Source organism: Cherax quadricarinatus, chromosome 18, assembly GCF_038502225.1.
Source record: "Cherax quadricarinatus isolate ZL_2023a chromosome 18, ASM3850222v1, whole genome shotgun sequence".
NCBI lineage: Eukaryota > Metazoa > Arthropoda > Malacostraca > Decapoda > Parastacidae > Cherax > Cherax quadricarinatus.
In genome coordinates this window covers 3,817,728-3,889,816 of record NC_091309.1, presented here as the reverse complement: position 1 = coordinate 3,889,816, position 72,089 = coordinate 3,817,728, and the positions used below count along the sequence as shown (strand labels likewise).

The 72,089-nt window shown below is 41.4% G+C and overlaps 2 protein-coding genes across 2 annotated transcripts in view; one reads left to right on the top strand and one right to left on the bottom strand.

Annotated features, from left to right (window-relative positions):
* LOC138852901 (uncharacterized) overlaps positions 1 to 612 on the top strand; it is a 2,437-nt gene extending 1,825 nt beyond the window's left edge. The window contains exon 3 of the mRNA XM_070086489.1: positions 317 to 612. Within this exon, the coding sequence (XP_069942590.1) occupies positions 317 to 533 (217 nt within the window). The 3' untranslated portion in view covers positions 534 to 612. The remainder of the gene's footprint in view (positions 1 to 316) is intronic.
* A 16,987-nt stretch (positions 613 to 17,599) lies between these two features.
* Positions 17,600 to 52,132, bottom strand: LOC128689306 (serine-rich adhesin for platelets). The gene is made up of 13 exons (XM_070086087.1): positions 51,989 to 52,132; positions 50,982 to 51,186; positions 47,186 to 50,347; positions 42,826 to 42,987; positions 42,339 to 42,551; positions 40,167 to 40,792; positions 35,501 to 35,726; positions 35,204 to 35,306; positions 34,530 to 34,663; positions 30,389 to 33,348; positions 28,451 to 28,628; positions 24,874 to 25,022; positions 17,600 to 18,308 (listed from the first exon to the last, which is right to left on the bottom strand). Exons 3-13 carry the CDS (start codon positions 50,340 to 50,342, stop codon positions 18,222 to 18,224), a joined length of 7,995 nt encoding a protein of 2,664 aa, XP_069942188.1. The 5' UTR covers positions 50,343 to 50,347; positions 50,982 to 51,186; positions 51,989 to 52,132; the 3' UTR covers positions 17,600 to 18,221.
* Between the last annotated feature and the right edge of the window lie 19,957 nt (positions 52,133 to 72,089).

Genomic DNA, 72,089 nt, shown 5'->3' with positions numbered 1-72,089 from the left:
GGCAAAGTTAGGTTCATTCGAGGAAATGTCCAAATACCTTGGATATGAAGCACATCATTCCTGGAGGAAACCTGAACCTATAAGACTCAACTTGCAGGTTTTAAGTAATGGTTATCTTCAGTTTCAAGAATACTTGACACATTAATAATTTAAAGCAACAATGTAGAGCCTTGAGGCTTAGTGCTACAATAACTTTCAATAATGAATTAATGTTTGGTTAATGCCTGAGCATATCTTTTGAAAAGTGCTTCCTGCTGGCTTAGGGCTTATAATATTAGGCATATTTAATTCATAATGTCTGTTTCTCTGCTTGCAGTATGTGGGGCTTCATCTTAGGTGGAGTGTTATTGTTCATGAACCTTAACGACTCCTTCAAGGGTCCCATCATCAACGGCGTTAACAGCATCTTCGGACGTCGTGAACATAGACGTCGGCGAAGTGCTGCTGAGGGTCTAGAATATTACGTGGGTGCAGCATTTGATATGTTAACCACTGCCATTGACAAAATGGAAAAATTCTCAAATACTTCATAAAATGCAGAATCCTACCGATGAAAGGTTTGTGAACACTTGTCTGAAGACTTAATAAAAAATTTAATGAAATGAAACGATTACCTCCTCCCCCCCTCTTGTCTAAAATACATGACCTTTCCTATCCCGACCAAATCGGGAAGACTAATGTTTGTAATAGATTACATACAATGGAAGTGACGTAGAATCTAGGGATGGGGGAAGTTTTCTTCATGCAAATAGAAGGCACTCTTGGAGGCAGAGGGGAATACAGTTTTCCTCGGAACTACCACTTCCCCTCCCCCTCTTCAAGGGGGGGCTCCTTGGCGTGGTGAAGAGGCTCTTGGTCTGAGGAATTAGACCTGTCGGTCTCCTTCCTCACACCGAGCCTAATTACCCCCCAATCCCCCGTTCCCTATCCCATCCTCCCCTTTTTCCTTTCCTCCTCCCCACCCTTCCCTTTTTGGCCGTTAGTAATTTTTTTTTCTCCACAGGCACGCTAGTTCCTAGGTAGGGAAAAGGGTACAGGGGTCCATCCCATTCCATTCCATTGAGGTTCTTGGTGGTGGCGTAGTTTGCCGTGGAATCTGGATTACCTGGGGATGTCCTTCTCCCTCTCCGGTATCCCAGAGGGTGGCTTTGGGTGTCTCTCGGGCGACGGGTGCATCTCTGGAAGCCACCTTTCGGATTCCGAGGGGGGTGGCCGAAGGAGGTATGCTTTGTGGCGGATTTCCGGCCGCCCTCTTTTGTCCACCAAGGTAGTTCAGCAGATGTGAAGTTGCTATCCCGGATTGCTGGTTTACTGGCATGATGGGTAGGGTATGGCACGAGTTCCATGCTGCATCTGCGCTACTTGCGGTGCTGAGGTCCTCTTGGGTGCGGAGGGAGATTTCTGGCCCTTTCATTCCTCCTAGGAACTATCCCTCCCCGGTCCCCCCTTTTTTATTTATTTTTTTTTTCTTGACAAAAAGAAAAGTAACCTAACCATGGCAGCCCTAGTCCATGAACCTGCTACCCCCGGGCCCCTTCTTGATACCGCACCCCGTTCTGACTCCGCCTCGTCTTTGGACCACTCATCGGACACTCCTCATGCCTCTGTACCTCTTGCCGGTGCTGTTTCCTCACCCGCTTCAGGTACCGAGGCCTCGACTGACTCCTTCGATTTATCTGACCTTCGCTCTCCTCTGACTATGCTTCCGGCCTCTCCCTCTGCGGTGTGGCAATTTTCAAATCGCTGGCCCCTTCCACGTCGGACCAACTCCGGTCCCACGCCTAAACGCCAATGACCATTACCTGCTGATGATACTTCTCCACCTTCCCGTTCTTCTCAGAAAAGATCGACACGTCTTTCACTACCTTTCCACGCTCGGTTTCAGACTGCACAATGGACTAAATTCTTCACTTTACGACCGACTTCCTCTACTGCCTATCTTTCTGACCACAGTATTGGCAAGGCACTCCTACGCCATGTTGGTAAAGATATTTCTTTTCATGCTCTCAAGAGGTACGTGCATCATCACCGTACAGAATGCTACCCAGGCTCGTGAGCTTTCTCGTCTTTCCCATATCGATACTGTTCCTGTCACTATTGAAAAATATCATTCCATCAATTCTTGTAGTGGTACTGTCATTCTGCCCCATACCATAGTTCAACAAAATTTCCAGACATGTGGCACTGACATTCTTGAACAACTGGAATGCCAAGATTTCCCAATCCTCAAGGTAGACACTTATGTTCTTCCTGCCCGTGGGCGGAGACAATACCCTAGCAATGTGGCTCGTTTAACTTTTGACAGCCGTGAACTCCCATCCTCAGTTTATGTAGCAGGACATCGGTTAAAAGTTCGAAAAGGTGATACCTACACCACAACAGTGTAGAAATTGCTGGCGATTTGGCCATCCAGCGAAATATTGCAGATCTATTGCCGAATGCCCGGTCTGTGGTGCCGATGACCATTCTAATGTCTTGCAATCGACCTCCCTCTTGCCTTAATTGTCATGAGGCTCACCCTTCATACTCTCGCCATTGTCAAGTTTACTTAAACGAGCGGGAAATCCGTTACCTCAAAGAGGCAGGTCTCCCTTATGCCATGGCAGTTTCTCATCTCCGCCTCCAAGGGAGACTACCTCGTGTTTCTTATTCCCGTGCTTCAAAACTTCCCCCCCCACTTCTGGGATCCCATCTTCTGCAACCACCTCTGTGGTTACCTCTCCCATAGTCACTCCTGTATCTAATTCTTTTGCTGTCCTAGGCTCAGACGCCCCTACTTCAAACGCCTCAGTCTGATCTTGCTTCTTCGTGTTCTCCCTCACAAGCCTCGGTAGCAATGAGATCTCGTATGACACCTCCTCCTAATCGTCCCTCTACTTCTCAAAAGTCAAAAAAAGGTCCATTAACATCTCCTACCTATCTTCCACCTCATTTTACCTTCCCTGTCTCTGTACCTGGTTCTTCCCCTCTCACTGGCTCTGTTACAAGTGTAGAGGTTCACCCTCCTCCTCATACTGTACCTTCCTTCCCTGTTCCCTCCCAAGTTTCTTCCTCTTCTGCCACCTCCCAGGTTTCTGCCTCTTCTGTCCCCTTCCATGCTTCTCCAGTTCCCTCCACCCTTTCGCCCCCCCCCCCTTACCTTGGTACAGTCCATTACAGTTCCAATCTTTACTCGTCCTCCCCCTACCATTTCCAATATTGTCTCCCATACGACGTCTCTGAATTCTGAAACACTTGAAGCAATCTCTGAATATATTGCAGAGACCAAACCATCAATGGACACTGAACCACCCTCCGTTCCTTCTCTCTGCTCCATCTGCGCAGCTCTTTTCTTCACAGCGCACCATTTCTTTGCTGCTTGAACGTTTTCCACTGCCTCCGCATGTGGATTTTCTAACCCCTCTAGTCCGTAGGAACCCTTACCTGCGGATTTCAAGTATCTTTATCATTGCCAATCATGGCCTATTTACAGTGGAATATACGCGGCCTCGGGGGTAATCTGGGTGAGCTTCAGATGTTACTCTCCCAGTTTTCCCCTGTTGGTGTTTGCTTACAGGAACCAAAATTACACTCTGCTGTTATCTCCACCATCTCAGGCTGTAATTTATTGTATTCTTCAGATCCTTTTCCTGATGGGACCTTTAATGAAAGTGCCCTTCTATGCACTGATATTCCGTACCATCAGCTATTTGTTCGTACTTCACTGCATTACAGCAGCCCATATCCACTTGCATAGGTGGTATATGATCTGTTCTTTATCTCTCTCCTTCTCGGGCATTATCTATTCTGGATATTGCCTTTCTTGTTTCGTCGTTACCACCACCGATTCTGTTACTTGGCGATTTTAATGCCCACCATTTCCTCTGGGGGGGGGGGGGGTGTCTCGCTGTGATTCCCGTGGCATTCAGTTAGAGGCTTTTCTTGCCACCCACCCCGTCCATGTTTTAAATACAGGTACTCTCACCCATTTTGATCCTTGGACTCGCACTCTCTTGCATCAATCTGTCTGCTCTTCCTCCGCCGCATTAGACTTCACTTGGTCTGTTCTCCCGGACTTGCATGACAGCGATCATTTCCCAATCATTCTTACTTCCCCTTCATATTCACCACCTCTTCGAATCCCACACTGGCAATTTGATCAGGCAAATTGGAACCTTTACTCACACCTCACTGTTTTTAGAGTTTCCTTCTTCGTCCTCCATCGATGAGCTTTTACACCTCTTCTCATCCTCCGTTTTTAACCGCAGCTTCTAATTGTATACCCCTCATGGAAGGTTCCTTGATGTTGGTGAGGGGCTCTTGATTTAGGGAATTGGATCTGTGCTCCAGTTCCCCGAATTAAGCCTGAATGCCTTCCACATCCCCCCCCAGGCGCTGTATAATCCTCCGGGTTTAGCGCTTCCCCCTTGATTATAATAATAATTCTAATTGTATACCCCAAACTTCAGGCAGGCATTCTCAGAAATGCATGCCTTAGTGGTCTCCTGCTTGTGCTCGTGCAGTACGTTTGAAACGCGCTGCATGGGGCAGGTACCGGTACAATAGAACCACAGAGAGACTTCTTGATTTTAAGCAGAAGCGTGCGATCGCTCGCCGTGTCATCCGTGACGCTAAACGCACTTGCTGGCGAGATTGTCTCCACCATCACCTCTGCTTCCTCTGAGTGCAGTCTGGAAAAAAGTACGAAAACTGAGTGGTAAATATTCTCTTGACCCGGCTCCTGTTCTGCGGGTTGCCGGTGTTGATATAGCAAACCCACTAGATGTTGCCAATGAAATTGGCAATCATCTGGTCCATATTTCTCAGGGACTCCATCTATGCCCCTCATTTCTTTCCTCAAAGTCTGCCAGAGTTAGCACCCTTGGACTTTTCTTCTCTCAGAGAAGAACAGTATAATGTGCCTTTTACACTTCAAGAACTGGAAGCAACACTCTCAGCTTGCCGATCATCGGCAGCTGGGCCCGACGACATTCATATTCGTATGCTACAACATTTACATCAGTCAGCCCTTGTAGTCCTATTATGCCTTTACAATCTTATTTGGTCACAAAGAGTTCTTCCACAGCTGTGAAAATCCGCCATTGTTCTCCCTTTCCGCAAACCAGGCACTAGGGGACATGAAGGCTCCCACTATCGTCCCATTGCTCTTACCAGTGCAGTTTGCAAAGTGATGGAACGCCTAGTGAATAGACGTTTAGTGTGGTATTTAGACATGCACAACAGTCTCTCCACTCGTCAATATGGCTTTCGTAAGGGACGTTCTACCATAGACCCCTTACTACGCTTGGATACGTATGTTCGTAATGCCTTTGCGAATAACCACTCGGTTATTGCCATATTTTTTGACCTTGAGAAGGCATATGACACAACTTGGAGGTATAATATTTTAGCCCAAGCCCACTCATTAGGCCTTCGAGGCAATCTATCATCCTTCCTTAAGAACTTTTTAACTGACAGGCATTTCCGTGTTCGGGTTAATAATGTGCTCTCCCCGGACTTTATCCAAGCTGAAGGTGTCCCCCAGGGATGTGTTCTGAGCACAACACTTTTTCTCCTTGCTATTAGTGATTTGGCCTCTAGTCTTCCATCAAATATTTGGTCATCACTCTGTTGATGACTTCGCTATTGCCTGTGCAGGCGCTGACTGTCACCTCATTACAGTTTCTCTTCAGCATGCAGTCGACCGTGTTTCCAATTGGGCCACCACACATGGGTTTAAATTTTCCAGCACTAAAACCCACCAAATTACTTTCACTAGACGCTCTGTCGTCTCCGATCATCCTTTGTACCTCTGGCTCCCGTATCCCTGAACGTGATAGTCAAGTTTCTGGGCCTCCTCTTTGACCGTAGGTTATCCTGGAAACCTTACATTACCTCTCTGAAGGCAACTTGTCACAGCCGGCTGAACCTTCTTAAAACCCTTGCTCATCTTTCATGGGGAGCTGATCGTCGAACCCTCCTTCGCCTACATTCCACCTTCATTTTATCGAAACTTGATTATGGTGACCAGATCTATTCAGCGGCATCTCCTGCTACTCTCTAGCCTTAACTCCATTCATCACCAAGGATTACGTTTATGCCTTGGTGCCTTTCGCTCTTCCCCTGTCGAGAGCCTCTATGCAGAAGCAAACGTTCCATCCTTAACAGATCGCTGTGATGCCCATAGCCTTCACTACTATGTATGCTCTAATGATCTCCGCAATCCTTCCATTTATAGAATGGTCACTGATATTAGTAGACATTCTTTATTTGTTCGCCACCCGTTTACTCTGTCCCTTCTCTCTTCGCCTTCATTCGCTCTTGTCTTCTCTTCAATTACCACTTTTCTATGTTCATGTAGCATCTCGCTTTTCCCTACCCCCCTGGGAAGTTCCAGCTGTTCGAGTCTGTTCTTTCTCTCTCCCTTGCTCGAAAGCCCAACTGTCTACGGTCGCTTCCCGCTCTTTTTCTTGACCACTTTCACTCTCATTCTCATGCCATTGCTGTGTACACAGATGGCTCTAAGTCTTCTGACGGTGTAGGATTCGCAGCAATGTTTCCGGACAGTCGTACGAGAGCATTTGCTATCTTCGGCTAGTATTTTTACTGCTGAGTTGTATGCCATCCTTGCAGCACTTATCCGTATTGCATCTATGCCTGTGTCATCATTTGTGGTTGTCTCAGACTCCCTTAGTGCTTTCCAGGCTATACAGAAATTTGATACACCTCACCCCTTAGTCCTCCATATCCAACTTTGGCTATGCCGCATCTTTACCAAGCATAAAGATATTGTTTTTTGTTGGGTCCCTGGTCATGTTGACGTACAGGGCAATGAACAGGCAGACACTGCTGCGTGGTCAGCAGTACATGACCTACCAGTTTCATATAGAGGTATTCCGTTTACGGACTATTTTGCTGCAATATCTTACCACCTTCACACCCGTTGGCAATAACGTTGGTCTACTATGCTCGGCAACAAACTTCAATCTATTAAACCTAGTATAGGTTACTGGCCGTCTTCTTATCACCAGTGTCGAGGTTGGGAGACTACTCTCTCCTGTCTTCGCATTGGCCATACTCGTTTTACTCGTGGATATCTCATGGAGAGGCGCCCTGCTCCTCTGTGTGAATTGCCAAGCTCCATTATCAGTCAGCCACATTCTGTTGGACTGCCCACTTTATCAACGAGCACGCAGAATTTACCTCCATCGTCGTCTTCGCTCCGCTGCTCTCTTTACCTTCCCTTCTCGCTGATGGACCCACCTTTCATCCGGACTCTCTCATTGACTTTTTGACAACAACTGACTGACTTCACAAACTCTGATACCTTCAGCCCTTTCTACTTCAATCTCTTGCTACCCTCTACCCCTGTACTATCCCCTGCCCCGCTGTTTTCTGTAACCTACTGATCATCCCTCTTCTGCCATCCAATACCCTCGCTTCCTTCCCTACCCTGCAGCGCTGTATAGCCCTTGTGGCTTAGCACTTCTTTTTGGTTATAATAATAATACCATTTCCGAAGAAAATAAGTTTACTCAGCAATACCCTTAAATGACCTTTTGAAATCCCACGTACCTCTGCATAACCTGGCACAACCTTTGGGTGACGAGTACTTGCCTGACTAACTAGAGACCTATAATACTAGGCCACCCTGCCGAGTATTGTAGGTCGCTGGAAGAATGCCTGGTCTGTGACGCAGCTGACAGTCTATCCATCCTGCAGCTCATCTTCAACTAGCCTTCACCGGAGAGGCTAGCCCTGCACATTTTTGCAGTCTCCCGGTTTTCTCAAGAAAATGAACTTCGTTCTCTTAAAGAATAAGAGGACTTGTCTTGCATGGTAGTTTCTTGCCTCTGCCTTCAAGGAAGTGAGGAAGGTGGGACAGGCAGCAGATAACCTGTGGCTAGTGTCCCTGGATATTGAATCCTTATACCCTTCTATCCCCCAGCAGGAAGCAGCAGAAACAGTAGCAGAATTCTATGAAGAGAACTTGAAAAAACATCAGAGAGGACCTGGCCCAATTAGGGATCAGGACGCCACCTTCTAAAACCATAGTTAAAGATTCACTGGTTCACATTATGATACCATTTTAAAATTTGATAATGTAACATATAGACAGATGACAGGGACGGCAATTGGGGCTTCAGTAAGTGTAGCAGTTGCTGAAATCTTCGTCCACTAAACTAGAATTGGGCAGACTAGAGAAAGCAACAGCTCTGGTTTTGTATAAACGTTACACAGATGACATTTTTTTTGCTTAATAGGTGGGGAAGATACTATTCAAAGGTACCTAACAACCTGTCGGTATTGTATACCATTTTGATGTTCATACTATTCAAAGTTTAGTGGACTGGGCAAATAAGGCACACCCTTCACTCCGCTTTACACATGAATTTCACAATACTAATCTTCCCTTTCTTGATACAATGGTCTACCTGAATAAAGAACGTTTCATCCACAGCAAGACATATTATAAGCCAGGAATGCCCATCAGTATCTCCATTGGACGTCATCACACCCAAGGAGCCTGAAGCAGTCCCTGCCTTACTCCCTAGCCTTGAGAGTCAAAAGAATCTGCAGTGAGGAGGAAGAATTCCAGACGTCAATTCAAGAGATGTGGGAATTCTTCAGGCTCAGGGGATACCCTGAACCAGCCCTAACAGCAGCAGAGGAGGAACTGAGGCTCAAGGATAGGAAGGAGCTGTTGGAACCACAACAGAGGACTAAGAACGACAGAACAATCCTGACAGCACTATTTGATGAATCCTGGGCTCTAGAACTGAGGGACGAACTGAACCAACTTTGGACATGGATTGGAGAATTCGAACAAGCTTCTTGGGCAGAATACTTCCCCAAACGTCCCCCAATGATTGCCTGGGAAAAAGATAGCTCGCTGAAGGACGACTTGATGAAGGCAGAATTTCCCAAGAAAAGCAAGACCAGGTCTCCAGACGACGTTTCAGCACAAGAAACAAGAGAAAACCTAACCTAACCTCTGAAAAATCGCCACAAGAGTGGGATTAGGAGATTGCTTTTCAACCAAGACACATGGGGATAGAGGACTGGATGAAGGACAACACACTACCATGACTGGCTGAGGATCTGGCACACAAATTGAGAAAAGCGCTGTATAGCCCTTGTGGTTTAGCGCTTCTTCTTGGTTATAATAATAATACCACTTCCCCCCCCCCCCCCCCCGAAAAAAATAAGTTTACTCAGCAATACCCTTAAATGACCTTTTGAAATCCCACGTACCTCTGCATAACCTGGCACAACCTTTGGGTGACGAGTACTTGCCTGACTAACTAGAGACCTATAATACGGGCCACCCTGCCGAGTATTGTAGGTCGCTGGAAGAATGCCTGGTCTGTGACGCAGCTGACAGTCTATCCATCCTGCAGCTGATCTTCAACTAGCCTTCACCGGAGAGGCTAGCCCTGCACATTTTTGCAGTCTCCCAGTTTTCTCAAGAAAATGAACTTCGTTCTCTTAAAGAATAAAAGGACTTGTCTTGCATGGTAGTTTCTTGCCTCTGCCTTCAAGGGAGAACCACAGCTTTCTCCAGTGTTGCTTGTTCTCAAACCTCTGTAGTACCTGCTCCCACAGTCACCTGTGCCCAATCCTAATGCAATCCTTTCCTCTGATGTTCCTACTTAGTCTCATTCGTCCATCAACTTGGAGAATGGGAGGCAGAGCAGGTTGATCCAAGGTAATGGAGGACAAGTTAGATTCTTTGCACGCAAAGCCCCCGACTTGCATAAAGGAACCTCCCTGGAGGGGGGGGGGGTAACAGGAGTGGTTACTGCTCCCTCTTACCTAATGTGAAATACAAGTTGCCTGTTACACCTAGCCAAATAAACACTGCTGGTAAGCCTCTGAAGAAATACCGAAGCTCTACTGATGCCCCTTTCTTTAAATTTGAGAAGCCACACAGTAAAGCAGCCTTGAACCAAAATCTGTAAGCTGCATGTCCAGCAAGAGGCTCTTGATCCAAGGAATTGGACCCATCTAGCCTTTTATCAAATCCTGATTGGACTTGGTTGTCGATTATTTGCATGACTATGTAATTATAATCATGGAGGATTGCTAAACCCATAGGATTATACAGCACCTGTGGGGGAGGGGGATGGGATTCAGACTCGGTTCAGGGAACTGAAGCACAGATCCAATTCCCTAGACTGAGCCCCTCACAAGCATCAAGGAACCTCCCTTGAGGGGTAATAATAGTAAAGAGGTGAATGTTTGGGTAGTAAACTGTGGCCCATCATATAACCCACCCCAAGACCAGTGATTCCCCCAAGGGTAAATGATGCTGGTGAAGGATTCTTGATGAAAGGAACTGGACTGTCTTCCCTTTCTCGGCCTCTTCAAGGGGGGGCTCCTTGGCGTGGTGAAGAGGCTCTTGGTCTGAGGAATTAGCCCTGTCGGTCTTCTTCCTCAGACCGAACCTAATTACCCCCCATTCTCCCCTCCCCTTTTTCCATTCCTCCTCCTCCTCCCCACCCCTCCCTTTTGCCCTTCCTCTTTTTGGCCTTTGGGATTTCTCCCACAGGCGCGCTAGTTCCTAGGTAGGGGAAAGGACACCGGGGTCCATCCCATTCCGTTGAGGTTCTTGGCAGTGGCATAGTTTGCCGTGGAATCTGGACTGCCTGGGGATGTCCCAATCCCTCTCCGGTATCCCGGAGTAGCTTTGGGTGTCTTTCGGGCGACAGGTGTATCTCTGGAAGCCACCTTTGGGATTCCGGGGGTGGTGGCTGAAGGAGGTATGCTTTGTGGTGGATATCTGGCCGCCCTCTCTTTTGTCCACCGAGGTAGCTCGGCAGATGTGAGGTTGCTATCCCGGATTGCTGGTTTACTGGCATGAAGGGTAGGGTATGGCATGGCACGGGTTCCATGCTGCATCTGCGCTACTAGCGGTGCTGAGGTCCTCTTGGGCGCGGAGGGAGATTTCCGGCCCTTTCATTTATCCTGGGAACTATTCCTCCCCGCTCCCCCCTTTTTTTATTCTTTTTTTTTTTATTTTTATTTTCTTTTCTTTCTTTTTTTTCTTAAAAGCAAAAAGCAAAGGAGTAACCTAACCATGGAGAACCCAATCCATGAACCCACTACCCCCGGGCCCCTTCTTGATACCGCACCCCATTCTGCCCCTGCCTTGTGTTTCGACCACTCTTTGGACACTCCTGATGCCCCTGTACCTCTTGCTGGTGCTGTTTCCTCACCCGCTTCAGGTACAGGGGCTTCGACTGACTCCTTCGATTTGTCTGAACTCCGCTCTCCTTTGACTCCTTCCGGCTTCTCCCTCTACGGTATGGCAATTTTTGAATCGCCCGCCCATTTCATGCCGGACCAACTCCGGTCCTACTCCTAAACGCCAACGTCAATCTCCTGATGATGCTCCTTCGTTACCTTCCCATTCTACTCGGAAAAGACTGACACGTCAAGCACTCCCTCTCCACACTCAATTTTGGACCACACAATGGACTAAATTCTTTACTTTAAGACCGACTTCTTCTGCCTACCTTTCTGACCATAGTATTGGCAAAGCACTCCTGCGTCATGTTGGTAGATATTTCATTTCATGCTCTCGAGCGGTACGCGCATCGTCACTGTCCAGAATGCTACCCAAGCTCGTGATCTTTCTCTCCTTTCGAATATCGATACTACTCCTATCACTATTGCAGCTGGAACTCCAGGATCTCCCAATCCTCAAAGTAGACACTTGTGTCCTTCCTGCCCAGGGGCAGAGACGTTACCCTTGCAATGTGGCTCGTTTAACTTTTGACAGCCAAGAACTCCCGTCCTCTGTATATGTCGCGGGACATCGGTTACAAGTTTGAAAGGTGATACCTACACCGCAACAATGTAGAAATTGCTGGCGTTTTGGTCACCCAGCGAAATATTGCAGATCTATGGCCGAATGCCCAGTCTGTGGTGCCGACGACCATTCTAATACATCTTGCAGTCAACCTCCATCTTGCCTTAATTGTAATGAAGCTCGCCCTTCGTACTCCCGCCGTTGCCAGGTCTACTTAAATGAACGTGAAATCCGTTGCCTCAAGAGGCAGAAGGTCTCCCTTATGCTATGGCAGTTACTCATCTCCACCTCCAAGGGAGACTAAACCGTGTTTCTTATTCTTGTGTTTCCAAACATCCCCCCACTTCTGGGGTCCCATCTTCTGCAGTCTCCTCTGTTGTTACCCCTCCCATAGCCACTCCGGCATCTAATCCTTTTGCTGTCCTTGGCTCTGACGTCCCGACTACAACTCAGTCTGTTCTCACATCTTCGCGTCCTTCCTCACAAGCCCCAGTATCGACAAGACCTCGTACGACACCTAATCCTTATAGAGAATAAACTTTGAATTGAATAATACCAATCGCCCCTCTACTTCTCAGAAGTCCAAAAAATCCACATTGCTCAAATCATCTTTGCCCCTTCCTTCCCTTCTTCCACCTCCACACTTTACCTTTCCAGTCTCTGTACCTAGTTCTTCCCCTCTCTGGCTCTATTACAAGTGTGGAGATTCACCCTCCTCCTCGTACTATGCCTTCCACCCCCGTCCCCTCCCAAGTTTCTCCCTCTTCTGCCACCTCCCAGGTTTCTGCCTCTTCTGTTCCCCCCACACTTCATCTCCAGTCCCTTACACTCTTCCCTCCCCCTCTACTTTGGTACAGTCCATTACTGTCCCAATCTTTACTCACCCTCCTCCTTCTATCTCCAATATGGTCTCCCATACATCTTTGAATTCAGAAACACTTGAAGCCATTTCAGAATATATTGCAGAGACTAAACCTTCAATGGACACTGATTCACTTCCTGTTCCTTCTCTTCCCTCTTCTCCATCTTCACAACCCCATTCTTCGCAACTCTCCGTTCCTTCGCTACTTGAACGTCTTCCAATGCCACCACACGTTGACTTTTCTAACCCCTCTAGTCCGTAAGTGACTTTACCTACAGATTCCTGGTATTTTCTTCATCGCCAATCATGGTCTATTTACAGTGGAATATCCGCAGCCTCGGGTAATCGGGGTGAGCTTCAGATGTTGCTTTCCAGGTTTTCCCCTGTTGGTGCTTGCTTACAAGAACCAAAATTACACTTGGCTGTTTTCCAACCTATCTCAGGCTATAATTTATTGTATTCTTGGATCCTTTCTCAGATGGGACCTTTAATGAAAGTGCCCTTCTTCTACGCAATGATATTCCGTACTGTCGACTATTTGTCCATACCTCGCTGCATTACACTGCAGCCCGTATCCACTTGATTAAGTGGTTTACAATATGTTCTTTATCTCTCTCTCCTTCTCGAGCATTTTCTATCCCAGACTTTGCCTTTCTTGTTTCATCCTTACCACCACCACTTCTGTTACTTGGTGATTTTAGTGCCCACCATTTCCTCTGGGGGGGGGTCTCATTGTGACTCACGTGGCATCCAGTTGGAGGCTTTTCTCGCCTCTCGCCCCCTCCATGTTTTAAATACGGGTACTCCCACCCATTTTGATCCTTGTACTCATACTCTCTCTTGCATCGATCTATCAGTCTGCTCTTCCTCCACTGCACTAGACTTCACCTGGTCTGTTCTACCAGACTTGCATGACAGCGATCATTTTCCGATCATTCTTACTTCTCCTTCCTATTCACCACCTTTCCGTAGCCCTCGCTGGCAATTTGATCGGGCAAATTGGGATCTTTACTCACACCTCACTGCTTTTAGTGAGGTTCCTTCTTCATCCTCCATTGATGAGCTCCTACACATCTTCTCGACGTCAGTTTATACCGCAGCTTCTCATTCTATACCCCAAACCTCAGGCAGGCATTCTCAGAAGTGCATGCCTTGGTGGTCTCCTGCTTGTGCTCGTGCAGTACGTTTGAAACGTGCTGCATGGGGCAGGTACCGGTACAATAGAACCGCTGAGAGACTTCTTGATTTCAAGCAGAAGCATGCGATTGCTCGCCGTGTCATCCGTGAAGCTAAACTCACTTGTTGGCGAGACTGTTTCCACCATCACCTCTGCTTCTTTTATGAGTGCAGTCTGGAAAAAAGTGAGGAAATTGAGTGGTAAATACTCTCCTGACCCGGCTCCTGTTCTACGGGTCGCTGGTGTTGATGTAGCAAACCCTCTCTTGATGTTGCCATTGAACTTGGCACACATCTGGTCCGTATTTCCCGAGGGCTCCATCTATGCCCCTTGTTTCTTTCCTCAAAGTCTGCCAGAGAGTTAGTACCCTTGGACTTTTCTTCTCTCAGAGAAGAACAGTATAATGTGCCTTTTACACTTCAAGAACTGGAGGCAACACTCTCAGCTTGCCGATCATCGGCAGCTGGGCCTGACGACATTCATATTCGTATGTTACAACATTTACATCGGTCAGCCCTTGTAGTCCTCTTACACCTCTTCAATCTTATTTGGGCACAAGGAGTTCTTCCCCAGCTGTGGAAATCTGCCATTGTTCTCTCTTTCCGCAAACCGGGTACTACAAGACACGATGCCTCCCACTATCGTCCCATCACTCTTACTAGTGCAGTTTGCAAAGTGATGGAACGTCTCGTAAATCGACGTTTAATGTGGTATTTAGAGACACACAACAGTCTCTCCGCTAGTCAATATGGCTTTCGTAAGGGTCGTTCTACCATAGACCCTTACTACGCCTGGATACGTATGTTTGTAATGCCTTTGCGAATAATCACTCAGTTATTGCTATATTTTTTGACCTTGAGAAGGCATATGACACAACTTGGAGGTATAATATTTTGGCCCAGGCCCATTCCTTAGGCCTCCGAGGCAATCTACCATCCTTCCTTAAGAACTTTTTAACTGACAGACATTTCCATGTTCGAGTCAATAATGTTCTTTCCCCGGACTTCGTCCAAGCTGAAGGTGTCCCTCAGGGATGTGTTCTAAGCACAACACTTTTTCTCCTTGCTATAAATGATTTGGCCTCTGTTCTTCCACCCAATATTTGGTCATCACTCTATGTTGATGACTTCGCTATTGCTTGTGCAGGCGCTGACTGTCATTGCAGTTTCTCTCCAGCATGCGGTCGACAGTGTTTCCACTTGGGCCACCACGCATGGGTTTAAATTTTCAAGTACCAAAACTCACCAAATTACTTTCACTAGACGCTCTGTTATCTCCGATCATCCTTTGTATCTCTGTGGCTCCAGTATCCCCGAACGTGATAGTCAGGTTTCTAGGCCTTCTCTTTGACCGTAGGTTATCCTGGAAACCTCACATTACCTCTCTGAAGGCAACTTGTCACAGCCGGCTAAACCTTCTTAAAACCCTTGCTCATCTTTCCTGGGGAGCTGATCGTCGAACTCTGCTTCGCCTACATTCAGCCCTCGTTTTATCGAAACTTGATTATGGTGACCAGATTTATTCCGCGGCCTCTCCTGCTACTCTCTCTAGCCTTAACTCTATCCATCACCAAGGATTACGTTTGTGCCTTGGTGCTTTTCGCTCTTCCCCTGTTGAGAGCCTCTATACAGAAGAGAATGTTCCATCCTTGTCTGATCACCGTGATGCCCATTGCCTTCGCTACTATGTACGCTCTCACGATCTACACAATCCTTCCATTTATAGAATGGTCACTGATATTAGTAGACATTCTTTATTCATTCACCACCCCTGTTTGCTCCGTCCCTTTTCTCTTCGCCTACATTCACTCTTGTCTTCCCTTCAGTTACCATCTTTATATGTTCATGTAGCATCTCACTTTTCCCTACCCCCCTGGGAAGTTCCAGCTGTTCGGGTCTGTTCTTTCTCACTCCCTTGCTCGAAAGCTCAACTGCCTACGGTGGCTTCCCGCTCTTTTTCTTGATCACTTCCACTCCCATTCTCATGCCACCGCTGTGTACACAGATGGCTCTAAGTCTTCAGACGGCGTCGGATTCGCAGCAGTGTTTCCGGACAGCATCGTGCGGGGGCATTTACTATCTTCAGCTAGCATTTTTACTGCTGAACTGTATGCCATTCTTGCAGCACTTATTCGTATCGCATCTATGCTTGTGTCATCATTTGTAGTAGTCTCAGACTCCCTTAGTGCTCTACAGGCTATACGAAAATTTGATACATCTCATCCCCTAGTTCTCCGTATCCAACTTTGGCTTCGCCGTATCTCTACCAAACATAAAGATATTGTTTTTTGTTGGGTCCCTGGTCATGTCGACGTAAAGGGCAATGAACAGGCAGACACTGCTGCGCGGTCAGCAGTACATGACCTAGCAATTTCCTATCGAGGTATTCCATTTCTGGACTATTTTGCTGTAATAGCTACCCACCTTCGCACCCGTTGGCAACAACGTTGGTCAACTCTGCTCGGTAACAAACTTCATTCTATTAAACCGAGCATAGGTTACTGGCCGTCTTCTTGTCATCAGTGCCGAGGTTGGGAGACCACTCTCTCCTGCCTTCGCATTGGCCACACTCTTCTTGCTCATGGGTATCTCATGGAGAGGCACCCTGTTCCTCTCTGTGAGCAGTGTCAAGTACCAGTATCGATTAGCCACATTCTGTTAGACTGCCCTCTCTATCAACGAGCACGCAGAATTTACCTCCAACGTCGTCTTCATTCTACTACTCTCACTTTACCTTCCTTTCTTGCTGATGGACCCTCCTTTAATCCTGACTCTCTCATTGACTTCTTGACAACGACTGATTTACTCCACAAACTCTGATGATACTTTTTGCACTCCCCTCAGCCCTTTCTAGTTCAGTCTCTTGCTGCCCTTTACCCTTTCACCATCCACTACCCCGCTGTTATCCGTAACCTATTACTCATCCATCTCCCTTTTGCCACCTGATGCCCTCGCTTCCTTCCTGCCCTGCAGCGCTGTATAGTCCTTGTGGCTTAGCGCTTCTTTTTGATAATAATAATAATAATTCCCTTTCTTGGATTGAGTTTAAATGCCTATTTCTCAGGTGCTATATGATCCTTACAGGTTTAGCTCCTCTCCATGAACAAAACAAAACCAGTCATGCAAAACCAGTAGATTAAAGCATAGCCCATATTTTTTTTTGTTTTACCCCTATCCACTTGCTGTAGCATGTTGCCCATGGAAGAACTGCAGGGAAGGGGGGGCAGGCTCTAGATTCCATGCGAGTGGAAACTAAGAGCACACGAGGGCAGCACTTGGTTAATAGCCACAGCCACCCTGGTGAGAAAACCCAGTCAATATGGCTAAGGTATTGACAAAGAGCTTTATCTACTTTATTACTATGAAATGTGGGTAGTGATTTAAGGTAGTTGTGTGTGAGGGGCTTGAGCTTCCAGCAAGCATGCATGAGCATATTTGATAGTATTGGAGCCAAATGGTTTTTAATACTTGATGTGCTATTGGAGTGTGAGCAAAGTAACATTCATGAAGGGATTCAAGGAAACCAGCAGGTCGGACTTGAGTCCTGGAGATGGGAAGTACAGTGTCTGCACTCTGAAGGAGGGGTGCTAATGTTGCACTTTTATAAACTGTAGTGTAAAGCACCCCTCTGGCAAGACAGTGATGGAGTGAATGATGAAAGTTTTTCTTTTTCGGGCCACCCAGCCTAGGTGGGAATCAGCCAATGTGTTAATTAAAAAATGCAGCTTATTTCAAACATGGGTATTGGTAAAAAAAAAAAGCCAGTGTAAAACACTACTGTAAAATACCTTTTATATGACCACTGTGACAAATACAAAATAAAAATTTAATATCTATTTATTGCATTCCCTCATTTCAATGAATGTACCTAATAGGCAATATTAATAAATTCAAGGGGGAGTACTAAACACAGGTATCGGTGTCTGGGGAAAATGGGCAGCAACTAGGTTCAATAGAAGGCAAAAGGAAAATCGCTCAATTCCCTAGATGAAGCCTTTGCTAGCATCAAGGTACCTATATCTCTTTAGTGCTCTTGAGGTTATCCATGTATACCTTCATCACCCTTCATCTTTGGAGGTCCATTCATCCTTGCAAGAGGCTTGATCTGTGGACATGGATTTATCATCCCCTTGCTTGACCTTGTCTCCAGGTAGCATATGATCCCTAAGTTTAGTGCTTGCAAATTAAAAATCTTTGGATAATACTGTACCACACTTGCCAATCCTGATGTATAATATACCAATCTCTGACATCAATCTGGTGTGCTGCCACAGAAGACATAATGGAAGAAATTATATTGTTACACAATGGATATTTATTGTACTCGAGGTGCATGACTGTGTGAAATTTTCAAGATACACTGCAGAGAATTTCTAGTAGAACTTTGCTTCAGTATTTTGTCCGAGATGCAAGCGGTGTCACAACATCCTTATGTGCATGGGACACTTGACCCTTTACTACTTTCTTCCTCAATTTCTGAAAAAAAAAATGCATTATGTAAATTTTTAACAATTCAAGAGCTTATTCATTAAAATTTTATTATATAGCATATGTACAGTGGAACCTCAAAAATCGAACTTAATCTGTTCCAGGAGCTATTTCTAAATTCGAAAAGTCTGAAATTCGAAGCAGTATCTCCCATAAGAAATAATGGAAATACAATTAATCCGTTCCAGAAACCCAAAAATATTCACACAAAAAATACATTTTATAGAGATTAATTACAGTTTTACATACAACAAATACTATAGTTTTTAATTATGTATAGTAATACATATAAAATAGCATTTTTACTTACCTTTATTGAAGATTGGTGATGGCATCTGGAAGATAGGGAGGAGGAGAGAGGGAGTTGGGGTTAGTGTTTGGAAGGAGAATCCCCCTCCATGAGGACTTCAGGTAAAGCCCTCTCTGGGGTTACTTCCCTTCTCTGTCTTTTAATGCCACTAGGACCAGCTTGAGTCACTGGACCCGTCTCACAAAATGACTGTCCACAGTCCTCTGTTTCTGGCGCCTCTTTAACATTCCCCTAAAATGGGACATGGTTCTGTCACTGAACTTGTTGCAAAGATGGCTTGTTTCAGCTTGCTCTGGGTGGTACTTCTGCACAAACATTTGGACATCTTTCTACTTGGCACAAATCTCCTTAATCTTTGAAGAAGGCACCTCATCCACTCCCTATATTAACACCTTTCGCAACATCAGCTTCCTTGATTTGTTCTTTCTTTGACAGGATAGAACCGATGGTCGACTTGTTTTTCCCATACATCCTGGCAAGCTCAACAAGTCTCGCACCACTCTCATCCTTCTGTATTATTTCCTTCTTCACATCTATGGTGTTTCTCACTTTCTTTACCACAGGGGTACCACTAGCAAGTTTCTTTGGGCCCATGGCAGCTTATTTCACAGTCCCACAAGCACTAAACGCAACGAAATAATCGTAAAATGCGTGAATGAGAGCGCAGGTTAGTGTTCACTCAAGCATAAACAAAGCTAGACTGCTCACGGCGCCGACGCGGACAGAGCGGGCAGCAGACAGGTCCCGTACCCGGCGGTCCGAAAATAGGAACACAGTTTGTCTGGAAAAAATGGTCCTAATTTCGAAACATTCGATATGTGATACGTTCGATTTTTGAGGTTCCACTGTACGTATATGCTTCTAAACTGTTGTATTCTGGACACCTCTGCAAAAACAGTGATTATGTATGAGTGAGGTGAAAGTGTTGAATGATGAAAGTATTTTCTTTTTGGGGATTTTCTTTCTGTTTGGGTCACTCTGCCTCGGTAGGAGACAGCCGACTTGTTAAAAAAAAAAATAATGAATTTATATTTAAATTTTTTTAAAGCTTTAAAGTAGTGCTGAAGACACTGATGGTTAAAGTACCCTCACACACCCCTGCAATTTGATAAGAGCAGAGGATGATCCTTAACTCCCGACTTCAGCATTGGAAGTTACAACCTCTAGACCTAGTCTTGCAATCTTCCCATTGCCTCATTTTGCTTTATTTTTTATTATCTTGAATCTACCTTCTGCAACAAACTTCTCCCACTGCAACCATAATTACACTAAAAACTCTTATTCCCTTGTTACCTGTTAATTATTTATGGATCATTGCCCCTGCAGCCATCTCTGACCAGGCCTAAATTAGAAAAGTATCACAGCAATGAAAGCTACATGTGGATAGTGGTCCTATTATTCTTCAATTGTTTTCAGTACATCAGCCACTCCCAAAGAGGACAACACATTCATTATCATAGATTCTCCAGCTGTGTCTCCAGCAATGCACAAGACAACACAGTCCATGTGATCAACTGTAATATTCCCTCATCCATTCTCAACAAGTCAGCAGTCTCCCACCGAGACAGGGTGACCCAAAAAGAGAGAAAATCCCCAAAAAAAAAACACTTTCATCATCATTCAGCACTTTCACCTCTCATACATAATCACTGTTTTTGCAGAGGCACCCAGATACAACAGTTTAGAAGCATATATAAAGATATATAACATATCCCTCCAAACTGCCAATGTCCCAAACCCCTCCTTTAAAGTGCAGGCATTGTACTTCTTATTTCCAGGACTCAAGTCTGGCCATATAAAAATAAATGGTTTCCCTGAATCCTTTCACTAAATATTACCCTGCTCACACTCCAACAGCTCGCCAGGTCCCAAAAACCATTCGTCTCCATTCACTCCTATCTAACACGCTCACGCACACTTGCTGGAAGTCCAAACCCTCGCCCACAAAACCTCCTTTACCCCCTCCCTCCAACCTTTTCGAGGATGACCCCTACCCAGCCTTCCTTCCCCCACAGATTTATACGCTCTCCATGTCATTCTTTGATCCATTCTCTCTAAATGACCAAACCACCTTGACAACCCCTCTTCAGCCCTCTAATACTTTTATTAACCCCACACCTTCTCCTAATTTCCACACTCTGAATTTTCTGCATAATATTTACACCAATATTTACACCACTCAGGGAGGTACTACCGTCCTGCCAAGTGAGCGTACAACGAAAGCCTGTAATTGTTTTACATGATGGTAGGATTGCTGATGTCTTTTGTCTGTCTCATAAATATGCAAGATTACAGGTATGTCTTGCTACTTCTACTTACACTTAGGTCACACTACACATACATGTACACATTTATTTATACACACTCATCTGAGTTTTCTTTGATTTTATCTTAATAGTTCTTGGTCTTATTACTTTTCCTTTTATATCCATGGGGAAGTGGAATAAGAATCTTTCCTCCGTAAGCCATGCGTGTTGTAAAAGTCAACTAAAATGCCGGGAACAATGGGCTAGTAACCCCTTTTCCTGTAAAGATTACTAAAAAGAATAAGAAGAAGAAAATTGTCAAAGTGGGAAGTCTGAATGTGCATGGATGTTGTGCAAATGATAAGAAAGAGATGATAGTGGATGTTATGAATGAGAAGAAGCTGGATGTCCTGGCTTTAAGTGAAACAAAGCTGAAGGGGGTGGGAGAGTTTCAATGGAGAGGAATAAATGGGATTAGGTCAGGGGTTTCAAACAGAGTTAGAGCTAAAGAAGGGGTAGCAATAATGTTGAAGGATAAGCTATGGCAGGAAAAGAGGGACTATAAATGTATTAATTCAAGGATTATGTGGAGTAAAATAAGCGTGTATGCACCTGGAGAAGAGAGAAGTGTAGAGGAGAGAGAGATTTTGGGAAATGTTGAGTGAATGTGTGGGGAGTTTTGAATCAAGTGTGAGAGTAATGGTGGTTGGGGATTTCAATGCTAAAGTGGGTAAAAATGTTATGGAGGGAGTAGTAGGTAAATTTGGGGTGCCAGGGGTAAATGTAAATGAGGAGCCTTTAATTGAGCTATGTGTAGAAAGAAATTTGGTAATAAGTAATACATATTTTATGAAAAAGAGGATAAATAAATATACAAGGTATGATGTAGCACGTAATGAAAGTAGTTTATTAGATTATGTATTGGTGGATAAAAGGTTGATGGGTAGGCTCCAGGATGTACATGTTTATAGAGGGGCAACTGATATATCGGATCATTATTTAGTTGTAGCTACAGTTAGAGTAAGAGGTAGATGGGAAAAGAGGAAGGTGGCAACAACAAGTAAGAGGGAAGTGAAAGTGTATAAACTAAGGGAGGAGGAAGTTCGGGTGAGATATAAGCGACTATTGGCAGAAAGGTGGGCTAGTGCAAAGATGAGTAGTGGGGGGGTTGAAGAGGGTTGGAATAGTTTTAAAAATGCAGTATTAGAATGTGGGGCAGAAGTTTGTGGTTATAGGAGGGTGGGGGCAGGAGGAAAGATGAGTGATTGGTGGAATGATGAAGTAAAGGGTGTGATAAAAGAGAAAAAGGTAGCTTATGAGAGGTTTTTACAAAGCAGAAGTGTTATAAGAAGAGCAGAGTATATGGAGAGTAAAAGAAAGGTAAAGAGAGTGGTGAGAGAGTGCAAAAGGAGCACAGATGATAGAGTGGGAGAGGCACTGTCAAGAAATTTTAATGAAAATAAGAAAAAATTTTGGAGTTAAACAAGTTAAGAAAGCCTAGGGAAAGTATGGATTTGTCAGTTAAAAACAGAGTAGGGGAGTTAGTAGATGGGGAGATGGAGGTATTAGGTAGATGGCGAGAATATTTTGAGGAACTTTTAAATGTTAAGGAAGAAAGAGAGGCAGTAATTTCATGCACTGGTCAGGGAGGTATACCATCTTTTAGGAGTGAAGAAGAGCAGAATGTAAGTGTGGGGGAGGTACGTGAGGCATTACGTAGAATGAAAGGGGGTAAAGCAGCTGGAACTGATGGGATCATGACAGAAATGTTAAAAGCAGGGGGGAATATAGTGTTGTAGTGGTTGGTACTTTTGTTTAATAAATGCATGAAAGAGGGAAAGGTACCTAGGGATTGGCAGAGAGCATGTATAGTCCCTTTATATAAAGGGAAAGAGGACAAGAGAGACTGTAAAAATTATAGAGGAATAAGTTTACTGAGTATACCAGGAAAAGTGTACGGTATGGTTATAATTGAAAGAATTAGAGGTAAGACAGAATGTAGGATTGCAGATGAGCAAGGAGGTTCCAGAGTGGGTAGGGGATGTGTAGATCAAGTGTTTGCATTGAGGCATATATGTGAACAGTATTTAGATAAAGGTAGGGAAGTTTTTTATTGCATTTATGGATTTAGAAAAGGCATATGATAGAGTGGACAGAGGAGCAATGTGGCAGATGTTGCAAGTATATGGAATAGGTGGTAAGTTATTAAATGCTGTAAAGAGTTTTTATGAGGATAGTGAGATACACAAATAACCCGCACATAAAAGAGAGAAGCTTACGACGATGTTTCGGTCCGACTTGGACCATAGTGGATAGTGAGGCTCAGGTTAGGGTGTGTAGAAGAGAGGGAGAATACTTCCCGGTAAAAGTAGGTCTTAGACAGGGATGTGTAATGTCACCATAGTTGCTTAATATATTTATAGATGGGGTTGTAAAGGAAGTAAATGCTAGGGTGTTCGGGAGAGGGGTGGGATTAAATTTTGGGGAATCAAATTCAAAATGGGAATTGACACAGTTACTTTTTGCTGATGATACTGTGCTTATGGGAGATTCTAAAGAAAAATTGCAAAGGTTAGTGGATGAGTTTGGGAATGTGTGTAAAGGTAGAAAGTTGAAAGTGAACATAGAAAAGAGTAAGGTGATGAGGGTATCAAATGATTTAGATAAAGAAAAATTGGATATCAAATTGGGGAGGAGGAGTATGGAAGAAGTGAATGTTTTCAGATACTTGGGAGTTGACGTGTCGGCAGATGGATTTATGAAGGATGAGGTTAATCATAGAATTGATGAGGGGAAAAAAGGTGAGTGGTGCGTTGAGGTATATGTGGAGTCAAAAAACGTTATCTATGGAGGCAAAGAAGGGAACGTATGAAAGTATAGTAGTACCAACACTCTTATATGGGTGTGAAGCTTGGGTGGTAAATGCAGCAGCGAGGAGACGGTTGGAGGCAGTGGAGATGTCCTGTTTAAGGGCAATGTGTGGTGTAAATATTATGCAGAAAATTCGGAGTGTGGAAATTAGGAAAAGGTGTGGAGTTAATAAAAGTATTAGTCAGAGAGCAGAAGAGGGGTTGTTGAGGTGGTTTGGTCATTTAGAGAGAATGGATCAAAGTAGAATGACATAGAAAGCATATAAATCTATAGGGGAAGGAAGGCGGGGTAGGGGTCGTCCTCGAAAGGGTTGGAGAGAGGAGGTAAAGGAGGTTTTGTAGGCAAGGGGCTTGGACTTCCAGCAAGCGTGCATGAGCGTGTTAGATAGGAGTGAATGGAGACGAATGGTACTTGGGACCTGACGATCTGTTGGAGTGTGAGCAGGGTAATATTTAGTGAAGGGATTCAGGGAAACCGGTTATTTTCATATAGTCGGACTTGAGTCCTGGAAATGGGAAGTACAATGCCTGCACTTTAAAGGAGGGGTTTGAGATATTGGCAGTTTGGAGGGATATGTTGTGTATCTTTATATGTGTATGCTTCTAAACTGTTGTATTCTGAGCACCTCTGCAAAAACAGTGATAATGTGTGAGTGTGGTGAAAGTGTTGAATGATGATGAAAGTATTTTCTTTTTGGGGATTTTCTTTCTTTTTTGGGTCACCCTGCCTCGGTGGGAGATGGCCGACTTGTTGAAAAAAAAAAAAACATTGCCCTTAGACAGGATATCTCCACTGCCTCCAACCATCTCCTCACTGCAGCATTTACAACCCAAGCTTCACACCCATATAAGAGTGTTGGTACTACTATACTTTCAACTTTGAATATACCTTCTTTAATATAAATTTAATCCTACTTTTCATATAGTATGATTTATTTTGCACCAAGTGTGAACATTTTTATCTGTATCTTATTTTAATACAGTAGTGGGTAACCCTGATGGACACAGATAATTGTATTTATTGAAAGCACTAAACACGTAATGATCATAGAGAGCTGCTGATGGACTTAGAGCTTTTCATAATATTTATATTTAATAACTTCACTTTGTAGAACACCATCTCACACCTGGCTATAAAGTTTCCCCATGAGCCGGTTGGTATGATTCTGAGCAGCAAGATGCTGCCTGAAGCTTGGGAAATTGGCCTCTGGCAATAACTGGTACAAGCGACGGTTTTGTTCCCGTATATCCTTGTATGAGAAGAGAGGTGCAATATCTGTATGAAAGGAAATAATTGTAAGTAATAAAGGAAACACTGTTTAACAAACATCATGCATTATGTAAGCGCTAACAATCAATAAAATGGTAAAAAAAAATTTAATTACTGTATAGTCAAACCTCGGTTTTCGTATGCCCTAGTTTTCGTAGGATTTGATTTTCAACGATTTTTTTCGTTTAAATTTCATATAGTTGAAAATGGTCTGTACCAAACTCGTCTGCCTGCCCGCGGGCGAGTTCATGACTCAGTCTGCCTTTGTTTCTCATTGAGTGAGCATCACCCCGTGTGTTCATCCGAAACATTTCATAATAATCCATTGTTTTTGGTGCTTGTTTATTGAGTGTGACTCCTAAATAAGCCACCATGGGGTCAAAGAAAGTTCCAAGTGCCAGCCATTTGATAAAGAAGGCAAGAAACACGATAGAATTCAAGAAAGAACTTGTGCAAAGTATGAAAGTGGCATATGCATGGTTGATCTTGCCAGGATGTACAGGAAGTCTGCATCAATGATCAGTATCATCCTGGTGAAGAAAAAAGAAATCAAGGAAGCTGATGTTACAAAAGGGGTCAATGTGCTAGCGAAGCAGAGATTGCAAACAATCGAAGATGTTGAGCAGTTGTTGTTGGTGTGGATCAACGAAAAACAGTTAGCGGGAGAGAGTGTTTTGGAGGTGATAATTTGTGAAAAGGCAAGGCAGCTGCATGCGGATCTTGCAAAGAAAATGCCTGGAATGAGTGGTGCTGTTAGTGAATTTAAGGCCAGCAGAGGCTGGTCCGAAAAAGATGGGAAGTAACCCTGGATAGGGCCTCAATAACTGAATTCCTTGTGGATGGGGATTCCCCTTCCAAACAACCTCTCATCCTCCCTCTCCCCTCCTTGCCGTCTTCCATACGCCAACAAGAGTCTTCAATAAAGGTAAAAGTGATGTTAAATGTTCATTTATCCATTTCATTAGTCATTTATATTTATTTCTCATTGTGACGGGCTGGAGTTTTGAGACTCTATGACCGCGGGTTCAATCCCGGCCGGGGGTATGGTTTATTTCTCATTGTTTTCTGTATGTAAAACTATAGTTATTTTATTATTAATTTATTTTAACACACTGGCCGATTCCCACCAAGGCAGGGTGGCCCGAAAAAGAAAAACTTTCACCATCATTCACTCCATCACTGTCTTGCCAGAAGGGTGCTTTACACTACAGTTTTTAAACTGCAACATTAACACCCCTCCTTCAGAGTGCAGGCACTGTACTTTCCATCTCCAGGACTCAAGTCCGGCCTGCCAGTTTCCCTGAATCCCTTCATAAATGTTACTTTGCTCACACTCCAACAGCACGTCAAGTATTAAAAACCATTTGTCTCCATTCACTCCTATCAAACACGCTCACGCATGCCCGCTGGAAGTCCATGCCCCTAGCACACAAAACCTCCTTTACCCCCTCTCTCCGACCTTTCCTAGGCCGACCCCTACCCCGCCTTCCTTCCACTACAGACTGATACACTCGAAGTCACTCTGTTTCGCTCCATTCTCTCCACATGTCAAAACCACCTCAACAACCCTTCCTCAGCCCTCTGGACAACAGTTTTGGCAATCCCGCACCTCCTCCTAACTTTCAAACTACGAATTTTCTGCATTATATTCACACCACACATTGCCCTCAGACATGACATCTCCGCTGCCTCCAGCCTTCTCCTCGCTGCAACAGTCATCACCCATGCTTCACACCCATATAAGAGCGTTGGTAAAACTATAATCTCATACATTTCCCTCTTTGCCTCCAAGGACAAAGTTCTTTGTCTCCACAGACTCCTAAGTGCACCACTCACCGTTTTCCCCTCATCAATTCTATGATTCACCTCATCTTTCATAGACCCATCCGCTGACACGTCTACTCCCAAATATCTGAACACATTCACCTCCTCCATACTCTCTCCCTCCAATCTGATATCCAATCTTTCATCACCCAATCTTTTTATCCTCATAACCTTACTCTTTCCTGTATTCACTTTTAATTTTCTTCTTTTGCATACCCTACCAAATTCATCCACCAACCTCTGCAACTTCTCTTCAGAATCTCCCAAGAGCACAGTGTCATCAGCAAAGAACAACTGTGACAACTCCCACTTTGTGTGATTCTTTATCTCTTAACTCCACGCCTCTTGCCAAGACCCTCGCATTTACTTCTCTTACAACCCCATCTATAAATATATTAAACAACCACGGTGACATCACACATCCTTGTCTAAGGCCTACTTTTACTGGGAAATAATCTCCCTCTTTCCTACATATTCTAACTTGAGTCTCACTATCCTCGTAAAAACTCTTCACTGCTTTCAGTAACATACCTCCTACACCATACACCTGCAACATCTGCCACATTGACCCCCTATCCACCCTGTTATACGCTTTTTCCAAATCCATAAATGCCACAAAAACCTCTTTAGCCTTATCACTGTAAACACCTGGTCCACACACCCCCTACCTTTCCTAAAACCTCCTTGTTCATCTGCTATCCTATTCTCCGTCTTACTCTTAATTCTTTCAATAATAACTCTACCATACACTTTACCAGGTATACTCAACAGACTTTTCCCCCTATAATTTTTGCACTCTCTTTTGTCCCCTTTGCCTTTATACAAAGGAACTATGCATGCTCTCTGCCAATCCCTAGGTACCCTACCCTCTTCCATACATTTATTAAATAATAGCACCAACCACTCCAAAACTATATCCCCACCTGCTTTTAACATTTCAATCTTTATCCCATCAATCCCAGCTGCCTTACCCCCTTTCATTGTACCCACTGCCTCACGAACCTTCCCCACACTCACAACTGGCTCCTCCTCACTCCTACAAAATGTTATTCCTCCTTGCCCTATACACGAAATCACAGCTTCCCTATCTTCATCAACATTTAACAATTCCTCTAAATATTCCCTCCATCTTCCCAATACCTCTAACTCTCCATTTAATAACTCTCCTCTCCTATTTTTAACTGACAAATCCATTTGTCTAGGCTTCCTTAACTTGTTAATCTCACTCCAAAACTTTTTCTTATTTTCAACAAAATTTGTTGATAACATCTCACCCACTCTCTCATTTGCTCTCTTTTTACATTGTTTCACCACTCTCTTAACCTCTCTCTTTTTCTCCATATACTCTTCCCTCCTTGCATTACTTCTACAGATATTCTCTATAAAGTGTATTTTTTGTTAATATTTTTGGGAGTCTGGAATGGATTAATTGGATTTACATTATTTATTGTGGGAAATATTGCTTCAGTTTTTGTACGATTCAGTTTTTGTCAGATTTTTTGAACGGATTAATCACGAAAACCGAGGTTCCACTGTATGTACAATATAACATGAGAGGTGGCTAAGTGTTGAGAAGTGCATTCAGAACGTGAACACATTCCTAGATCTACCTGGCTTGTACAGAAAGCGTTGTAGTGTTGATGGTGTCTGAAGATTTGCAGGAATTTGAGCCATTATTTGATGATTATGGCTTTGAGCTGCTTGCCGCATTTCCTTTTTCAGGCGAATAAGGGCGCGTCGGTCACTGGCCTCTTGTATATAGTCAGGACGGGCTCTTGCTAAAGCCTCCTGTTAAAACATTCAAGGAAGAGCTAAATGTCAGAAATTTTAAATTATTTTTTTTAAAGTCGCTGCCTATTTTCTACCCAAAGAAAAAACATTTAACCATGTTTTTTTCTTCAGAAGGGAAGAGCCTTCATGATACAATACTTCACTAAACCACATCTTCAACTGAGCTAATGATGCAGGCACCATACTTCTCACTTACAGAACTCAAAATCCAGTTAACCAGCTTCCTTGAATCCCTTAATAATAATAATAATAAAAATAATGATTATGATCATAATTAAGAGCTAAACCCATAAGGGTCATACAGCTCTGGGAATACCTTCACAGCCACAGTACTCGTACTCCAATAGCATGTGGCATCTCAAAAACTATTTGCTCCAATATGTCACATCCCCAAAACCCATTCACTCTGACAACATGTTAATCTAAAATATCATTCTCTATAACAGCATGTGACATCCCAAAAACAATTTAATTTCAATCTAACATGTTCATTTGTGCCTATTGGATGTTCCAATTCCTACATCTTAACACTAGATACAGCACTACTTTCACAACCTCCTCTCAGCCCTTTTGTTCTTGGATGTTCCCTACAGCTCTTACAAGCTACCATTCCCTCTTGATTATAATAATAATTACAAGCTACCACAGGCTTGTCAATGTCCACTTTTGTTTTTCCTTCTATCTATTGTAATGCTGTATAGCCCTTGTGGCTTATTATTACTATAATCAAAAAAGAAGTGCTATCTATTGTAATCTCCTTCATAGATCCAACTTTTGACACATCCACTTGCAAGTGTACTGTCTAAATCAGTCCACTTCTCTCTGTGAAAGAGGTATTATTATTATTAAACCTATATAAAAACTCAACAAGTTTTTCTTCTCAGTCATCTTTAAAGAAAAAAATGAAAATTTTCAAATGTAATCCTGCATGAACACTAAACAGGTGAGGAGATACACCAATAAAATGGCAGATATAATTGCCAGTATGTATTGTAAATGAGAGTGGCGAGGCTATTGTAGCTGGGAGGATTATCTGAACTGTGATGTCAGCTTCCCTTCAAGGGAGGTTCCTTGATACTGGTGAGGGGCTCTTGATCTAGGGAATTGGATCTGTGCTCCAGTTCCCTGAATTGAGCCTGAATACCTCCCCCCCCTCCACAGGTGCTGTATAATCCTGCAGGTTTAGCGCTCCCCATAATTATAATAATAATAATAATAATAATAATGTGATGTCACCACACTTCTGGCAAGACAGCCAGTGAATGACTGAATGTGTTTCCTTTGTTTGGGTCGCCCTACCTTGGCATGAGATAGCCAGTCTGCTAAATAAAAATACTCCTAATATAACAGTACAGGCATAGTCTAACAAAGTCAATGCACCTTGAAATCTAGAGATTGATCCAGTATTAGATCAGTGGTGAAGCAAATTAGAGCAAACGTTTTGTTAGAAAGCCAATAAATGCTGTAAACTGTATTTATCAATGAGAATTTTTTTTTAACACATCGGCCTTTTCCCACTGAGGCAGGGTGACCCAAAAAGAGAGAAAGAACGTTCATCATCATTCAACACTTTTACCATCACTCGTACAAAATCACTGTCTTTGCAGAGGCGCTCAGATACGACAGTTTAGAAAAATTTTGCCTTTAAATCAGACGTTAAATGAACAAAATGTTGGTAAGATAAGAGTGAATTTTTCTGCAAATCTTGTTGCATGACATTTAAATGAAAGCCTAAGTAGAAATATTATAAAACTTACCTGAAGAGTTAGATTTTCTTTTTGCTTATCACATGTTTTTAGCCTTGCAGTGGTTGCAAAATTTTTCTTCCTGTTTGGCTGCATTTGGAAGAAGTTATCAAAAGGTACATCAAATTTAACAGGACTTTTGCATCTGATATTTATAACTATTGGCCTGCCTTTTGATTTTTCATTGCACTGTGATCCTATTACTGCTTTACTCTTTTGTTTCAGCATCTGTATTTCAGATCTCATGTCATCAATACAATTTCTAACATTTAATGGTCTTTGATTATCATGTATTCCAGTATACAATTTTAGATTTTTTAAATTTCTGAGGGTATCTGAATCCTCACTTAAAGCTGACGATGTAGCTACTGGTGGTTCAGTTGAGTTGTTATTCCTAGAAAATTTCATAAAGTTTCCAACAAAAGATTTGGTGATGACTTGTATCTGGCCTCCCATTTCTTCATCAGGGGTGGGAGATATTACAAGCACTGATGCTCTGCTGCAGTCTGAATTTACAAAATTGCTCATCCTCTCTTCAGTTTGCTCTTGTACAGATGCCTCTAGGTCTTCTAGATTGTCACCAAGCCTGTTGTCCTCTCTATGTGCTTGAGGTCTTGAGGAAAGAGGTTCTGTCTGTTCTTGAAAGTTTTGCTTATTACCTTCATTATCATTTTGACTAACATGCTGATACTCATTCTCAGAGACTATTACAGATACATTTTGACAACTGTAGCCAATGTCAAGCTCATTTTCTACGACTGGAGACTCGACCCTGGATGATGATTTACTATCACTTGAGAGGTGATCTTCACTTCTTGCACACCCTGATCCTGACAAATGTTCACCAAAATTCCTGTGTTCATTTTGTGATCCCAGTGTGGATGATTCTATTTCAGTGTCTTCATTATTGCCCTCTCTCCTGTTTGCAGATTTTGCCACAGATACCATAGTCCTGTCTTCACTGATATATCTATTTTCAGATCTCTTTCTCCCAGCACTTAACATGGGTCTAGTTCTGTGCCCTTTGTTATAATTATTCTCAGAGTCTGGCTTGGATAATACCACAGTTTTATGTTCCTTTATATATTGATTTTCATCTCTTGCACTCCTTGCTCTAGCTGGCATTTCATTGCTTTCAGTCCCTGCTCTAGATGATGCTCCATCCCTTGCAGTCCCTGTTCTAGATGAGGATGCTTTATCCCTTGCAGTCCCTGTTTTAGATGAGGATGCTCTATCCCTTGCAGTCCCTGTTTTAGATGAGGATGCTCTATCCCTTGCAGTCCCTGTTTTAGATGAGGATGCTCTATCCCTTGCAGTCCCTGTTTTAGATGAGGATGCTCTATCCCTTGCAGTCCCTGTTTTAGACGAGGATGCTCTATCCCTTGCAGTCCCTGTTCTAGATGAGGATGGTCTATCCCTTGCAGTCTCTGCTCTAGATGAAGATGATCCATCCCTTGCGGTCCCTGCTCTAGACGTAGATATTTCATCCCTTGAAGTTCCTGCTCTAGATGAAGGTGTTTTATCCCTTGCAGACTCTACTCTAGATGAGGATGCTCCTTTTCTTGCAGTCCCTGCTCTAGATGAAGTTGTTCCATCTCTTGCAGTTTCTTCCCTTGCAGTCAATGGTTCATAGACTAATACATTTTCATCATTTTCCATATTGATACAAGGTTTTCCCTTTTTTCCCCTGTCTAATCTGGAAGAGCTACGATCATGATCATTCCTGTCAAACTGATAATTATCTGATATTATAGCTCTATCATTTCTTGAGCACCTTCTCTCACCATTACCCAAAACTGGTCTTGGTTGCTGCTTGCTTTGCTCATCAGCCTTCACTTTATTAACTCTTTGTGACACACTCTCTAATACTTGTTTTTCATCACTGAAGCATTTTTCATTTTGATCCTTTCCTGATCCAGATTTTGAATACATTCTCTTACCTCTAGATGAAGCATTGTTCAAGCTCTCACTTTTATCAGAGGTGGTGCCAGAGCTAGGTCGTGAAGAGCTGCTTCCTTTTGATTGTCTTGAGCTTCTACTCAGGTATAACAGTGAATCACTAGTCTGTACTCCAACACTGTGCCCAATGACATTTTCAGATCTATTTTCACACTCACTCAACAGCACATTCTCTCTACTTGGAAACATCTGACCAAAATCTCTTAACAGCTTTTTTCTTAAATGCTCATTTTGACTTTGTGAATTTCTCTCTCTTACTGGTGAAGAAAGCAGGGTGGAATTTGTTGCATCTTCCTTATATATCACGGGAGAAACTCTAATTCCCTGATTTTGATCTCTTGCTTCACGCCCATCACCTTGTCTTGATATCTGACTATCAGAGATTGCTCTGTCAGTAAATTCTTCCTCTGATATTACACAAGGTTGAGTGAACTGTCTACTGGAGTCTTTGCTACCAGCTGTTACCTTGCTATCTAACATGACACATTCTTTTAATATTCTATTCTTCACATATAACTTGTAATCTAAAATATCATCGGAAGTCCTCCTTTTGTTTGAAAGCTGAGAATGCACTGGGTCATCTTCTCCTCTGGGCTCCTTACGACGCATTTTTCTGATGGCACCCTGGAAATCCAAATCTTCTCTTCTTGTTTTCTGTGAATGTAATCTTGAATTTTTCATCATTTGTCGTGATCTCTCTTCAGTTAATACCAATTTTTTGACCTCCTCCTCTATATACTTCATTGTTGAGGCTCGGGAGCTAGTCAAATCTGAACTTAATTGACTGAATGTCATTCTTGAAGATGTGTGTGATCTCTCAAATGTTGAGTGCCCTGTTACTGATTTAGTGCTCTCACTCCTCTCAGCAGAATGAGAAGGACTCTCTTGACTCACTGGCTTAACTCCTATCAAGTCATTCTTGGAAACTCTTTCTCTCGGACAGGGTTGGTATGGTTCTTTCTGCACTGCCCCATCACTGAAGTCACTTGATATGATGCTGCTAGCAGTTGTTCCTGCAAGAAATGTAATTTAATTATTTGTTAATTATAGTACATAATAATGTATTACAAAATTAACACTATTATTTGATAACTAAACTGTATGCTTGTTATTTGATTACTCAGAGCTCTAATACAAACTCAGTTACCAAAATTCTTTATAAAGAGGGTATGATTCAACATTCCCTAGTTACAGTAAAAAATCATATATTGCACAATTAAGATAGAGGTCTTCAATATATGTTCAGATATTTGGGAGTAGACTTGTTAGCGGATGGGTTTATGAAGGACGTGGTAAACCACAGAACTGATGAAGGAAAAAGGGTGGGTGGTGCACTGAGGTATATGAGATAAAGAACGTTATCTATGGAGGCAAAGAAGGGAATGTATGAGAATATAGTGGTACCAACACTTATATGGATGTGAAGCATGGGTTGTAAATGCTGCAGCGAGGAGGAGGTCAGAGGTAGTGGAGATGTTGTGTCTAAGGGCAACCTGTGGTGTAAATATTATGCAGAGAATTCGTAGTGTGGAAATTAAGATGAGTGGTTGTTGAGGTAGTTTGATCATTGAGAGAGGGTGGAGCAAAATAGGTTGACTTGGAGGGTGTATAAATCTGTAATGGAGGGGAGGAGGGGTAGGGGTCATCCTAGAAAAGGATGGAGGGAATGGGGTGCAAGGGGCTTGGACATACAGAAGGCATGTGTGAGTGTTTTAGATAGGAGTGACTGGAGATGAATGCTTTTTGGGGCTTGATGAGTTGTTGGAGTGGGAGCAAGGTAATATTTTGTGAAGGCATTCAGGGAAACATGTTAGCCAAACTTGAGTCCTGGAGGTAGGAAGTACAATGCCTGCTCTTTAAAAGAGGGGTTTGGGATATTGGCTGTTTGGAGTGATATCTGAACTGTCATACCTGGGTGCCTCTGCAAAGACAGTGATTATGTGTGAATGATTGCGAAAGTGTTTGTTTCATTTCTGGGTCACCCTGCCTCAGTGGGAGACGGCTGACAAGTTAAAAAAAAATCACCCTTCATTCACACTTTAGATGAGATTTCTCTGTATTTTTCACCTATTATCCTTTACCACTCCTTCTGCTGAATAACCCATGGGTTTAGTCTTTCATTAAGTACTGCACAATACAATTATTTTTTCCAATGGATAAGAGGGATACCTTTCTTATTCCAAGTATTACTCACCCGACTGGCCCAAAATATCTCGTATCTGAGACTTTGCATTTGTGTCTGACTCTGTGCGGGAGTGTCCTTCAGTAACATGTCTCCTGAAGCTGCTGCTTGATCCTATGCTGTCTCCTAACTGCTCAAGCAGAGCTCTGGAAATGATTTACAATTCTTACCATTCTGTTATAACTATGATATACTACTTCTTAGTATTAAGTAGAATGTAAGCCAATAATATTAAGTTGGCCCATAATGCCAAGGCATAATAGAGGCTCTCTTTGCATTGCAACCCACTATTGTATATACACAATCTCAATGTACTGTTTGCAAAGACATTAAATAAATAAAATAAATAAATAAATACCATTAGTATGGTGGCAATATCAACCAAGATAAAACACTAAAGTACATTCTACACATTCACTCTTTGTTTTTCACAAAAGTTTAAGTTCCTTATGAATACAACTTGGAAAACTGAGATAAAAACCAAAATACTAATAGTATTTAGAGAAAGCAGAATACCTAAGAAACTAAATAAACATGTATAAGTGAATAATATTAATATAATAAAACTCATACAATTCAATATTACACTAAATTTAAGAATACCTGAAATATACAAAATAAGAATGCAGTGAATATGCGACAGAAATAAAGTAGCAATGGTAGGAAGACAGCCATGTGAAACACACCTCTCTAGTTTTTCAAGGGTGAGAATGTGACGTTGTATTTTTCGGACATATCGTTGTTTCTGCAAATGGATGAAGGAAACTTGGCTGCTGACGTCATTTCCATCTGTTTAATGAAATATACATCTATTTATTTGGTATAATTTGTACTTCAGGTAATAATTTAACTGGTACATAAAATAATTTCACATATTTTTTTGTGAATAGCACCTGTTTATTGAAGGATCTACCTTCTCACCACCCATGTCACAGAGTTGTTCAATATTTTTACCACAAGTTAACTAATTGCAAAAGGATTACCTGTATGACTGGAGGGGGAAGAGTTCTGCCTATCTGTCAGCTGCTGCTGTTGCCAGCGTGAGGCATGTCTCTTGGTGCGAGCTGATCTACTGCTAACTGGTTGCTCACTCAAAGGTGGGCTTGGTGGTTGAGGAGACTCTTGGGAACCTTCACTAAGAGGTGGGGTTGGTGGTGGTCGAAGCTCTGGGGATGGTTCTCTTTGCAAGTGATCCTCATACTCTTGACCCTAAACATGTATACAACTATGTTAATTTTGAACATCCTTTTTTATATCAGAGTACAATAAATCCTCAACCTAACAAACCCTGATTTAACGAATTAATGAATTCTGAATTTAATGGACACAACCTGTGGCTGGCAAATGTCTGGGGGCCATAACCAAGGTTTTCATTAAATATTTATAACAAGTCACTTATACTTATAATAACTGTATACTGCATTTACTGGAAATAAACATTTTCATTTTAAAATTGTCAGTACTTCCAAACTTTGTAGTTTTTTTTTTTTTCAACAAGTCGGCCGTCTCCCACCGAGGCAGGGTGACCCAAAAAATAAAGAAAATCCCCAAAAAGAATATATTTTCATCATCATTCAACACTTTCACCACACTCACACATTATCACTGCTTTTGCAGAGGTGCTCAGAATACAACAGTTTAGAAGCATATACGTATAAAGATGCATAACATATCCCTCCAAACTGCCAATATCCCAAACCCCTCCTTTAAAGTGCAGGCATTGTACTTCCCATTTCCAGGACTCAAGTCCGACTATATGAAAATAACCGGTTTCCCTGAATCCCTTCACTAAATATTACCCTGCTCACACTCAACAGATCGTCAGGTCCCAAGTACCATTCGTCTCCATTCACTCCTATCTAACACGCTCACGCACGCTTGCTGGAAGTCCAAGCCCCTTGCCCACAAAACCTCCTTTACCCACTCTCTCCAACCCTTTTGAGGACGACCCCTACCCTGCCTTCCTTCCCCTATAGATTTATATGCTTTCCATGTCATTCTACTTTGATCCATTCTCTCTAAATGGCCAAACCACCTTAACAACCCCTCTTCTGCCCTCTGACTAATACTCTTATTAACTCCACACCTTTTCCTAATTTCCACACTCCGAATTTTCTGCATAATATTTACACCACACATTATTATGCAGAAAATTCGGAGTGTGGAAATTAGGAAAAGGTGTGGAGTTAATAAGAGTATTAGTCAGAGGGCAGAAGAGGGGTTGTTGAGGTGGTTTGGTCATTTAGAGAGAATGGATCAAAGTAGAATGACATGGAAAGCATATAAATCTATAAACCCTATTTATATTGCCAATTTTTTATTATAATTTATGCACTATGGGAGGGCCCCCACTTATACAATGGGTTAGGTTCCAGGTTACTGCCATAAAGTGAATCGCCCTTTTTTTTTTTTGTCACTTTTAAATGGATATACTAAATGCCTGATAACATGTTTACACTCATATATTAAGTTAGCCATAGAACTAAGCCTAAAAAAACAATAAAAAAAAGTAAAATGCATATACAGAACACTCATTACTTACCTTAAATTATTTTTGGCCTTAATGTAGGGTGAGAAGTTACCTGGAGTATACCAGGACAGGGTTTCGGGGGTCAACACCCCCATGGCCCAGTCTGTGACCAGGCCTTATGGTGGATCAGGGCCTGATCAACCAGGCTGTTACTGTTGGCCACATGCAACCTGACATACGAACCACAGCCTGGCTTGTCAGGTACTGACTTTAGGTGCCTGTCCAATGCCTTCTTGAAGACAGCCAGGGGCCTATTAAACAGTCGTCTCAGTATTTATTGTAGGAAATCACGAGGAGATGAAACCAGCCTCTGCTAGCTTCAAATTTATCTTCAGCGGCTTCCTCACCTCTCTCAGCCTTCATAGAATTGAAGAGGCTTAGCACCTTGGACTGGATAATGGCTCAGCTCAAAGGCACATTATGACTAGTTTGTTCTTCAGTCCACACCAGTAAAAGTTTTTTCATGTTAGCAATAAGGTTATTGTGTTTTCTTATAACTTTAGTGTTCACTGGTATAGCACTTGTAATTTCTTGCAACACTTTCTCCTTAAGAGTTCAGTGAAAGTAAGAGCCTTACAATATAATAACTTTAAAACTATTGAAAATTTGGAAAGTTTTCAGACAGAATCAAGAGAGATGCAGAGCTCATGGCAACACCCAGTTTCATTTGTAGAAATAAAGATTGTTATTATTCTTCTTTCTTTCAACGCACCAGCCATATCCCACTGAGGTGGGGTGGCCCAAAAAGAAAAACAAAAGTTTCTCGTTTTAAATTTAGTAATATATAAATGAGAAGGGGTTACTAGCCCCTTGCTCCTGGCATTTTAGTCGCCTCTTACAACACGCATAGCTTACAGAGGAAGAATTCTGTTCCACTTCCCCATGGAGATAAGAGGAAATAAACAAGAACAAGAACTAGAAAGAAAATAGAAGAAAACCCAGAGGGGTGTGTACGTATATATATGCTTATACATTTATGTGTAGTGTGACCTAAGTGTAAGTAGAAGTAGCAAGACATACCTGAAATCTTGCATGTTTATGAGACAGACAAAAAACACCAGCAATCCTACCATCATGTAAAACAATTACAGGCTTTTGTTTTACACTCACTTGGCAGGATGGTAGTACCTCCCTGGGCGGTTGCTGTCTACCAACCTACTACCTAGGGTATTATTATTATTCTTCTTTTCAACACACCAGCTGTATCCCACCAAGGCAGGGTGGCCCAAAAGTAAAAAACGAAAGTTTCTCCTTTTACATTTAGTAATATATACAGGAGAAGAGGTTACTAGCCCCTTGCTCTTGGCATTTTAGTCGCCTCTTGCAACACGCATGGCTTACGGAGGAAGAATTCTATTCCACTTCCCCATGGAGATAAGAGGAAATAAACAAGAATAAGAACTAGAAAGAAAATAGAAGAAAACCCAGAGGGGTGTGTATATATATGCTTGTACATTTATGTGTAGTGTGACCTAAGTGTAAGTAGAAGTAGCAAGACATACCTGAAATCTTGCATGTTTTTGAAACAGACAAAAAACACCAGCAATCCTACCATCATGTGAAACAATTACAGGCTTTCGTTTTACACTCACTTGGCAGGATGGCAGTACCTCCCTGGGCGGTTGCTGTCTACCAACCTACTACCTAGGGATTGTTATTATTATTATTATTATTATTATAAAAACATCGTGGGGAGGGTGTTCTATCAACGTGCATATGGTATCAGTGTTTTGGATGGGGCAGTTAGATGGATACATATTTCGTGTCCACTGGTTGTTATGTATTCATCTGGCATGATGCATGTGACTGATAAGTGTTTTTCCCACAATATAAACACCTTACATAGTATATAAGTTGTCTTCACATTGGTGCAGTAGAATAAATAACAGCAACACTTCCATTCTCATGCAACACACCCTTTCTAGAGCGAATGACACTATCAGTAAAGGCATACGAAAGGAATGTTTTTCTACAGTCAGCCCATCCCTCCCCAGTAATACTATACACAGTTTCTCTGGTGTTGTTGTGCAAAAGTAGATATTTAAACAATCATATAGTCAGTGGGTAGGGAGGAAAGAGGGAGTGGATGGGAGAGAAGTGTTACTTTTTTTTTTTTTTACCATACCGACCGTCTCCCACCAAGGCAGGGTGATCCAGAAAAAAGGAAGCACATTCAACCATCATTCATTCAATAGCTGTTTTGCCAGAAATGCACAGACATCATAATTCAAATGATCCTCTGAACTGTAACATCCTCACCTCTCCTTCAGATTGCAGGACTCAAGTTCAGCTAACTGGTATCCCTATCAAGTCATAACAGTTTCTTACCCATATCCTGTAATTGTTTTACAAGATGGTAGGATTGCTGGTGTCTTTTTTCTGTCTCATAAGCATTGGCAGTTTGAAGTGACTATCTAAACTGTCATGTCTGGGAGCCTCTGCACAGACAGTGATTATGTATGAGTGATGGTGAAAGTGTTGACTGATAATGAAAGTTTTTTCTTTCTTTTTGAGTTTTTCTTTCTTTTGGGTCACCCTGCCTTGGTGGGAAATGGCCGACGTGTTAAAAAAAAAAAAAGCATGCAAGATTTCAGGTATGTCTTGCTACTTCTACTTACACTTAGGTCACACTACATATGCATTTACAAGTATATATATATATATACATGCTCTTCTGGGTTTTCTTATATTTCCTTACGAATTCTTGTTCTTGTTTATTTCCTCTTATCTTCATGGGGAAATGGAACAGAATTCTTCCTCCGTAAGCTATGCATGTCATAACAGGCAACTAACATGCTAGGAGCAAGGAGCTAGTAACCCCTTATCCTGTATACATTACTAATGTTAAAAAGAGAAACTTTTGTTTTTCTTTTTGGGCCACCTTGCCTTGGTGGGATACGGGTGGTTTGCTGAAAGAAGATTATCAATATAAACAATTGGTTTACACATTCCCTACCCTACCCTTTAATTTTAAGGTAATTTTAAACAACAAAAAGAAAGAATAAAGAATTCGGTGAACTGCTACAGTATATGTTTCTTATCTTGGTGGGGACACTAAATACAAGATAATACAGTTCATGACATGATAAATTATGTATGGAATGAAACAAACATATTACCTGTTCTCCTGCATCACTAGAGACGTATCCTAGCAGCCGAGCATCGCGGGGAGAAGTGGAGTAAAACTCAAAGCTTGATGCCAATGCCTCATCCACATGTCGGTGCCGTTCCCTAATTGTTTCATATGCACTCTCTGATCCTGAGCTGGTCCAAGGCCGTACTGGACCTCTCCTTGTATCTTCCTGAGATTCTGTATCATTGTTTTCAGGGTGGTGATGGTCATGGTCTGAAGTAGACTCGCTGGGATGACTGTCATGGTCATCCATGTATCCAGGAGGCTGCTTAGCCACATGAAGGGTACCTCGTTTATCTTTATATAACCGCTCTGATCGTGTTGTGGAAGACCACCAATTGACAGAGTCCCTACATCCTTGACCCTGGTCTTCCTCATGCCAGCTTGACCGCCGATCCCAAGCTAAGCGATGTCCAGTGTGACGAGGAGAACATTCATCAGAGGTGACACCTCTGGAGGAAGTTCCTTGAATTTTCCCTGCTCGGAGATCAAAACCCCAGTCATGAGGCAAGGTTGCTGCACCTGAGGCTGATCCTGGCTCCTCTGTCTGGTTCTTGGACATACCACTTGTCTTGACAGATGGGTCATTCACCACTGCTAGACTCACAGGTTCTAAAGATTGAAAAAAAAGTTAACAATTTTGGTTTATCTCAATAAATTTCAAAAATCCAATTGAAATAAAAATAAAGACAAATACAGTTTGATTACATTAGAACAATCAAGGAATGTAAGCTTGCCCAGTTTCCTGTTTCATTACACTGTATCACTTTTTTTAAATATAATACTTTATTAAAATACAGCTGTCCACTCTTACCCTTTCCATGCTGAGACTTAACCTCTGCAACCACAAACAGGTGAGTATATGCTAATTCAATTACCCTCTGAATCAAACTCATGATTACTCATGCACACTCATGCTATTTAGTCTTCCATCACTGTTGAACCCTCTTCCTTTACCAGTACATAACACAACTGAAATTATGTAATAATATCTGTAGATTCTTCTTATTCTTTTTAGTAATCTTTACAGGAAAAGGGCGAGGGGCTTGGACTTCCAGCAAGCGTGCATGAGTGTGTTAGATAGGAGTGAATGGAGACGAATGATACTTGGGACCTGACGATCTGTTGGAGTGTGAGCAGGGTAATATTTAGTGAAGGGATTCAGGGAAACCGGTTATTTTCATATAGTCGGACTTGAGTCCTGGAAATGGGAAGTACAATGCCTGCACTTTAAAGGAGGGGTTTGGGATATTGGCAGTTTGGAGGGATATGTTGTGTATCTTTATACGTATATGCTTCTAAACTGTTGTATTCTGAGCACCTCTGCAAAAGCAGTGATAATGTGTGAGTGTGGTGAAAGTGTTGAATGATGATGAAAGTATTTTCTTTTTGGGGATTTTCTTTCTTTTTTGGGTCACCCTGCCTCGGTGGGAGACGACCGACTTGTTGAAAAAAAAAAAAAAAAAATCTGTAGATGTATTCTTGAATTACTTAAATTACTTTAGTCTTCAAAATTTAAAATTAAATACGGAATGACAATTTTCAATGCAGTAATTCAAGATTTAATATTGTTTAAAACAGTAAATATATAATATTTTAATTTTTTTATTAAATAAATTCTAATTCTGCTAAGGAGTTAAAATTTAACATTTAGTAATTCAAATGTCAAATCTTGAACAAAAATATTTAACCCTTAAACTGTCCAAACGTAGATCTACGTTTTTTCAACATTTGAAAGTATGTAAAAAACGTAGATTTTCTTTTTTTTTTTTTTTACATTTGAAAACGTGTAAAAAAACTTTGATCTACTTTTTTTTTTATATTTGAAAATATGTAAAAACAACGTAGATCTACTTTTGGAGCACTACGCATGTGAACGTAGATCTGCTTGGACAGTTTAACCCTTAAATGGTCCAAACGTATATATACGTTTTTTCAACATCTGAAAGTATGTAAAGAAATGTAGATCTTCTTTTTTGTTTTACATTTGAAAACGTGTAAAAAACTTTTATCTACATTTTTTTTTTGTTATATTTGAAAATATGTAAAAAAAAGTAGAGCTACTTTTGTAGCAATACGAATTTGAACGTCAATCTCTTTGGACTGTTTAAGGGTTAAGGGTTAATACTGTCTAATGTCATATATTGTGATACTGTGCCTTCAGAGTTGCAATCAACAATGGTGTCATTATTCTGACATGGAACAACTTGATGAGTAGAGGGAAGTGATACTGAGAGCTCTTCATGTTGCAGCTGCCCCTCAGCCTGGCCACGGGACACTTCAAGGTCTGAGTTAGGAGTTAACACTGCTGGAGAACCTCTCTCAGGTGTGTGAATGTGCTGTTCACCCTCCACCAGTCCTTCATCACGCTCTGTACCAGTAATTAAAATTAATACATTTACAATGCATTTTATTTTATATATCCAGATCACTGATTTAATCATTCTGATATTGTTTACTAAAAAATATTAATCTAAGCAGGAGATTATTAATGTTACATTAATTTAATATAACCCATAGGTGTCATATAGCATTTGGGTAATGGGATGTAAACAGATTTGAGAGAGTAGATCAAATGCCTTGAAATAAAGGCCCTTCGCCAGCATCAAGGCACAACCTTTGAATGGTATAAATTAGATTCATACCATGTGAGACGGCCATGAAGTAGGTGCGGGTGGCTGAGAGAGGACGGTATGGCACAATGGTGACTGTGCTGCCTGTGTTAACACAGAGTTCTGATCTAGTGGTTACTGGCATCTCATCTGCTGTAATGCCACACTGATGGAAATCTTCTGCTTCCAACATCCCTTCAAGAATTTTAAAATTAGAGTAACTTAAACAATAATAATAATAATAATAATAATAATAATAATAATAATAATAATAATACATAACACGGTACATGATGAGAGAAGAGGTGTCTAAGATCTATAACTGCCTTCCCATAAAAACTTTTCCAGGTTTTTTGAGTGACTGGCAGCCCACTCATGAAAGCTAGTATTATACAATATACACAACATTCATATACAGAATAACTTATATATTAACTGACCAATGTTCATAAAGCCTACAAATGTACTAAATACAGTATGGAAATGATTACTGACCCTCATTTGGGCAGAGCAGAGCAGCATATTATTATTATTATAATCAAGGGGGAAGCGCTAAACCCATAGGATTATACAGCGCCCAGCAGAGCAGCATAAACTAAACAAAAAACTGAAGTATAAAACAGGCAAATATAGTGACATAACCAAATTTGCAAAAATTTAAAATAAAAATTAGGTAAATGAAAGTACAGTACATACTATATAATCTATTGTACTATAGTATGGAATATGTACAAGATTTATATTATGCTGTATTCAATAATATTCGAGAGTCAGATATGAAAGCCACACATAGAAAATGCATTATAATATAAAAAAATGTAGTAACTCATAGGTTGCCAAAAAAACAAAAAACAAGCTGGCAGTGAAAACCTTTGCAATTACAAAATAAGATTTTAATCACACGCTCTGCCCTCCTGTCAGGAGTTCTGCCAATGTTTGTGAAAATACTGCATCTCACAGAACCACTGCCAGGGCCAGCAGCCAGAACTGAAACACGGATAAACTTATTGTACAGTATTTTCGTATACACTGTACAGTCATGCAGTAGATCAGGGGTCTCCAAACTGCGGCCCGCCACAAGATTTTATGTGGCCTGCAGCAACTTGAAATATTTGTAAATAGTAAAACTAATAAACCCTCATTTTCAGTCACTTACTTTGTTGCTTGTAACAATTTATATGTCAAAATTTGTTCAAATTTTACTTTTAATCTTTTCATCTTTTAGACACAGTGGACCCTTGACCAGCGATGGCATCGATTAATGATAAATCTGACTAGCAATACATTTTATCGCAAAAATTTTGCCTCGATTAGCGCTAAAAAACTCGACCAACACTATTTGTTCCGTCTGAGACGCGTCCACTTCTGGCCAGTGTTTACAAGCCAGCCAGCCACCGCGGTCGCTTCCAAGCATACAATTGGAACATTTCATATTATCACAGCCTTTTTAGTGATTGCACCTGCAAAATAAGTCACCATGGGCCCCAAGAAAGCTTCTAGTGCCAACCCTACAGCAAAAAGGGTGAGAATTACTATGGATATGAAGAAAGAGATCATTGCTAAGTATGAAAGTGGAGTGCATGTCTCCGAGCTGGCCAGGCTATACACAAAACCCCAATCAACCATCGCTACTATTGTGGCCAAAAAAACGGCAATCAAGGAAGCTGTTCTTGCCAAAGGTGCAACTATGTTTTCGAAACTGAGATCGCAAGTGATAGAAGATGTTGAGAGACTGTTATTGGTACGGATAAACGAAAAACAGATAGCAGGAGATAGCATCTCTCAAGCGATCATATGTGAAAAGGCTAGGAAGTTGCATGACGATTTAATTAGAAAAATGCCAGCAACTAGTAGTGATGTGAGTGAATTTAAGGCCAGCAAAGGTTGGTTTGAGAGATTTAAGAATCGTAGTGGCATACATAGTGTGATAAGGCATGGTGAGGCTGCCAGTTTGGACCAAAAAGCAGCTGAAAAATATGTGCAGGAATTCAAGGAGTACATAGACAGTGAAGGACTGAAACCTGAACAAGTGTTTAATGGTGACACTGACAATGTTGTGAAACACTTTAGGAATGTCATAAAGGAACGGGAGGTACAGGCCTCCATGGGCAGATATGTTGTGCGACAGAGGTCCAGTGACTCTCAAGCTGGTCCTAGTGGCATTAAAAGAAGGGAAGTAACCCCGAAAAAGGACTTGCCACCTCAAGTCCTAATGGAAGGGGATTCCCCTTCTAAACACTAAGACCATCAACACACTCCCCTCTTCCCATCCCATCAATCATCACCAGATCTTCAATAAAGGTAAGTGTCATGTAACTGTGCATGTCTTCTTCAGTTTGTGTGTATTAAAATTAATATTTCATGTGTTAAAATTTTTTTTTTTCAATACTTTTGGGTGTCTTGCACGGATTAATTTGATTTCCATTATTTCTTATGGGGAAAATTAACTTGACTAACGATGAGCTCTCAGGAACGGATTAATAGCGTTTACCTGGAGTATTACCTGGAGAGAGTTTCGGGGGTCAACGCCCCCGCGGCCCGGTCTGTGACCAGGGTCCACTGTATATCCTTCAGTTATGGAAAGAAAAAGGAAAAGAACAGTGCAGAGTGAGTGTTGTTGGTTAATGAAGAATGGGGCATAAAGTATACTTCTTTGTACAAGCAGGTGATAAAGCCTTGTGTGTTGTATGTCAGGAAACTGTTGCAGTTTTGAAGAAGTACAATGTACAACAGCACTATGAGACCAAACACATACCAAGTTTTTCCCAATTCACAGAACACGGTGTTTGGAAAAATTTTAATCAATGCAATGCAGGTCACCTTCCCAACAAAGTTTTCTTATGCAGAAGACAGCTGATAATGAAGCTTTAACCAGGGTCAGTTACAAAGTAACTTATATGTTAGCTAAAAGAGGAAAGCCATTCACCGATGGAGATCTGATCAAAGAGTGTATGATGGAAGCAGTGGGAGAGTTATACCTGGAAAAAGCAAGTCTGTTCAAAATCCTCAGTCTTGCACCATATACTGTTGCTCGTAGAATTGAGGATATAGAAAGCAATATATTTCATCAAATTACAGACAAATTTCATGCAGACAAATTTCATGAAGTAAAGCAGAATTTTCTTCTTAATTTGCAACAGAAATCATTAATGACTTTTAGAAACAATTTCAGAAATAATTTTCTGATCTTGATGGAAAAACAGATGAAATAAAGCTGTTTCAAAATCCATTTGACTGCAGTGTTGAAACACTCCCAATCAGATGACATACTGAAAGGAAAGTATAAAGAAGGAAATCTGATCCAGTTTTATAAATCTTTAAAGCCTAAACAGTTTCCAAATTTGAAGTGATTTGCTTGTGGATTAGTATCAGTTTGAAAATACTTGTGGATTTGTATCAATTCATAAATGTTTGTTTACAAAGGTACAACGTACCTTTGTGAACAAACATTTATGAATTGCTTCTATCATACACTCTTTGATCAGATCTCCATCGGTGAATGGCTTTCCTCTTTTAGCTAACACATAAGTTACTTTGTAACTGGCCCTGGTTAAAGCTTCATTATCAGCTGTCTTCTGCATAAGAAAACTTTGTTGGGAAAGTGACCTGCATTGCATAAATTAAAATTTTTCCAAACACTGTGTTCTGTGAATTGGGAATAACTTGGTATGTGTTTGGTCTCATAGTGCTTATGTACATCGTACTTCTTCAACGTACCTTTGTGAACAAACATTTTCAAAAATGAAATACGTCAAGTCTAAATATTGCACAAATTTATCTGATGAGCATTTGATGTCCATTCTAATAATTGGCTTCTCAAGCTTGAAACCTCAGTTTAGCAATATTTTGAAATTAAAAAACCAGTTCCATGATTCCCATTAATCTTGTGCAAATTAATCTTGTGTCAGCTTTTCTCATCTGCAGTTCATTCAGAGCACTGGCTTAAGTTTGACATTTTAACTCATTATATATTATTTATCAGCATAAGCACGGTATTATTTCTTTGTAACTGTCACATTTCCCTTTTGTTCTGAATCATATCATGCTGATTACAAAAAGGATCCAAATAAAACTTATTCATTCATTTACATATTTACTTATGATTGACGTTTTCTGTAGTCTGTAAAAATGTGAAAAGTTTGGAGACCCCTGAAGTATATCATCAATTAATTTTATTCAACTCCTTCAGGGAAGGGGGAAGCAACATATTTTCAGCATTTTTTAATCTTCCTTTGTTTTGTGCATATTTTTTTTTTACTTTATTCATTCAGAGACTGGATTGAATATTACCACCAGGTAATACTGGAAGCTGAATAAGCATTATCTAGATAATCAATGATCTACTGTACTGTAACCACTGTATATTAAAAAGAAAAACAAGAACAGTATTTACCATGGGAAGAAGGAACATCTGTATCTTCATGGCCGACAGATGTGTGTTCACTTGTAGTGTGAGGCCTCTGGTCACTAGTCTGAGAATCAGTTGTCAGAATCTCAGATGCTTCAGAAGTAAATGTGTTTGATGTATCAGTGTCGTCCAGCCCAATTTCACCGAACATTCTCACAATGACATTTGCTACACCTTGCTTTAACCGGCATTCCTCCTCATTGGTTGATGGTACTCCAATAAACTGAATGTAATCCTGTAATTTATTATAGTCTTGCACCTTCTTTAGGGACCCATTATCGAGAAGCACATGAATCCGTTCTTTAAGCTTGACAGAAAGAGCATGTAGATAATTATTTGATGACTGTAGAGATACCTGACTCTCCAAAACAGACTCAGAATCTTGTGGTGAGCCTCTCTGTCCTTCCACCTGTAAAGAACTTGACCAACTATTACTGTCATTACTGTCTTTCCAATTATTATGGTCAGTACTTTTCACTCTAGATCTACATTTCTTAGCAATATTTTCGTGACTTTTTGCATTTTCACTATTTTTTTTGGCCTTTAAATTAACAAGTTCAACATCAGATAACTGGTAAGAGGTGTAGCTGTTGGCATCAGTATCTTTCATGTCTGAAGGTGTTTCCATATCAGAGCTGTCATGAGATTTTGAGCTGAAATCATTACCGCTTGATGTCCCAGTTCGTCCATGTATGTTCGTTTGACTCTCAGTTGACTGCAAGGAAGACTGAGGACTACTCTTAGTATCCTCATTTACAGATTTAAAATCATCTTTCTTTTCTTTGGCATACTGCTGTGATTTCTCTCTTCCAAGAGAGCTGTTAGTGCTTGTAGAAACACCTACCTGGGGGATAGGCAAAACATTCTGAATTATGGAGCCGGTGCTTGTGGTGATATTAACAATACTTGAAGCTCCTAGAAATGGCTCTAACTTGTTATTCTGGTAAACTGCAGTAGTTACTGAAGACACACTGCCTTCTGCAGCACTCATGTTTGATTTTACATTAGTATTACTTTCAGGCCTACCTTGAAGGGAAAGAGATTGTTGACTACTGCTTCTTTTATACTCAGGAACCTTCACAGATGTTGAAGCAAGTTCTACAAGACTGCTTGATTTTCCTTCATTATGGAGCTCTTGGGTAACTTCCACCAGCCTTCTATTAGGCCCTTGTTGGCCTTTATTCATCTTCCTCGACGGTGACTCCATGTCTTTGCTAATGGTAATTAGTGACCGTCTTCGTAACCTCCGCCTTGGGCTTTGTGCAGGGCTTGATAACTTGCTGTCAAAGTCCTCATCACTTGAAGATAAATTTATTTTGTCTCGGGTCTGTTGAAGCCGAAGCGAACGAGAGGGAGATAAAGTGACTCCTTCCACAAGAACCTGTCGACTCACATTTGAGTTATTTCCTAACTTTGTGCTATTGGACTTTGCACTTTTTTTTGAGGCCTTTTGCTTTTCCTTAACCTGAGTAGTTCCCTCAGGTTCTGTTCGCAACACAGATGCATAATTTCCAATAGCTATTCTCTCAAGGGTGCTCAAGGAAGTTACCAAATGTTCCTGTGTATTTCCAGTCAGGTTTCCTGAATAACCAACATCAGCACCAGAGTCCCACTCCATTTTCCTGCTTGATGCTGCACTAGAAACTGATAAGGCTGAAGGTGAAGTTACACGTTCTGAGGAATCTGGATGGTTGGTCGAATCCACAGATATCATTGATGTCAAGGATATTTCTTGCTCACTAATGGATGTATTTGGTGGATAAAGTGGTGGCTGACTGAGAAATTGATCCCTGTCAACATGAACTTGTGAGTCTATTCCTGGCTGCAGCTCAAGGGAAGCTTTCATATCTTGCATTCTATCTCTGACGGTGTTTTGAAATTGTCGGAACTTTACCCGGGGACTGATAAGACCACCTACCACAAATGTTGGCTTGGGGCATGACTGTGCTAAAGACTCTGTCACTATTGAAGGTGACAGCAATGGAGTGTCTAATGTCTCATCTGTTTCACATCCTTGAATTTCACCCCGACTCATATCTAATACAGTGTTTACACTATCAGTATTTTCTGATTGGCTACCAAGGGATCCTGGTTGAAAATCTGGAGTTGAAAATGCATCTTTGGCAGATTTTAACGGTAATCTCTTCTGACTTTCATCTTCTGATTCTTCACCATCAGTTGATCCTAAGTCTTTACGCAGAGTCTGAACCAACAGCTCCTCACTTTGTCCCACTACTGGAGGCCTAACACTGTTCTTTAATTTTTGGTTTTCTAAATTATTTGCTGCTGCAACATTCAGATCAAGATCAGTATCTGGTGTACTTAACCCAGCTGGAGAATTACGTTCCATGTCCTCCAATTCATTTGGTGATATATTGCCGAGAGAGGCTTGAATTGATGGTGTACCACTATCTGCACCTTCCACAGCATCACGCACTTGACTAAGGGCTTCAGATTCATCCTCTCCACCAGTACCCCACTCCAAAGGCTCAGTATCAGAGCCACTGTCATAATATGCATGAACTCCACCTGGCAACATAATCCCTTCATCTCCACCTGGTGAAAAAATTAATTCATTGTTTGAAGTAGCATTAAAGTTTGTGTCCAACTTCAATGGTTGCATGAATACCCTTGAAAATGCTCCAACCCCTGCCACAGGAGGGCAGTCTGAGCCAGGTGTCTCGCCCCTTTGACCTGACCCTTCAACAAGTTCTCTTCTATGAGCAACAATATTTTTTCCTTCAGTTTCACCAGGCTGGGATATACTACAACTTGCATCTTCATTTCTCTCTGACTGATTTGCATTTAATATGCCTCCATACAAAACTGGAGTTCTATTTGCTAAAATATTTCCTGCTGCTGAAGAATCCTGAGAAGACACCCCTTCAATCTCCTCTCTCACACCAAGAGAAAAGGAATATTGCTCCTGCTGTGCCATGCTAATTTCTTGACTCAACTCAAAGTATCCAGTAGTTGTCACCTCAGGCAATAAAGCAGTCCACACATCACTATCTGTGTCATTCCCAGCATTCTGGTCAGTGTCACTAGAAGCACGAGTGCTGTCTCTTTCGCCCTTAGGACCATGGGATAGGCTGAGATAGATTTCTGGTAAACCATCTTGGTCATCTTTGTTTTCCTCCATATTTTCTGAAAATCATTATTGTAAATAAAACAAACAAAACATCTAAAAATTATGTTAGAAGGTAAAATATTATAATGAATGTCTGTATGTATACACACACACAGTCATTACATGCACTTTGTAATTATTCAAGACGAAATTCTAATTCCTTAATGCACTATAATCAGCCACCTTCATATAATGTATGACTTATCTAAATAATAACCTACACTAAACTTACTAATTTTACATGGCCTTCATTTGTTCTCCTGTCATGTAAATTTGATACTAATGTTATGGATTCCTGCATTGCCTTCTAACAAATAAATAACCATGATGGAGTGTATTACATTGCATCTCTTAGCAGTGATATAAGATTTCATTTATTTCCATAAGAAGTCATGTGTGAAACTAGACATATTTATTTATAATTACCATATTTATTTATAATTACTACTATGTATAACTCATGCAGTTAAGAGAAACCATGCTATATGCAAAATGTACATAAGAACAAAAAATATAGGAAAAAATTATGACTGTAATTGAATGTTGCTGCTATGCAGAACTCATTATTATTTGATATTTTCCAACACATATGAGCTATCCACACCAATTATATTTCATTAGGAAATACTGTATTAACAAAAATAATAATACCTTTATTCTAGATAGAATGCAGCAGGGAAGAGCCAACCCAGAGTGCTGGTTGAGTAGACATCAATCACTGGGTGCGCTGAGATGTCACAACAAACGTAATATATGACATTTACATATCTACCGATACGGCTACACCAGGTTTTGTTAGGTTAGATAGCGTTAGGTTATTTTAAGTTATGCTGGTTTATCTTTCATTTTTTCCCATCTGCACAACAAAACACTATGTATCTCTTTGCACAATCCAATTAATATTTGACATTTTAAAACAGTTTATTATCAGAATAGACAAAGAAACATTTCTTTATTATCAGAAATATCCATCAATCTAATTAATAAACAAGAATACAGGGCTTTTGCCTCTGAGTTTAGTTTAAAGTTAATAATATTGATTTGAAAAAGATAGGTTAGTTAGGTAAGGCTGTGTTACTGCTAACATGTGATACTATAATTAGCAATGTATAAAATTCATACAATTATCACATTAATAAAAGATACTACTACTTTATAATGGAAGTCATTCATCGCTACTGACCACATATAATTATATTCATGAGGTCATACAGGATGTGGGGAATGGGGTGAAATTTGGCTTGATGTGGGGAAGGGAGGGAAGGCTGCTCTAATTCCTCGGATCAAGAGCCTTCAACAGTTAGCCATATATTAATATTACTTTAAGCACAGCCACAGAAAACCTAAACAGCAAATAAATGTTTATTCAGGTACAGATTATTATTATTATTATAATCAAAAAGAAGCGCTAAGCCACAAGGGCTATACAGCTTATTCAGGTACAATAAACAAGCTCACATATTTACATCTGCCTTATATTATTATAATCAAAACTAAACGCTAAACCCATACGGTTCATACAGCAGCTGTATTATAAAATAATTTAATGTGAAAATTAACAAACTTTAACAAAAGAAACTTCGAATTACTTCCGTCAGGATCCTTTATTAAACCTTTCTAATTAACGCGGAAACTGAAGTGTATTAGTGTTCACATACCACAAGACATTCCGCACTACAGGTATTTCTTATATATATATATATATATATATATATAACGTACATTCCAGCAAAAAAAAAAAAATAACGGTCCCCAATTTTTTGTAGCCTTTGTTTAGTGGGTTTATAGGACGAGACGACTCATGGCGTATTGTTTGTTTGTTGGGTTTATAAGGGCCACTGGCAGCTTACGCAGTATCGAACCCGGCTTCCTGATGTACAAATACAATTTTTTATTTCCTTGCTAAGGTTACAATGTGTGTGATTTACATTTTATAAAATGTTGTTAAGCACAAAGAAAGCCACTAGCATGCCTGAGCATTTCGGGCAGAGTAATCCTAATGCGGGGAAGATTTGATGTCCAAAGCCGAGCCATGAAAGAAAAAGGAACAAGAGTTCCTTTGCAATAGAAACAGAAACTAGAAGTTCCCAATTAGATCAGATGGACTCCCTTGCCAAGCCCCAGTAGTGAGAAAGACGTCCATACCCTCACCTTGAGGTTCCCCGTAGTCTGGTGGCTAAAGCTCTCGCTTCACACGGCGAGGATCCGGGTTAGATTCCCGGCGAAGGTAGAAACATTAGACGTGTTTCTTTACACCGGTTGTCTATGTTCCCTATCAGTATAATGGTACCTGGGAGTTAGTGGACTGGTGTGGGTCGCATCCTGGGACAAAATTGACCTAATTTGCGGGAAATGCTCAGCATAACAAGCGACTTTCTATACAGCAGTATGTCATTGATGACAGATAAGATAAGATAAGATTTCGTTCGGATTTTTAACCCCGGAGGGTTAGCCACCCAGGATAACCCAAGAAAGTCAGTGCGTCATCGAGGACTGTCTAACTTATTTCCATTGTGGTCCTTAATCTTGTCCCCCAGGATGCGACCCACACCAGTCGACTAATACCCAGGTACCTATTTGCTGCTAGGTGAACAGGACAACAGGTGTAAGGAAACGTGTCGAAATGCTTCCACCCGCCGGGAATCGAACCCGGGCCCTCCGTGTGTGAAGCGGGAGCTTTAGCCACCATTATTATTATTATTATTATTATTATTATTATTATTATTATTATTATTATTATTATTATTATTATTATTATTATTATTATTATTATTATTATTATTATTATTATTATTATTAGTAGTAGTAGTAGTAGTAGTAGTAGTAGTAGTAGTAGTAGTTTAGTAACCGGTTTCCTACCAAAACTGTTAAAAAATTATCCGCAGAGCAGAAAAATGAGCTAAAAGTAAGTTGATGATAGATGCCCGTCTTGTAATGTGCTCGGCGGGCAGAGTAGATGAGGACAAGCGTCCCAGAGAGAGCGGTGGAATAAGTAAGTTTATTCAGGTATACACAAATACAGTTACATATATTATCATACACAGCAGCATATGTGTAGAGAACTTAGGATAATCCAGAAAGTCAGACAGAGTGACTTTTCAATGTTCATTAAAGCCAGGTTGGTCAGTCGCTCCTGTGACATTCAAGACCTCAGATATGTTTTTATTAATTTCTGTTTTGAAAATGACCTTTCACAACTTGCGACCGAAAATACGATTGTAAGCAGTAATGTGTATGAAACACAGCGTGGGAGAGACATCCCTTCCATACCACAGTAAAGACTCCACAGCATCTTTACCATCAGGGGGAATTATATTCCCTTCAGCTCGAAGGAGCATCACAAAATCAATAATTTCGTCATATTGGCTTCCACATTATTATTATAATAATTTGCAAAGTCTGAACATTCCTTTCTTAATTTCTCTCTTTCTTGTTCATCTTCAATTACTACTGAATTCAAGTTCGGAAGAAATGAAAATCGGTCACTAAGTCCTTGAAAATCATTATCTTATTTTCCTCTTTAATTAGATGTCTTTCCACATTTGGATGCCCGGGGCCACCGCCCCTTCGCCCCCCCCCCCTCTGCACACTACTGGTCTCAGGTCTCAGGTCTCAGGTTATTTAAAGCAAGTAATGAGAAAAGAGTCAGGTACAATACAATTGTGTGTGGTCGTAGTTTCCACAAACATTGAAAACAACATGTATAACAAACAGTTCAGTTTCTAAGGTGGAAACCCAATTATTAATTCTAATATCATTCTGTATTATAGTACCGTCAGGCTAGTTTACTTTCCTTGGATGAGAATTTCCCTAAGAACAAAATGTTCCCAACTTGGTCAAGTGTTCCCCAAGATTAAACAAGGGCAGAGCTAGACTTCCATACAAATTTAAATCAGCATAAGCATTATGGCTGTGGCAATAACAACTGTGTACCCTCAAGAACACTGGAAAAATTAGTGTAGTAATCCTGGTGTTACAAGAACACGGCAGTGTGGTAATCCTGGTGTTACAAGAACACGGCAGTGTGGTAATCCTGGTGTTACAAGAACACGGCAGTGTGGTAATCCTGGTGTTACAAGAACACGGCAGTGTGGTAATCCTGGTGTTACAAGAACACGACAGTGTGGTAATCCTGGTGTTACAAGAACACGGCAGTGTGGTAATCCTGGTGTTACAAGAACACGGCAGTGTGATAATCCTGGTGTTACAAGAACACGGCAGTGTGATAATCCTGGTGTTACAAGAACACGGCAGTGTGGTAATCCTGGTGTTACAAGAACACGGCAGTGTGGTAATCCTGGTGTTACAAGAACACGGCAGTGTGGTAACCCTGGTGTTACAAGAACACGGCAGTACTCACCTAGTTGAGGTTGCGGGGGTCGAGTCCGAGCTCCTGGCCCCTGGTAATCCTGGTGTTACAAGAACACGGCAGTGTGGTAATCCTGGTGTTACAAGAACACGGCAGTGTGGTAACCCTCGTGTTACAAGAACACGGCAGTGTGGTAATCCTGGTGTTACAAGAACACGGCAGTGTGGTAATCCTGGTGTTACAAGAACACGGCAGTGTGGTAATCCTGGTGTTACAAGAACACGGCAGTGTGGTAATCCTGGTGTTACAAGAACACGGCAGTGTGGTAATCCTGGTGTTACAAGAACACGGCAGTGTGATAATCCTGGTGTTACAAGAACACGGCAGTGTGGTAATCCTGGTGTTACAAGAACACGGCAGTGTGGTAATCCTGGTGTTACAAGAACACGGCAGTGTGGTAACCCTGGTGTTACAAGAACACGGCAGTACTCACCTAGTTGAGGTTGCGGGGGTCGAGTCCGAGCTCCTGGCCCCTGGTAATCCTGGTGTTACAAGAACACGGCAGTGTGGTAATCCTGGTGTTACAAGAACACGGCAGTGTGGTAACCCTCGTGTTACAAGAACACGCAGCAATCCTGTGGTAATCCTGGTGTTACAAGAACCCGGCAGTGTGGTACGCCTGGTGTTACAAGAACACGGCAGTGTGGTAATCCTGGTGTTACAAGAACACGGCAGTGTGGTAATCCTGGTGTTACAAGAACACGGCAGTGTGGTAACCCTGGTGTTACAAGAACACGGCAGTGTGGTAATCCTGGTGTTACAAGAACACGGCAGTGTGGTAATCCTGGTGTTACAAGAACACGGCAGTGTGGTAACCCTGGTGTTACAAGAACACGGCAGTGTGGTAATCCTGGTGTTACAAGAACACGGCAGTGTGGTAATCCTGGTGTTACAAGAACACGGCAGTGTGGTAACCCTGGTGTTACAAGAACACGGCAGTGTGGTAATCCTGGTGTTACAAGAACACGGCAGTGTGGTAATCCTGGTGTTACAAGAACACGGCAGTGTGGTAATCCTGGTGTTACAAGAACACGGCAGTGTGGTAATCCTGGTGTTACAAGAACACAGCAGTGTGGTAATCCTGGTGTTACAAGAACACGGCAGTGTGGTAATCCTGGTGTTACAAGAACACGGCAGTGTGGTAATCCTGGTGTTACAAGAACACGGCAGTGTGGTAATCCTGGTGTTACAAGAACACGGCAGTGTGGTAATCCTGGTGTTACAAGAACACGGCAGTACTCACCTAGTTGAGGTTGCGGGGGTCGAGTCCGAGCTCCTGGCCCCTGGTAATCCTGGTGTTACAAGAACACGGCAGTGTGGTAATCCTGGTGTTACAAGAACACGGCAGTGTGGTAACCCTCGTGTTACAAGAACACGGCAGTGTGGTAATCCTGGTGTTACAAGAACACGGCAGTGTGGTAATCCTGGTGTTACAAGAACACGGCAGTGTGGTAATCCTGGTGTTACAAGAACACGGCAGTGTGGTAATCCTGGTGTTACAAGAACACGGCAATGTGGTAACCCTGGTGTTACAAGAACACGGCAGTGTGGTAACCCTGGTGTTACAAGAACACGGCAGTGTGGTAATCCTGGTGTTACAAGAACACGGCAGTGTGGTAATCCTGGTGTTACAAGAACACGGCAGTGTGGTAACCCTGGTGTTTCAAGAACACGGCAGTGTGGTAATCCTGGTGTTACAAGAACACGGCAGTGTGGTAATCCTGGTGTTACAAGAACACGGCAGTGTGGTAACCCTGGTGTTACAAGAACACGGCAGTGTGGTAATCCTGGTGTTACAAGAACACGGCAGTGTGGTAACCCTGGTGTTACAAGAACACGGCAGTGTGGTAATCCTGGTGTTACAAGAACACGGCAGTGTGGTAATCCTGGTGTTACAAGAACACAGCAGTGTGGTAACCCTGGTGTTACAAGAACACGGCAGTGTGGTAATCCTGGTGTTACAAGAACACGGCAGTGTGGTAATCCTGGTGTTACAAGAACACGGCAGTGTGGTAATCCTGGTGTTACAAGAACACGGCAGTGTGGTAATCCTGGTGTGACAAGAACACGGCAGTGTGGTAATCCTGGTGTTACAAGAACACGGCAGTGTGGTAATCCTGGTGTTACAAGAACACGGCAGTGTGGTAATCCTGGTGTTACAAGAACACGGCAGTGTGGTAATCCTGGTGTTACAAGAACACAGCAGTGTGGTAATCCTGCTGTTACAAGAACACGGCAGTGTGGTAACCCTGGTGTTACAAGAACACGGCAGTGTGGTAATCCTGGTGTTACAAGAACACGGCAGTGTGGTAACCCTGGTGTTACAAGAACACGGCAGTGTGGTAATCCTGGTGTTACAAGAACACGGCAGTGTGGTAATCCTGGTGTTACAAGAACACGGCAGTGTGGTAATCCTGGTGTTACAAGAACACGGCAGTGTGGTAACCCTCGTGTTACAAGAACACGGCAGTGTGGTAATCCTGGTGTTACAAGAACACGGCAGTGTGGTAATCCTGGTGTTACAAGAACACGGCAGTGTGGTAACCCTTGTGTTGAGTAGTGATGGATGTTGTGAAGTTGATGGATGTTGTGTAGTTGATGGATGTTGTGTAGTGATGGATGTTGTGTTTACCTTGAGAGAGTTTCGGGGGTCAACGCCCCCGCGGCCCGGTCTGTGACCAGGCCTCCTGGTGGATCAGCGCCTGATCAACCAGGCTGTTGCTGCTGGCTGCACGCAAACCAACGTACGAGCCACAGCCCGGCTGATCAGGAACTGACTTTAGGTGCTTGTCCAGTGCCAGCTTGAAGACTGCCAGGGGTCTGTTGGTAATCCCCCTTATGTGTGCTGGGAGGCAGTTGAACAGTCTCGGGCCCCTGACACTTATTGTATGGTCTCTTAACGTGCTAGTGACACCCCTGCTTTTCATTGGGGGGATGGTGCATCGTCTGCCAAGTCTTTTGCTTTCTTTTGTGTTTACCTGGAGTGTAGTGATAGATGTTGTGTAGTTAGTGGATGTTGTGAAATGATGGATGTTGTCAGTGATGGTCGTGTAGTGATGGTTGGGTATATTATTATATATTATAATCAAGGGGGAAGCACTAAACCCGGAGGATTATACAGCGCCTGGGGGGGGATGTGGAAGGCATTCAGGCTTAATTCGGGGAACTGGAACACAGATCCAATTCCCTAAATCAAGAGCCCCTCACCAACATCAAGGAACCTTCCTTGAGGGGGATGGTTGTGTAGTGATGGATGTTGTGTAGTGATGAATGTTGTGTAGTGATGAATGTTGTGTAGTGATGAATGTTGTGTAGTGATGGATGTTGTGTAGTGATGAATGTTGTGTAGTGATGAATGTTGTGAAGTGATGAATGTTGTGTAGTGATGAATGTTGTGTAGTGATGAATGTTGTGTAGTGATGAATGTTGTGTAGTGATGAATGTTGTGTAGTGATGAATGTTGTGAAGTGATGAATGTTGTGTAGTGATGAATGTTGTGTAGTGATGAATGTTGTGAAGTGATGAATGTTGTGTAGTGATGAATGTTGTGTAGTGATGAATGTTGTGTAGTGATGAATGTTGTGTAGTGATGAATGTTGTGTAGTGATGAATGTTGTGTAGTGATGAATGTTGTGTAGTGATGAATGTTGTGAAGTGATGAATGTTGTGAAGTGATGAATGTTGTGTAGTGATGGATGTTGTGTAGTGATGAATGTTGTGTAGTGATGAATGTTGTGTAGTTGATGAATGTTGTGTAGTGATGAATGTTGTGTAGTGATGAATGTTGTCTTGTAGTGATGAATGTTGTGATGTGATGAATGTTATGTGGTGATAAATGTTGTGATGTGATGAATGTTGTGAAGTAGTGATGAATGTTGTGATGCAGTGGTGAATGTTGTGATGTGATGAATGTTGTGGTGTGATGAATGTTGTGATGTGATGAATGTTGTGTTGTAGTGATGAATATTGTGATGTGGTGGTAATGAATGTTGTGATGTGATGAATGTTGTGATGTGATGAATGTTGTGATGTAGTGATGTAGTGGTGAATGTTGTGATGTGATGAATGTTGTGATGTAGTGATGAATGTTGTGTAGTGATGAATGTTGTGTAGTGATGAATGTTGTGTAGTTGATGAATGTTGTGTAGTGATGAATGTTGTGTAGTGATGAATGTTGTGTAGTGATGAATGTTGTGTAGTGATGAATGTTGTGTAGTGATGAATGTTGTGTAGTGATGAATGTTGTGTAGTGATGAATGTTGTGTAGTGATGAATGTTGTGAAGTGATGGCTGTGTAGTGATGAATGTTGTGTAGTGATGGTTGTGTAGTGATGAATGTTGTGTAGTGATGAATGTTGTGTAGTGATGAATGTTGTGTAGTGATGAATGTTGTGTAGTGATGAATGTTGTGTAGTGATGATGGTTGTGTAGTGATGAATGTGTAGTGATGGAGTGTAGTGATGGATGTTGTGTAGTGATGGATGTTGTGTAGTGATGGATGTTGTGTAGTGATGGTTGTTGTGTAGTGATGGATGTTGTGTAGTGATGGTTGTTGTGTAGTGATGGATGTTGTGTAGTGATAAATGATGAGTAGTGAAGGATGTTGTGTAGTGATAAATGTTGTGTAGTGATAAATGATGAGTAGTGATGGATGTTGTGTAGTGATGGTTGTGTAGTGATGAATGTTGTGTAGTGATGAATGTTGTGTAGTGATGAATGTTGTGTAGTGATGAATGTTGTGTAGTATTCATTCAATACTAGCATCTCTTCTCTCCTTTCCCGAAACTTAAATATTTACTTATAATAAGTACATTAACTTAAAAATGAAGATAAATATTAACTCCTAAGCATTAACTTAAAGTAAAAATAATCTTACAAATAAAACGATAATTATTTATAATTCTGCCAGAGTTTTCGTCGTCTCCATAAAACATAATCTATTTGTTATTATATATATATATTTTTTTTTTTTTTTTTTTTTTTTTTTTTTTTTTTTTTTTTTTTTTTTTCTTCACTTTAACAAGCTTTTCAATTGTCAAAGGTAATTCTGAAATTGTTCCGAGACAATTTTACTTTTCTTTTTGCTGGAAGTTGATTTTCCCTTGTATCTGAAATGTCCAGTGTCCTTTTTGTAGAAATTTTATTGTTCCAATTTGAAAATGGGGAGACTCTGGTAACAGGTTCATCCCTTGGTGGGGAGATTCTTCTCCTTACATTGATTCTTGCTGGCGAGACTCTGGTAGTAGGTTCATCCCTTGGTGGGGAGAATATTTTCCTAACAGTGATTCTTGCTGGGGAGACTCTGGTAGTAGGTTCATCCCTTGGTGGGGAGATTCTTCTCCTAACGGTGAGTCTTGCTGGGGAGACTCTGGTAGAAGGCGCATCCCTTAGTGGGGAGATTGTTTTCCTAACAGTGATTCTTGCTGGGGAGACTCCGGTAGTAGGTTCATCTCTTGGTGGGGAGATCCTTTTCCTAGCAGTGATTCTTGGTGGGGAAACTCCGGTAGTAGGTTCATCTATTGGTGGGGAGATTCTGTTCCATACAGAGTTTTTCTTTCTTGGTGACACAACTAGTGCCCTTTTCAAGGAAATTTTATGGGTCAGGTTTGGTGGTGGTGAGGTTTTGGTAGCAGCTGTGATCACTGGTGGTGGTGAGACCTTAGTAGCAGCTGTGATCACTGGTGGTGGTGAGACCTTAGTAGCAGCTGTGATCACTGGTGGTGGTGAAGCCTCGACAGTTAGCATACTTTCTTTTGTTTCTGGTAGGGTTTTTTCAGTGACTTTGGCCTTATTAATATCGACGTCATACTCAACTCTAAGGTACACCTTCCTTCCTGTCATACTTATCTCTTCGTGGTCCTCTCTTACAACTCTGTGCGTTACAGAATTCCTATTATATTTTACAAGAGCCCAGCCACGGTGACTCTCTGGAGTAATGTAAGACTCCATGGTAAAACTAATGATCTCACCGAACTTCTTAAAATGCTGATAGACCTCGGATTGGGTTCTTCCGAAATCGATATTTTTAGCATACACTGCCCTGTTGACTTCCATATCTTCTTTTGCCTGTTGGATGACCTTATCCCGGAGCTTCCGGTGATCCTCAACGGAAGGGACAATCACCACAAACTCATCATCGCTGGAGCTGTGAGAATCCATGGTTACTTCTTGCTCTGAGACCTCTTGGAAAAAAAGAGCTCTCAGAGGCAGGCGAAGTAAGTTATACAATCAAATTTTTCTTACAAATTTCTGTTATTCAAATTTACTGAGGTTCACCTCATATACTAGTGTTCAGAATATAGTTACCTTCGAATTATTGTTGAGAATGTTGTGTAGGAGAAGATAACGATAAATTTTGTGTTAAATATGTCCGTCGCTGACTGACTGATATATACACAAATATTCAGGATAGTTTTTAATAGTGATAATAACTCAGTTTTAACCTGAGGACAATTCTCTCACAGGATAATTAATAATATACCCGAGGTTGACCTCATATACTAGTATTCAGTTTATAGTGATGAATGTTGAGTAGTGATGGATGTTGTGTAGTTGATGGTTGTTGTGAAGTGATGGATGTTGTGTAGTGATGGATGTTGTGTAGTTGATGGTTGTTGTGAAGTGATGGATGTTGTGTAGTGATGGATGTTGTGTAGTGATTGTTGTGTAGTGATGGATGTTGTGTAGTGATTGTTGTGTAGTGATGGATGTTGTGTAGTTTACCTGGAGTTTACCTGGAGAGAGTTCCGGGGGTCAACGCCCCCGCGGCTCGGTCTGTGACCAGGCCTCCTGGTGGATCAGAGCCTGATCAACCAGGCTGTTGCTGCTGGCTGCACGCAAACCAACGTACGAGCCACAACCTGGCTGATCAGGAACTGACTTTAGGTGCTTGTCCAGTGCCAGCTTGAAGACTGCCAGGGGTCTGTTGGTAATCCCCCTTATGTGTGCTGGGAGGCAGTTGAACAGTCTCGGGCCCCTGACACTTATTGTATGGTCTCTTAACGTGCTAGTGATACCCCTGCTTTTCATTGGGGGGATGGTGCATCGTCTGCCAAGTCTTTTGCTTTCGTAGTGAGTGATTTTCGTGTGCAAGTTCGGTACTAGTCCCTCTAGGATTTTCCAGGTGTATATAATCATGTATCTCTCCCTCCTGCGTTCCAGGGAATACAGGTTTAGGAACCTCAAGCGCTCCCAATAATTGAGGTGTTTTATCTCCGTTATGCGCGCCGTGAAAGTTCTCTGTACATTTTCTAGGTCGGCAATTTCACCTGCCTTGAAAGGTGCTGTTAGTGTGCAGCAATATTCCAGCCTAGATAGAACAAGTGACCTGAAGAGTGTCATCATGGGCTTGGCCTCCCTAGTTTTGAAGGTTCTCATTATCCATCCTGTCATTTTTCTAGCAGATGCGATTGATACAATGTTATGGTCCTTGAAGGTGAGATCCTCTGACATGATCACTCCCAGGTCTTTGACGTTGGTGTTTCGCTCTATTTTGTGGCCAGAATTTGTTTTGTACTCTGATGAAGATTTAATTTCCTCATGTTTACCATATCTGAGTAATTGAAATTTCTCATCGTTGAACTTCATATTGTTTTCTGCAGCCCACTGAAAGATTTGGTTGATGTCCGCCTGGAGCTTTGCAGTGTCTGCAATGGAAGACACTGTCATGCAGATTCGGGTGTCATCTGCAAAGGAAGACACGGTGCTGTGGCTGACATCCTTGTGATGAATGTTGTGTAGTGATGGATGTTGTGAAGTGATGGATGTTGTGTAGTGATGGTTGTTGTGTAGTGATGGTTGTGTAGTGATGCATGTTATGTAGTGATGAATGTTGTGTAGTGATGATTGTGTAGTGATGGATGTGTAGTGATGGATGTTGTGTAGTGATGGATGTTGTGTAGTGATGGTTGTCGTGTAGTGATGGTTGTGTATTGATGGATTGATGGATGTTGTGTAGTGATGGATGTTGTGTAGTGATGGATGTTGTGTAGTGATGGTTGTGTAGTGATGAATGTTATGTAGTGATGGATGTTGTCATTGATGGTTGTGTAGTGATGGTTGTGTAGTGATGAATGTTATGTAGTGATGGATGTTGTCATTGATGGTTGTGTAGTGATGGTTGTGTAGTGATGAATGTTGTGTAGTGATGAATGTTGTGTAGTGATGAATGTTGTGTAGTGATGAATGTTGTGTAGTGATGAATGTTGTGTAGTGATGAATGTTGTGTAGTGATGAATGTTGTGTAGTGATGAATGTTGTGTAGTGATGAATGTTGTGTAGTGATGAATGTTGTGTAGTGATGAATGTTGTGTAGTGATGAATGTTGTGTAGTATTCATTCAATACTAGCATCTCTTCTCTCCTTTCCCGAAACTTAAATATTTACTTATAATAAGTACATTAACTTAAAAATGAACATAAATATTAACTCCTAAGCATTAACTTAAAGTAAAAATAATCTTACAAATAAAACGATAATTATTTATAATTCTGCCAGAGTTTTCGTCGTCTCCATAAAACATAATCTATTTGTCATTATATATATATATATATATATATATATATATATATATATATATATATATATATATATATATATATATATATATATATATATATATATATATTTTTTTTTTTTTTTTTTTTTTTTTTTTTTTTTTTTTTTTCAATTGTCAAAGGTAATTCTGAAATTGTTCCTAGACAATTTTACTTTTCTTTTTGTTGGAAGTTGATTTTCCCTTGTATCTGAAATGTCCAGTGTCCTTTTTGTAGAAATTTTATTGTTCCAATTTGAAAATGGGGAGACTCTGGTAACAGGTTCATCCCTTGGTGGGGAGATTCTTCTCCTTACATTGGTTCTTGCTGGCGAGACTCTGGTAGTAGGTTCATCCCTTGGTGGGGAGAATATTTTCCTAACAGTGATTCTTGCTGGGGAGACTCTGGTAGTAGGTTCATCCCTTGGTGGGGAGATTCTTCTCCTAATGGTGAGTCTTGCTGGGGAGACTCGGGTAGAAGGCGCATCCCTTAGTGGGGAGATTCTTTTCCTAACAGTGATTCTTGCTGGGGAGACTCTGGTAGTAGGTTCATCTCTTGGTGGGGAGATCCTTTTCCTAGCAGTGATTCTTGGTGGGGAAACTCCGGTAGTAGGTTCATCCATTGGTGGGGAGATTCTGTTCCATACAGAGTTTTTCTTTCTTGGTGAGGAAGATCGTGTATCGCTGGACTGTGACACAACTAGTGCCCTTTTCAAGGAAATTTTATGAGTCAGGTTTGGTGGTGGTGAGGTATTGGTAGCAACTGTGATCACTGGTGGTGGTGAGACCTTAGTAGCAGCTGTGATCACTGGTGGTGGTGAAGCCTCGACAGTTAGCATACTTTCTTTTGTTCCTGGAAGGGTGTTTTCAGTGACTTTGGCCTTATTAATATCGACGTCGTACTCAACTCTAAGGTACACCTTCCTTCCTGCCATACTTATTTCTTCGTGGTCCTCTCTTACAACTCTGTGTGTTACAGAATTCCTATTATATTTTACAAGAGCCCAGCCACGGTGACTCTCTGGAGTAATGTAAGACTCCATGGTAAAACTAATGATCTCACCGAACTTCTTAAAATGCTGATATACCTCGGATTGGGTTCTTCCGAAATCGATATTTTTAGCATACACTGCCCTGTTGACTTCCATATCTTCTTTTGCCTGTTGGATGACCTTATCCCGGAGCTTCCGGTGATCCTCAAAGGAAGGGACGATCACCACAAACTCATCATCGCTGGAGCTGTGAGAATCCATGGTTACTTCTTGCTCTGAGACCTCTTGGAAAAAAAGAGCTCTCAGAGGCAGGCAAAGTAAGCTATACAATCAAATTTTTCTTACAAATTTCTGTTATTCAAATTTACTGAGGTTCACCTCATATACTAGTGTTCAGAATATAGTTACCCTCGAATTATTGTTAAGAATGTTGTGTAGGCGAAGATAACGATAAATTTTGTGTTAAATATGTCCGTCGCTGACTGACTGATATATACACAAATATTCAGGATAGTTTTTAATAGTGATAATAACAGTTTTAACCTGAGGACAATTCTCTCACAGGATAATTAATAATATACCCGAGGTTGACCTCATATACTAGTATTCAGTTTATAGTGATGAATGTTGAGTAGTGATGGATGTTGTGTAGTTGATGGTTGTTGTGAAGTGATGGATGTTGTGTAGTGATGGATGTTGTGTAGTGATGGTTGTTGTGTAGTGAAATTAAGACACATGTGCAACATCGGGATATCTTTATTGTAGACGTTTCGCCATCCAGTGGCTTTATCAATACAAATTCTAGGACATAACTTGAAGACAGTAGGACTATATACTGTCTTCAAGTTATGTCCTAGAATTTGTATTGACAAAGCCACTGGATGGCGAAACGTCTACAATAAAGATATCCACATGTTGCACATGTGTCTTAATTTCATCTTGTCGGCATTATATACCATTCTTGCACATGTTGTGTAGTGATGAATGTGTAGTGATGGTTGTGTAGTGATGAATGTTGTGCAGTGATGGTTGTGCAGTGATGGATGTTGTGTAGTGATGGATGTTGTGTAGTGATGAATGTTGTGTAGTGATGGATGTTGAGTAGTGATGGATGTTGTGTAATGATGAATGTGTAGTGATGGTTGTGTAGTGATGAATGTTGTGCAGTGATGGTGGTGTAGTGATGGATTTTGTATAGTGATGAATGTTGTGTAGTGATGGATGTTGTGTAGTGATGGTTGTTGTGCAGTGATGGTTGTTGTGTAGTGACTGATGTTGTGTAGTGATCTCAGTAGTAGTACCAGTTCCTAGTAACCAGTTACCAGTAACCAGTGTACCAGTAGATGACTCACTACCAACCGTCTGTGTGAATCATTGACTGTATTCATATTGCTGCTGACCATAGCAGGATTTCAAACATCCCTCACCCGTAGGCACTCATGGGTCAGTCAGAGATAGAGAGCAGAGAGAGGCAGGTCGCCTGTTGGCGCTTTCCATACTTCCCGTTATATATTATATGTACTACCAGCCTACGTGAGTATTCTTACCCTATCCACGTATCGAAAACCCCACATGACAAATGGTGGCACCGGTGTGGCCGTGGATTTAAGGGTATTTCAAGACGTTAGAAGACTGTTTGTGGGGAGCCGGCAGGTCAAAGGTGAACCGTCCGCCACCTCCCGCTACCCTCACTCACACCACCCTGTGTACTCCAGTCTGCAAGCCTGTTGCAGCCGTTTTTCAAGCTTCCTGGCTTAGTTCGTGTGCTAATTGCTTCAATCTCCGAGGGGTTGACCCGGATTTTGCAATTAAGCCAGTTAATAAGCCGGACTGTGGAAGTGAACGCTAGTCAGCCTGCCTCAGCCTACCATCCAGCCTGTCTCCTGTCATCCACCTGCTCCTTCATGCTGTGTGCATCGTTACACGTCTTTCAGTCAGCCATTCTCGTGATAAGATAAGATAAGAGATAAGATTTCGTTCGGATTTTTAACCCCGGAGGGTTAGCCACCCAGGATAACCCAAGAAAGTCAGTGCGTCATCGAGGACTGTCTAACTTATTTCCATTGGGGTCCTCAATCTTGTCCCCCAGGATGCAACCCACACCAGTCGACTAACACCCAGGTACCTATTTGCTGCTAGGTGAACAGGACAACAGGTGTAAGGAAATGTGTCAAAATGTTTCCACCCGCCGGGAATCGAACCTGGGCCCTCCGTGTGTGAAGCGAGAGCTTTAGCCACCAGGCTACCGGGCCACCTCGTGGGTTAAGCCAGTCAGTCAACCCAGCTTCTAACCCAGCTGAGAGAGAGAAGTAAGCCACGCAAGTTCCTCTGAAGTATTGTTTCATATATCGCTTGTGCTTGGATGCTGGTAAGAGTGGTCTTCATCATCCCTGTGGCATTGTGGTTTAGTTAAGCCACCTTGTGCGTGGTGAGAAGTGCGTGGCAGTGAGAGCGCAGAGGGCCAGCTTGTTCTGCTGCCCCCACCACCACCCGCCACCCACGTCATCTACCTGTGGCTGTTTGCACCCTTGTACCGGGTCCTAGTACTGTTTTGGCTCACATAATTGGTCAAGAGATTGTAGCTGAGTGCCAACGATAAAGCCAGTTATGTGAGTTCACCTAGAAAGCGCATTTCTTCCGACGACAGTGTGAGTGTAGGCGTCATCACCCGCATAGGACAAGCTTCACCTCATCACTCGTCACCATCACCGTCTACCACTCCAGACTTCAGTGATAATTTTCTGTTTAGAGACATTTTCTTGCATTTAAAGACATTTGCGTGTGTGAGACATTTACAGTGAATTTCTTGTGTACTCTAAGCCTTGTGTTTTCAGTGTAGACTCAGTGTTTCTTTGACTCATTAATTTTTTTTGCAATATTTTTTCAGTGTTATCGCTCATCTCATATTTTTTTTTATCTGTTTTTTTTATGCTATTCTATGTCTTTAGTAAGTATTATTGTGTAGTGTACCAGTCAGTCACTCTGTGTGAAGTACTTCATTTTTTTTTATCTTGTATTCTTTCAGCATTGTATTCTCCAGTATTTGTCATTGTAGTTCATGCAGTGATATCCACCCCAGTATACCAAATTATCCATTTATTTCTGTATACCTTTTTTCGTATGCCAGCAGTGTCTCATTCCTCTAATTTTTTTGCAGACTTGTGTACCATTATTTTTGCCAGCAATTTTTGTCGTATCAGTCACAGCAAGATTTTGTTGTAAGAATATACTAAAAAAATGAATAAGTGAATATTTTGTGTGTGCCCTGCCACTTGTAAGTGTTGTGTGCCCTGCCACTTGTAAGTGTTGTGTGCCCTGCCACTTGTAAGTGTTGTGTGCCCTGCCACTTGTAAGTGTTGTGTGCCCTGCCACTTGTAAGTGTTGTGTGCCCCGCCACTTGTAAGTGTTGTGTGCCCTGCCACTTGTAAGTGTTGTGTGCCCCGCCACTTGTAAGTGTTGTGTGCCCCGCCACTTGTAAGTGTTGTGTGCCCCGCCACTTGTAAGTGTTGTGTGCCCCGCCACTTGTAAGTGTTGTGTGCCCCGCCACTTGTAAGTGTTACACTTCCAGTTTTGTTTCTTGTTTTATTTTTATTCATATTTTTCACATTTCCTTGAACAAATTCACTCTTACTGTGATTTCTTTTTTTTAACGTAAAGTGTTTACTTTACTCTGAGTAAATTGTTTTGTCTAATTTACAATTAAGAGTTAAAGTGTTCAATCAGTTTTTCTTCATATTTTTATTTTATTATTTAACCTACATTTTCCCAGTGTAACTTTATTACTGCAGTGATTATTTCTGCGTCTTATTTTGTTGCACTTGTTCTGCAGTGAATTATTTTGTTGCACTTGTTCTGCAGTGAATTATTTTATTACACTTGTTCTGCAGTGAATTATTTTATTACACTTGTTCTGCAGTGAATTATTTGGTTGCACTTGTTCTGCAGTGAATTATTTTGTTGCACTTGTTCTGCAGTGAATTATTTTGTTGCACTTGTTCTGCAGTGAATTATTTTGTTGCACTTGTTCTGCAGTGAATTATTTTGTTGCACTTGTTCTGCAGTGAATTATTTTGTTGCACTTGTTCTGCAGTGAATTATTTTATTACACTTGTTCTGCAGTGAATTATTTTGTTGCACTTGTTCTGCAGTGAATTATTTTGTGGCACTTGTTCTGCAGTGAATTATTTTGTTGCACTTGTTCTGCAGTGAATTATTTGGTTGCACTTGTTCTGCAGTGAATTATTTTGTTGCACTTGTTCTGCAGTGAATTATTTTGTTGCACTTGTTCTGCAGTGAATTATTTTGTTGCACTTGTTCTGCAGTGAATTATTTTGTTGCACTTGTTCTGCAGTGAATTATTTTGTTGCACTTGTTCTGCAGTGAATTATTTTATTACACTTGTTCTGCAGTGAATTATTTTGTTGCACTTGTTCTGCAGTGAATTATTTTATTACACTTGTTCTGCAGTGAATTATTTGGTTGCACTTGTTCTGCAGTGAATTATTTTATTACACTTGTTCTGCAGTGAATTATTTTATTACACTTGTTCTGCAGTGAATTATTTTGTTGCACTTGTTCTGCAGTGAATTATTTTATTACACTTGTTCTGCAGTGAATTATTTTATTACACTTGTTCTGCAGTGAATTATTTTGTTGCACTTGTTCTGCAGTGAATTATTTGGTTGCACTTGTTCTGCAGTGAATTATTTTGTTGCACTTGTTCTGCAGTGAATTATTTTGTTGCACTTGTTCTGCAGTGAATTATTTTATTACACTTGTTCTGCAGTGAATTATTTTGTTGCACTTGTTCTGCAATGAATTATTTTGTTGCACTTGTTCTGCAGTGAATTATTTTGTTGCACTTGTTCTGCAGTGAATTATTTTGTTGCACTTGTTCTGCAGTGAATTATTTGGTTGCACTTGTTCTGCAGTGAATTATTTTGTTGCACTTGTTCTGCAGTGAATTATTTTGTTACACTTGTTCTGCAGTGAATTATTTTATTACACTTGTTCTGCAGTGAATTATTTGGTTGCACTTGTTCTGCAGTGAATTATTTTATTACACTTGTTCTGCAGTGAATTATTTTTTGCACTTGTTCTGCAGTGAATTATTTTGTTGCACTTGTTCTGCAGTGAATTATTTGGTTGCACTTGTTCTGCAGTGAATTATTTTGTTGCACTTGTTCTGCAGTGAATTATTTTGTTGCACTTGTTCTGCAGTGAATTATTTTATTACACTTGTTCTGCAGTGAATTATTTTATTACACTTGTTCTGCAGTGAATTATTTTGTTGCACTTGTTCTGCAGTGAATTATTTTGTTGCACTTGTTCTGCAGTGAATTATTTTGTTGCACTTGTTCTGCAGTGAATTATTTTGTTGCACTTGTTCTGCAGTGAATTATTTTGTTGCACTTGTTCTGCAGTGAATTATTTTATTACACTTGTTCTGCAGTGAATTATTTTGTTGCACTTGTTCTGCAGTGAATTATTTTGTTGCACTTGTTCTGCAGTGAATTATTTTATTACACTTGTTCTGCAGTGAATTATTTTGTTGCACTTGTTCTGCAGTGAATTATTTTGTTGCACTTGTTCTGCAGTGAATTATTTTGTTGCACTTGTTCTGCAGTGAATTATTTTATTACACTTGTTCTGCGGTGAATTATTTTCTTTTATTGTTATTTTTATACATTATTATTCTCAGTTCATTATTGTTTGAGTCTTGTTTTTCATTTTATTATTTTTCCTCATGTTGTCTTTGTATTATATTTTAATTTTGTTTATGCATTCTTAGAAAATATTTAAACTTCCCAGTTATCTCTCTTTGCATACAATTTGGTGATTTTATTTTATACTTTTTACATTGAATTACAATTTTATTAGTTGATTTCTTTATTAGCAAGAGTACAGACAGCTCATTTTGCATTTAATTCAGTCTCCAGTAATATTTTTTATCTTGGCTAATAGTCCTTTAAACTGAGTTGTCCTTCCTCTTGCAGTGTATCTTAGACATTTTTTTATTACTTCTGCAGAATTAGTTGCATCTCTTTTATTTCAATTTTAGCATTTTATATCATTTTTTATTGTTCATTATTTTTGCCTTATTTGTTCTCGTGCAACTTCTTTGCCATTATGTCTCACATACCGTCAAGTGATACTTTAGTGAATGTCGACACTAAGACCTCTCAGGCTACTGCTGCTGCTGTCATCAGTCCTCATAGTTCCTTAGCGACTGACAGACCGACCCAGACACTGAGATACTATAGTTTTACTCGTGATTCCCTTGATGCGTTACCTTTATTCAATGGCCATGTACATAGTCTTGAAGCATGGTTTACTGCCATTCGTTCTCGTGTTAATGCTCTAGTTGAAGGTCCTCCTTCAGAGGAAAGTCTTATCAGACTTGCGAAAGAAGCTCTTCATCGATCCCCTGCTGCTGTTCACGTTGTTGATCTCCTTGATATGCGAGACTTCAGGAATCTTACTAAGTGGTCACAATATGAGGAACTGATTCGTTCTTTCCTTGTACCAGTAAAAACAGCTAATCCATATGTCGTTCTTAGGGAACTTGTGAATGCTACACCCATGACTAATGAATCGTTGAGTGCATTTGCTGTTAGATCTGACAAACTTTTATCATCATTTATCAATGCTGTCCAGTCCTCAGCTTTTGTCCCTGACGAGGATAAACCATCCACAGCATCGTTTGCTAAAATAGCAGCTTTTGGAGCAATCAAAGAACTAATGCCGCCTGCTTCCGTGTGTGCTTATGAGGCTAATCCCCCAACTGTGACGATGGAACCCCTTACAGCCCTAAATCATGTACGTTCCTTGTGCCCCCAGGGTACTTTCCCATGTATCAAAAGTAATTTCACACCTATGCCTCAGTCTGCACCACCTCTTGTTTGCGCCACAGCGACAAATCGTGGTCGTCAACCATCTCAGCGATCACCAAGGACCAGTGTACAGAGTCATTATAAACCTCGTAGTATTCATAGTACATTCAGTAACCATAGTCAGCGGACTTGTTACAATTGTGGTTTCCGTGGCCATATTGCAATTAATTGTCCTGATAGTCACCCTAAGAGGCGTCGTGCTGATGATGAGTACCAGTCAGATCTTCCCTACTGTACTTATCATAGAATACATGGACATGACACATCTGAGAGCAATGCTCTCTACAACCTTCAGTACTCTAGGTCTTTCCGGTGACCCGGTGGCCTGGTGGCTAAAGCTTCCGCTTCACAAACGGAGGACCCGGGTTCGATTCCCGGCGGGTGGAAACATTTCGACACGTTTCCTTACACCTGTTGTCCTGTTCACCTAGCAGCAAATAGGTACCTGGGTGTTAGTCGACTGGTGTGGGTCGCATCCTGGGGGACAAGATTAAGGACCCCAATGGAAATAAGTTAGACAGTCCTCGATGACGCACTGACTTTCTTGGGTTATCCTGGGTGGCTAACCCTACGGGGTTAAAAATCCGAACGAAATCCTATCTTATCTTATCTTATCTTCCGTGGCCGTTCCAACCGCAGAACCCGTAGAGGAAATAGACATCATGGTTCTCAAAATAACCAGAACCAGGCTCATTCTTCCAATTCGGGGGAATTCGAGCGCCCCAGTCAAACCGTCCCATGGTGACAGTAGGTGATAATGAGTACACCATCCCCGTTCACAATTCCTTTGAAGCCTTAAGCAGTCTCGAGAATGACAATCCTGCTGATGATGTTGCTTCACATGTCTCTGACATAGATGATTTTGGGGATGAAGTGGAACAAATCTTTGCTAATGAAAATCCACCTTTTTGTTTGCACATAACTTCCAATGCAACCATAGGCCCTATAGTGCAAGCATCTGTTCATAATGCG

What these genes read in the sequence shown, in the direction of transcription:
- LOC128689306 (XM_070086087.1), bottom strand. Translation starts at nt 50,342, where the DNA reads ATGGAGGAAAACAAAGATGACCAAGATGGTTTACCAGAAATCTATCTC. An exon ending in AGATATTTTGGGCCAGTCGG is followed by an intron (nt 33,349 to 34,529) that starts GTGAGTAATACT and finishes CATTTCTTGCAG; the next exon opens with GAACAACTGCTAGCAGCATC. An exon ending in ACGCTTTCTGTACAAGCCAG is followed by an intron (nt 25,023 to 28,450) that starts GTAGATCTAGGA and finishes CCTTTCATACAG; the next exon opens with ATATTGCACCTCTCTTCTCA.